The following is a 71,662-nucleotide window of genomic DNA, read 5'->3' on the forward strand; positions in this document are numbered from 1 at the left end:
GGTTTCCAGGTGGTGGCACTCATTTCAAGCATGGTGCAGCTGAGTACATTCAAAGGTATGGACATTGATTTTATTTCATAAATGGTCTACATATTTCTTGCAATTGCCTTGAGATAGGTTTTTATCCTAACAGAATTCAGTATTACTTTTCAAATTATTTTAACCTATAATATAGAGTAGAAACTATTTAGTGTAGCATTGAGGAAGTTTTGGATGGATTTCCATCTTAGCGATCTTCTTCTTTTTAAAATAAATAAAAAGTAGGAAGTCTGATCGGCGTGTAAGAAAACTTATTCAAAATATTGTTCTAGTGAAATGGGAAGAAGGTATAAATGTGAATTCTGGTTGCTGTAATATGATGAAATAATTAGATGAAGAGTTTCTCCCAACTCCAAGTGCTCCGATTGTGCCATTTGTTTTTCTGTGTTTGGGTATATAGTAACTTGTCGTTACCCCCTTCTTTGTTTTCTTTTGTTACACATCACAGAATCCAAGATGGGAGCAGGGTTTTGAACCTTGGACCTTATTTCTCTTTGGTAGCAGTCATATGCCTATCTTTTGTTGTTTATCCTATTCAGTTTTGACTAGATTGGAAAATCACATATATTTTGATTATAGGTCCAGCAAATATCTCTTCTATATGGTTTCTGGTGGAACGTTTTAAATATGCCTCTCTTGGGGAAATCTGAAAATACTATGGTCAGAGTCCCTGCTTGTTTCCATTGGGTTACTTGCCATAAAGGATATGAATGACTCCTCTTGCTATCCACAACTCTTCTATTCATAGCTGGAAAAATTAGATGGAAATCTTGCTTGCAAATCATTTTTTGGGAATTAAGAAGATTTCTAGCCCTGTGTAAAAGTGGGTAGGGGTTAAAACTGGTAATACAAGTCTACTTGTAGGGCATAGACTTCCTTGCATCCCTTTCTGAGTCTGTCAGAATTTTGAGATAATATTACTGATTTGTGTATGCATGAATGTTCTTACCTTCCAATCATTCTGGTCACTAATGATATGTGTCATTGGGGTATATGTGACTGCTTAGTTTTGTCTTGAAAAAGGGACTTGTGTAGCTAAGCTCATCCAGATTGAGGTTAAGATGTAGTTGATTTCTGTACCGATGTCTGGACACCGATTAATCTTCTTTATGGTGGGCCTGAATGAATTGAATTGTCCATTTCCATCTTGAATCATTGACTGTCTTTCCCCTAGGCCTGGGTGAAAAATGAGGTTGTTGCATTGTTAATGTGTGGATTTCATTTAGGAATTATATATTTAGTTTATCCATTTTTATTGTGCATGATTTAGGATTTGAACTAAATTTAACAATTTCTTTTATAACATGTTTGTAAGCACCATTTTTTTTTTAGTTCCAGGCGTTATTGATTTTTCTTTTCCTGCATGTTGTTGGTCTTTCAGACTAGGAAATATGGCAACTGACGAAACAGGTGACCTGCGTTCAGCAGGGGTAGTTCAAGTTCTCGATGTTGGATGTGGAGTGGCCAGCTTCTCTGCTTATCTTCTTCCCTTGGATATACAAACAATGTCTTTTGCACCCAAAGATGGTCATGAAAATCAGATTCAGTTTGCTTTAGAGCGAGGAATTGGTGCAATGATCTCTGTCATAGCCTCAAAACAGTTGCCATATCCAAGTAACTCTTTTGAGATGGTTCATTGTTCTAGATGTCGTATTGATTGGCATGAAAATGGTACCTTTCTGTTCTCTATTGCACACTTTATATTCAAGTTAATTTCTGCTTCTCTTCATGGCCAAAATGCTCAAATATTAGGTAAATATAAGCTTCTGAACAATCTTGCTATCAGAAAATCCATTCCGGATAACATTCATGATATAGAAATAAGATCATTAGCCTATTGGTAGTCACACATGTAATCAACAGCAATTAGTCCCATCTGCTGCCTGATTAGATAGTTTGGAAAGGTTCTTTATTGTTGCACCTAGCAAGTTCCTTTTCAAATCTATAGCATAAATCTCCACCTATGGATCTAATTCCTAAAGTCGCATAATGTTTGTAGTTTTTTCTCTTTTGGTTATTATAATTGTGACTTTTTCTTCCCCCAAATTGAATGAATATACTAAAGACTTGAATATTCTTAAGTGGTTTAAAAAGGATAACTAGTATTTGTAAGTCCGCACTGAGTTTGACTGCTTAAAGTTGGTGAGCGGAGGGCAAGCTACCTGATGAGGTGTAACATTTTTTATGGTGTGGAAACCTTTATTCATGACTTTGATATATTTTGTGAAGTAGTCATTTCATGATTTGCAGGTACTTTAATTTTTTTAGTGCCAGTGTTATGTTTGGTAGATTACTAGTTGGATTAAAATGAAAGACACTCAAATACGTGCTGCTTAAATGTTTCTGTGAGAGTGTCATGTTGGGAAAAACAAATTCCTGTCAGTTAAACTACAAATTATAATACTCTGATGTCCTGTGGTCCTTAAATATTTTTATGCATTGAAATCTTGAGCTAAAGATGATCATGCTGGAGGCAGCTCGTCCTACTCAGCAGCCTCCTTTTCCTGCTTTAATGCTTATTTCCTGTCCATTTCTGTTATGGGTGGTAATATGTTATTAAAATATATGATTGAATCTAAAAAGGGCATGTTTGACACCAATAGGTTTCAGATATCACATTGTTAGCCTTTTTTGTACATTATTCTATTCTGATTTGAGTTCCCTAATTTCAATTTGTATCATATTGTTTCCTTAGATGGTATTTTACTCAAGGAAGTGAACCGCCTCTTGCGACCTAAGGGATATTTTGTCTATTCGGCTCCACCAGCTTATAGGAAGGATAAAGATTATCCAGTAATTTGGGACAAGTTGGTTGATCTGACTACAGGAATGTGCTGGAAACTTATTGCTCGAAAGGTTCAGACTGCTATCTGGATCAAAGAGGAAGATCCATCATGCCTTAAGCATAATGCAGAGTTGAAACTCATTGATATTTGTGATGCCGTAGACGAGACTAAACCATCATGGATGACTCCTCTAATGAATTGTATACAGCTAGCAGGTGCAACAATAGCTACCAAGAAGCTCCCTCCTAGGCCTGAGCGTCTGTCAGTGTATTCGGAGAGCCTCAGTAGAATCGGTCAGTTCAGCTTGCATTTGTCTAAATTTGTTTTGAGATCACTCATATTTTCCCATTTGGTATCCAACCCAAACTTTAGTCAACCAATTTTAGCTTCTCAAGTTTAAAAATGCATGGTAAGTATTTGAACTTTGCTTCAATTTATCAATTAGGCTAACATTGTTAGTCAAATAGATGATTCGTCCAAAAACAGATCATCCTAAAATTTGTTCTCAAATCTAGTGCTAAACTTTTAAATTCATCTCTTTAGCTTACTTGCAAAATGATAGTTTAGATTCTTTCCTATACCCTGTACCATATAGAACATAGTGGGATAAGTTATTATTTCATGCCATGTGGGGGTTATATATACATAAACACATATTTTCTTTTCCTTTGATCATTGCCTAAATTACATGCAAGAGCAAAGTCATTGGAAACTAAATAAAGTACTAAACTGAAAGCTACTACTTCACATACGAATTACCTTGTTATAACATTTTTATGAATGTTGTTTGATTAACTTTTGTAATTTTGATCCATATTTGTCACGTGTGTGTAACTTTTAGTTATATATATATATTTTTATGAGATAAATTAAGAATAATTAAATATTTATATTAAATTCCTTTTTAATGATGTGGAGTTAGAATCCCCTTCTTTGCTAAAACCTTGCGGGGATGGAGAGAAGATTCCTCCCGAGGATGAGGATTGGGACAGGTGGTTGAAAAATCGGGATCAGGCATAGGGAATGCAGGCCCTGTCCCATACCAGCCACGTCATTATCCCTAAGCAGGGCAGATTACTGCTGCCCAACCTTCCCCTTTCTCCACCATTCTCTCTATCTTCCCTTTTATCTCTTTCCTCTCACACCTATTTTTCTAAAATAGTTCTTAGTTTTATTAGTTTCTGTTGAATTCTTTCTAATTCAAATTATATATTTTTTAAAAAGTCAGTGTTAAAAAAGTTACATGTTATTTCTTAGAAATGTGGCGTGCTTTTACTGGATATTTTGGACACAATACTAATTCAATTAATGGACTTGATTTCATGCGCAAACTGATAAATCATGACACTATTTACTTTATAATTTGATCAGCAGGTCCTAATTGATGCTTTTTAAATCCGAGTACTTTTAATGTTTTTAAAGTTATCATAGCTTATAGCCATTTACCAGTTCGTTATTGTGAAGCAGTTGCCTGCATAATATATTTTGCAGCACACATAATTTGAGTCATCTAGTTCAAGATGGGAGAACAACTTTGTTGTTAAAAAAAACTGTTTTTTTACTTGATTCTAGCAGATAATTAAGCATAGGAATGGGATTATGGTTTCTTTGTTGCAATATAGCTGATATGATTTGACCTATTGTTGTATCTTTGACTTACAACCAATTAGGCCTTAGATAATATCATCTTTCTTCTTTCATGGCCTTGACCAAGGGTAGTAGGCACTGACATGCTATAGCTAACTTATGTATTGGACTTTGCTCTTGAGCTTTCAAACGTGGTGTTTCTCTTTTATCTTGATTTTATCGTCTTGTTACATGCATTAGAGATATCATCTGATAATATGAGCTATGACATAGGTTGGTTACCCTTGTGGTCAATCTTTGTCAAAAAATTTTCTTGATCTGGAAAATGGTATTGGCACATGCTTATTTGAGCTCCTTTCTTGAAAAATAGTTTGGTTTTAATATTACTTTAGTGCCATGTTACATGGAGATTGATTGCAGGTTAAGTGAATATTGATCAAATGCATTCAGTTATCATGAAACATCTATAGATACTTGATTTTGGCTATTAATGTAATATTTCGTAAAACCAATAAAAATGTTTTATAGGAAGTTATATTTTCACATAAAGTAGCAAAAGTAATCATGGAAACTATAATGTGACTTCCTTTGGTTTGCTTTGCTGAAAGTTCTTTTTTCACTGGAAAGCTCCTTGTTCAGAACTTTATTTAACAAATGTTGAACTTTTAATAAAAAACATGCTCAATATTTAATTCTTATAGATGCATAATTATTATGTCATTGTGAACTCAAATTCTACGACTAGTCCCTGCACCTGTTCTCTTTTTGACCCTTTTTTATCATCTTCTTGTATCTTAGATTCAAGTTGATTGATGCGTCTCAAACTTACATACATAACCATTTCCCAAACTCAAGTCCAAGCAACATAGTCTTCTCTCTACCAAAGAACTCTCTACACTGTCAAAGTACAATAATCTAATTTTCTAATAATTTTTTAATAAAAAAAGAAGGATTTATGGACTTTAAATCTATAATTCTAAACCATTTTCATTGGTTCTGTTTTCCTTCCAAAATCCTGGATCCTCTATCTCTTGCTAAGTGTTACTGTTTCATTTTGGGGGTTTGAGCTGTTTGACTTGGAAGATTGTACTAGACTACATCATGCCATATTTCACCTTATTTTTTGGGCATATTGTCAGTGTAACTTAATACACTAGGAGATGTTATTTAATCCAACATGATAATCTTTTTATATATTATAACAGGCATCAGCAGAGAAGAATTTAGTTCAGACTCCAACTTCTGGCAAGAACAAGTTCACTATTACTGGAAGCTGATGAATGTTAGCAGGACAGAGATACGAAATGTGATGGACATGAATGCCCTTTTTGGTGGTTTTGCTGCAGCTTTGAATGAATACCCTGTTTGGGTAATGAATATAGTCCCTTCAAGCATGCAAAATACCTTATCTGCAATTTATGACCGGGGTCTAATTGGTGCTTTTCATGATTGGTAAGAAAGATTTTATATAATCCCACTTTATTGCTAATATCCGTAGGCAGTATGATAGTTCTTTTGGCTACTTCAGATCTTATTAGTAGTCATTGATACATATATGATTTTCAGGTGTGAACCATTTTCAACATATCCACGTACGTATGATTTACTGCATGCCAACCAACTTTTCTCTCAATATAAAAATAGTGGAGAAGGTTGCCAGCTTGAGGATATCATGCTTGAGATGGACCGCATTTTAAGACCTCAGGTACTTGTTTCATTGAGATGGTGACATGATATTTCAGACCGTTCTGATTTTGAATCATTCATTATTTCATTAGTGTCATTAGCATCCAACATAAACATATAATCGTTCTTTTTTTCAGAAGTGCCTAATTTTTGGGGGAAATTATTGAAATTGTCTTGCAATTTTGATCTATTTTATTGAAATTATTGAAATTTGTGCCATAATTTAGGGATTTACTAAAGTTTTCTTTTATGTGCTTATTTGTGTGTGTGTGTGTGTTTTCAGTTATCTGAATTAGTTAGTATAATTTATTTACCAAGTATTTACGTTGGGTGGCTAGGTAGTGTTATCAAGTACTGATACTTCCCGCTCATGGTTCTTGTTTTTTCAATCTTTACCTTGTTTCTTATATTTATCTCCCCAGAGTTCCTCTATTTCAGCCTTTTTTGTCTCATACCGTCTATTCTCTGTTTCATTCCTTTTCCTTCCCTTTATTTTCCCTCAGCTACAAACCCGAGCTAGTCATGTTGATGAGGCCCAAAGTAAAAGATTTAAAGGTTTTTCTTTTTTATGACATGTTCCGGCTATTATGTCTAGTGCAGGTGGATGGAGACTGACATCTAACATCATCTCTGCTTGATTGGTTACTTAGTCTATAAGCCAAGTTGCTAATTATGATTCAACTCTCATTTTACATTTTTGTCTCAGGGATTTGTTATAATTAGAGATGAGGATTCTATTATATCAAGAATTCAAGATCTTGCTCCGAATTTCCTTTGGGAGTTTGAATCACATATTCTGGAAAACAAGGAGAAGCAAAGAGAAACATTGCTAATTTGCAGAAAGAAGTTCTGGGCTGTTCTTTAAAACATGTTTCTACAAATAACAGGTGCTAACGAAGCAGCTGTATGTATTTCCAACCCTCTCTATAAGTGTTGTTACTTATTTACCTTGAGTCTAGGTTCTTGCTTTTCGCCTTTTTTGTTTACACCCCTGTACTTTATATAAATATTAACCTTATTAGTGGGAGAAAACACGAGGTTATATATTCATAATATATTCATTGCATTAAATCCCCTGTTGAAGTTAGATGTTGGAGATCATTGTCAAGGTGATTAACAATCTTCGAGGCCTCCCCTTCCAGTTCTATAATCATGAATCTCAAGTCCTCAGCAAATTCAAGGTTTTGATTTGTTTGGTAGTTCTGAAAGAAAATTGAAAAGATGAAAAATTAAAGGGATAAAAAAATAGAAAGATGAAAAATATAATTTTTTCTTTGCACAGTGTGTTTGGTAGGAAAGATAGAAAAATTGAAAGGAAATTTTTTTTTTCCATCCAATATTTGGTGAAAGGAAAAAGAAGTAAAATATTTAAAAAATGCATATTTTTAAGCATCTACAATCGGTTTTTTTTTCCATCTTCAAGCAGAATTTTGTGTTGACACAATGTGGGACTAATGCCTTTAATGTTAGCAATTGTCCAATAGCCTTCTGTTTTCTCAGAACGTTGAGCAAAGTTACTTCTCTTTTTGAAGATAGATGACCAACCAGGATGACACGTAAAGTATTGTTGTCTCCCAGATACTTGAATTTAAAGTTCTTTGATAGAGGCTTTAGTTCCAACATCGGGGGTTTAACCACCTAAGGGATCATTTTTTCCGACGCATCCTCTAATGGTCCCAGAGATTTCTTAGAATGTCTCCACCAGTCTAAGTGGTTTATACGAGCTTGTTTGAACTCTATATCTACCCATCCTTAAATCTTCATAATGAGACTATTCAACTTCTAAGGACTCACCATATCCTTGCTTAATACTCAATTCTCCCTCCTAGGGGATAATGCTCTTCAAAAATTCGATAAATTTTAGTTTAATTAAAATTAAAGTAAATAAACTAATATTATATACATATAAAGGAAAGTGGAAGAAAGAGATGAACTTCATCATCTTCTTCCTTCAAATATTGAAACCAAAAAGAGAGAAAACCTAAGAAAGATTTGAAGCTTTCGAACTTAATTTGGTATGTGTAATCTAATCATTTTCTTGTAATTTTTATAATTTTGAGGCCATGAGAGTTTGATTTAGTTAGCCTATGTACCAATTTATAAAACTGTTAAAGTTTTAGAAAGTTATTGTTGTTGATTTCTTGAAGATTTATGTGTTAAACTTATAGATTTTAAGCTTAGTTATGAAAAATAACTAAATTATAAAACTTAATTAATAGTTTTGTACATTAGGGACTAAAGTGAATAAATTGTAAAATTGACTGTAGAAATGAGAAATAGGAAGTCTCTAACGAGTAATAGTGTAATCGAAACTCAATTTGGAGCTTTAAATTGAAAGTTAGGTAAGTCTTAGTTTTAGGGGCTAAATTGAATAAATTGTAAAATTTAGATAAATTAATAATTGATTGTGAATTGGCTGAATATTGATAGTGATGTATGTTTATATTAATTTGTAGCTAACATCAACCTAGATTATCAAGAGGGAAAGGGAAATCTAGAGTCGTTGACGAGTAGCTCAGAATATTCAGTTTGTAATTCTATGATTTGGAAACCATTTATTTGCTGCATATTTATATCATTCTTCATTATATGGAGTTGGAGGTGAGTTCTTGATGATTGCTTGAGCTAAATTGATATTATTTGGATTGAATATCAAAATAAGGACTAAATTGAATAAAATAAAAAATTTTATGACTTAATTGATATGTGAAATTGCTATGACCTTAAGTTGGTATATGTATGTTATGTATTGAATTGATAAGTTGATGATGAAAATTAGAATGAATAAGTATGAATCAGATTGTATATTGAAATTGAAATTTGGTTATTCTATTAATTGTTGGACCGAATCGAATATAGTTGGCATGCCATAGGATCAGAGTACTTAAAAAAATCATTTCCGGACAATCCGGGGTGGTAGATATTATGAGTTGAGTCATATGTTCTGGGCAACCCAGGGTGATATATTTATTGAGTTGAAAAAATTGTTGTTGCCGGACAATTCGGGGTGGTATTACATATATCATTATAGCGTTATCATTGCCAGACAACCTGGGATGACGAATCCATGTATCCGTACCGAGTCCATGTCTGGTTAATAGGGTTAAACATAAATGAACCGATTAAATGATTATGAAATGAAATAGAATGGAAATGTGAAATATGATGCCATATGAATTGAGTTGAAAACGGGCCTGAGGGCTACTTGAATAAGACCAAGCTATAGACTCGAGAATTATTGAAATGATACTTGTAATTCAGAATATGTGAATGTGTAAAGAATATTAAAGAATTGAATTCAAGCTTATGATATGTTTGGTAAGATAATTTTGTAGTTGATGAATACACTTGTGAAAGAAAATGAATAGGCTAACATAAAGATACACTTGAGTGGGCAATTAAGATTGGTTTAAGAATGGTTATTTGGAGTTTGAAGTATTTGATATAAACGGCATGAGATTGATTATGAATTGAACTTGAATTATATGTATGCATTTGCATAATCATGTTTATGTAAACTTCAATCATAGGTTTGCCACTGAGCGTTTTGCTCAGCGTACGATTTGTTTTTTGTGTTCAGGTTAGGTTTAATTCATGATCCCGAGTGTGGACTTCAGCATCCAATCAACGATCCCAGACTCGACAATGTTTGTGTACCTCTTTCACTTGTTGTTTGGCACGTACGTAGGTTGTGGCTATTTTGTTAGTAGACTATGTCTAAATTCACTTTTGAATTGAGAATGTTGATGTATGCTTTGGTTAATCATCTTGTAGTAACTTATAAATAGTTGATGAATATGGTTGAAATGGTATAATGCTGAAAATGATAATGATCCTAATGATATATAGGTGTGAATGTTTGTGTTTGGTTGGAATTACTTTAGTAGTTAGCTTGTTGCATATGAATCTTTTGTATAATGTTGAACAAGGTGTAAATATTCATGTCTTGTGTTTTAAATTTAGTATAGAATGGTTGAATACTAAGTTGAATGAGTATATTTGTTGTTTGGATGAAATTGCAAGACAAGGGTATTAGATTTTGCAGAAACAATATGTGATGTCGCGACAAGGAACCCTATCGTCTCGACGAGGTCAAAACAGTGAGTGATATCGCGACATCAAGTGACCTGACATCGTGATGTGACAAACTGTTTGACGACATCATGATGTTAACCTTGTAATTTGAATATTTTACAATTCAATCTAAACTTGACCGTGGGATAACTTTAAAGATTTCGTAAGCTCGTATAAGACCCAAAAATGTATGATTTTTGTGTTGTTTGCTTATAATGTTTGCATTTGAATGTTAAATGGTTTGAATTGTGTTTATTTTGATCGTAGTTACTCCGAAAACAAATGTGGCACATTGTAGCTTGGACCCGACAATCGGGTCAAATATAGGATGTTACAAGCCGTCTTATCAACTCTCTTTATTGCCTTCATTCCCTAATCTTCAATAGTCGTCCCTTTTTAAAAACTCGAGTACTCTCCTACACTATCATTTCTACTAATATTTTCTAACAAAATAATTATTCCATTAGAAGTTTTATTCCACATTCTCCCTCTAGCTATAACATCTAGCATAGTCTTATTGTATATGTCTAACCCTTCATATAAGTATTGTAGTTGCATAGTTAAGTCGACACCATTATTAGTAAGTTTACGAAGTATTCTCTCGAAACGGTCTCAAGCTTGACCTAGTGCCTCAATATCTTGCTTTCTAAACACAAATGAAATTAGCAGTAGCCCAATAAAGTCACATGGAACCTCAGAATAAACCACTATACTACTTACATTTTTGAATTGATTTAAAAATCTAATTGGGTCTCTTGTTTCAACATTACAAAACTAAACATTCTCCAATATCCAAGCTTAACCCCGAGTTTATTACAAAATGAGGAATGTTTTTACTCGACCCAGCAAAACTGGACTGTAACCATCCCTGATTGAAGAACATATTATCAAGTAGTGAAACCATCCTATAAAAATACAAAGATATGTACACAAACACAGTCCTAAATATCCACAACAAATAATTTATAGATATCCACAACTATCGCACCTGAAGCCAATGAACAACAACAAAAATTCAACAAAATTCAATCTTTACAAGAAAATATAAGCACTGTATTTAACTATTGCTAATTTTGTAAGGCCCCAAAATTTTTTTATGACTTTATTTGTAAATTGGATAAGAAACTAAATTTTATTAGTTCTAACTATTTTTAGACTATTAAGTTGCCATTGAGAAGCATTTTGAGCTATTTTTTGAAGTTTCGGGTACAATAGAATAAAAATACGGGTTAAATGGAAAAATTAATAAATTTTCCACCAAAAACATTTTAGTCGATTGGGATATAATTATGATTAAATATTAGCATTTAAGGTTGCGTGTGGTGATGAGATGATTTTTAAGCAATTGAAATCAATTTACTCGTATAAAAAAAAAGAATTGGCCACATCTAAAAAAAAAAGAAAAAGTATTTAAGGTATTTTAAATTACCAAAATAATAATAAAAAAAATGGGGGAAAAAGACCCCCCACTTAACAGCCCCCTGGCTGGCCATTGTTAAGCAAGAGGGAAGAAACTTTGTTCTTCTTTCACAAGCTTTTCTCCTTCTGATCTCTCCAAAATCTCAAACACTTTTTTTATTTTCTTGGAAAACTAACCTCTAAAAATCATTTTTGAGCCTTCCTCTTCTTCATTTCTTCATCATCTTCATCACCCAGACTTAGGGTTTTAGAGCTTTTACAAGAAGAAAATGGGTTGAGTGAGAAAGTGAAGGTTAAGATTAGTTTTTGTGATTTTGCATCATTTTGACACTCCATGTCATATTTATGAGCATTATAATAGTTGTTGAGCCATTTAAATGGCTATTTAATGTTGAAGTTTAAAGTTCTCAAGATATGCTTGTTTGTTTGGTAATAAAAAGAAATTTAATAGAGAAAGAGTCTGTCAATAAAGGTAAGAAAAGGATTTTGGATTGAAGTGGAAAGCGGGGAGCTTTCCATCTTTTTTTCCTTGATTGTGGATAAGTTCCATGTACCATAATTACTTTGTTATAGGTATTATTTAGCTTAATATATGTTATTTAGTACATTAAAAAGATCAATTAAGAACTATGTGACATTTGTGTTTGGGGTGAATTAGGAGAAGGTATAATTACCCAAAATTTATGGTTATCCGAAAGTATATTTTTGGGTCTCCGTATTCGTAAAAGGGATTTATAAGTATTTATTAAAAATATTTGTGAAGTTAATTGTATGATTAGTTAGGTTTTGGTTAGGTGAATTAACTTAAATTAATGTTAATTAGGTGTAAGGATTAAATTGAATAAAGGAAGAAAGTTGAATTATAAATTAAAGGAAAAGTGAAGGGACTAAATTAGTAATTAAACCGCATCTAACAAGTGTATGACAATAAAAGAATAGATATGTACAAATAATAATAAAATAATAAATAAATATTACTTAATATTTAAGTATAAGTACGTATATATTATAATATATTTTATTTGTTTAATAATAATAAAACAAATAAAGGAATAAACAAATAAATAAAAGAAAGAAAAAGAAATAAAAGAACAAAGAAAGGAACGAAACAGGGGAGAAAGAAAAGAGAAAGAAAAGAAAAAGGAAAATTAGAGTTTTAAGCTTTTAAGTTCAATTGATAAGTCAATTTAGCCCATTTTTTTGTAATTTTGATGTTTTTAGAATCTTAGAATAAAATACTACTTGATTTATGTTGAAATTTTAGAAGTTAGTGGATTTTTAGAAGTTGTTCATGTTGAATAAATTGAAGTATTTGGGGTTAAATTTATAGAATTTCAAGTTAGAAGTGAAAAAGGGATTGAATTGTAAAACAAATTATAAGTTTTGAAGTAATAGGGACTAAATTGTAAAATTGTAAAATTGTAAAATTAGGGTTTTATGCTTAAATTAGAGAGTTAAAATTAGTCTAAAGTAGAAATTGAATAGGATATGGAATTAGTTCTGGAAGAAAAAGAGTTAGTTTTGATTTAAGGACTAAATTAGAATTTATGCAAAAGTTGAACATAAATTGAAATATTCAATGTGAAATTGTGTGTATTGATGATTTTAAATTGTTTTAATATCCGTAGATAAGGTTGTGCCGGAGACCTCGGCTAAGAAAGGAAAAGAGAAAGTCGACAAGGAGTGATTCGAAAATTACAGTTTGTATTTCTATAATCCAAACTTAATAATTAATTATCGAATTTATTACTTGATGTGTATGGTAAGTGGATTGAGGTGAGTAATTGATATTGTGATATTGAATTGAATTGAATTGATTTTATGAGCATATATGAATATTTGAATTAGAATGAATATTGTTTGAAATTGAAAAGTGAATTGAAACCCTATTAACTGTATCAGGCTGAGTTGGATATAGTTGGCATGCCATAGGATTGGAAGTGTTTAGGGATACTTCGACTTCGAGTCGATGAGACACTGGGTGTCAAATTACTACTTCGGATAAATTCGATGAGAAACTGGGTACCAACTTACTTCGACATGGTCGATGAGACACTGGGTGTCAATCTATTACTTTGAATTATCCAATGAGGCATGGGTGCCAAACTGGTGTGTTTTGGTTGGATCCGTGTATCTGTCCGAGTCCGAGTCGAATTAATAGGGATAAATAAATAAATTGGTAATATGAATGATTTTGAATATGAAATTGGAATGGGATATGAAATTGAGTTATTCAAATGAACAGCATGAATCATGGATTCATGGAATGGATATTGATATTGAAAATGAATTGTGTATCCTATTGAGAAAAGCTATTTGAATAGCAATTATAAGATTGAAATAGCAAGAGATGAGAATTGAAAGTGTTATGAATGATGTGTTTATGAAATTGATTATTTGTTTGAATGATATTTGTTATGTGTGATTAGATATATAAATATTATAAATTCTTGCTTAAAAAGTATTTGGATTATAGAAATACTACTGAGTTTATACTCAGCATATGGTTTGTTTTTCGTGCGCATGTTAGGTGTTAAAGTTGATTGTCGATTCAACATCCAAAGCCTATCCCGAACTCAAATCGGTTTTTAGTAATGGCATGTACCTAGGATGTTTTATGTTGGTCATTTTGAAAAATGTTTGTAAATGATATTATAAGATATTATTGGTTGGTTATATACAAATATATATGTTATGTTGAGTTAAATATGTGGTATGTTTAAGTTGATACCTAAGTGGATATGAAATAGGAAAAAATTAAGGCTGAAATGGTATTAGAATTTGAGTTAGCTTGAATGATGTTTTAATGGTTTGTTTGGACAAAATATAAAGTACCTATGAGTATACATTGGATAGGTCATTAGATTGATTTTTTTGACATGTTTTAAAGATGTTTGACTATGTTTTGAAGTGGTTGAACGATTGGTTTTTGAGTTGCTTGTTGTTTAAGTTTGCAGGGTTGGTATACTTGATGTTTAATGTAACACCTCCTAACCCCAAACCGTCCTGGAAGAGAGTTATGGAGCATTACCGGAGTTTACAGAATAATTACACACAATTTCATTTACTTTCTTATGTTCATGTCAAAACTGTCTTCTTGAGTAACAGTCACTAAAATATTTATATCTAGAGCTACGAAACTCCAAATTAAGTTCCGTTAATTTTTCATAAAATTAGACTCATATACCTTTCTACCATAAAATTTTCAGAATTTTTAGTTTAGCCAATTAGTACAGTTTATTCCTCAAAGTTACCCCTGATCTGTTGTTTGACAATTTCGACCTTTCTTTACTAAAATTTAATTATCTCATTGCACATGACTTGGATGATGTTCCCGTTTATTTCTCTTGAAATAGACTCATTAAAGATTCTAAGCATATAAATTATAGCCTGTAATTATTTTTATACAATTTTTAATGATTTTCCCAATTCAAAATAGGGAATTCCAAAATCAATCTGACATTGTCTCACAAAAATTCGAATTCATACCAAATTAGTCAAATTCTATTTTATACCATAGCCAAATCTAAATTTATTTATTTCATCCTTACATTTACAATTTCAAAATGACATACACATAAGACATCCTAGGTACATGCCATTACCAATAATTAACACACTTTACCTTAATGGATTTGGGATCGGACTGGGATGCTGATTCAACGTTCTATCTTTACTAAACCTGCGCACGGAAACAAACCGTACGCTGAGTATGGTATACTCAGTGGTATTTTTATAATCCGAACACTTGATAATATAACAATTAAACTTAAAATCACAATGATAAATATAACCATTCATTTATTTATTTTATAGATAAGTTTCATTTACTTACCATAAAAATTCTATACAAGCCATATAACAAACACAACAACATATTTGTTCAATTCTTTTCATTTGCTTACAGTATAAATTCTTTCAATATATTCACAATTCACTTGTATTCACACTTTACTTCTTAACAATATACCATTTTAATTCATTCTAACATCAATCATCATCCATTTGAACTTCACTCATTTCATGAACATTTTGGTTCATGTTTTCAATCTCATATCTCAATTTCAATTCTCAATTCAATTTCTCATTTCATTCCAATAGTTCAATCAATCAAATTCACTCGATTTATCTTTTCACTTATTTGCCCCTATTAACAAACTCGGACTTTGACGGATACACGGATTCCAACCCAAACACACCAGTACGGCACATTGTGCCTAAAACGGTACATAGTACCTGATCAGTATATGACACATAAAGTGCCTAAAACGACACACGAGGTGCCTGATACGACACACGAGGTGCCTGAAATACGACACATAAAGTACCTAATCGGTAAAGCCGGCAAATCCCGTACACTTTCAGATCCTATGGCATGCCAATTATATCCGACTCAGCCCGACTAGTTAATAGGGTATTTCATTCACTTTCTCAATTTAATAATTCTTTCATCAATATACCATTCTGATAATCACATATATTTACCCATTTTCACAATTCATACAATTTCATTCAATTCAACAATATATTTCAATTATTCACATTAATTCATAATTCAATACAATTCAATTCATTTTTCAATATCAAATATTCAAATTTCTACATAAATCATATATATTATATAATTCAATCAATATAAATTCAATCAAAATAATTTCAATCAATATAAATTTATCACACACTAAATCAATTCATTTCAATTATAAAGACACAATACAAATAATTCCCATCTTAATTATTTATCATAATATTTATCCAAAATTCAATTATCATAATTGCATAATATCTCATTCACACACACACACACACACATATATATAATTCAATTTAATTCAATCAATATAAATTCATCACATACCAAATTAATCCATTTCCATTATAAACACAATAATTCTCACTTCAACATTTATTAAATGCATTGAATAAAAAAAATATAACAATTAATAACTAGGTTCGGATTATAGAAATACAAACCGTATTTTCTCGAGCTAACTCCCTTTGTCTTTGCCATTTTTTCCTTTCTTAGCCGAGGTTTCCCGAGACAACATTAGCTACGGGAATTAAAACAATTCATATTCGTTAATTCACTACTAATTTATATCTAATTAATACAATTTTTATTCAATTTCTACTTTAATTTCAATTTAATCTTAACTAGATTCACTTACTTTTTCTATCTCAATTCATACTTCATTTCTATTCAAATTTTGTCCAAACTCATACTTAACTATTAAATTTCCAGCATATTTTCATAATTTTGAATTTATTTCCATTTAATCCCCAAAATTCAAAACTTATAGCTTAGTTTACGATTCAATCCTTTATTCAATTCCAATCAAAATTTCTATCAAATAAACCCCCAATTCCATCATTTTATTCAACATGAACCATACTTAGAAATCTAATGACTTTCAAAATTTCTACTTAAAACAAATAGTATTTATCTCTAGGATTCCAAAAACTCAAAAATCATAAGAAAATGGGCTAAATTGACTTACCAAATTAACTTGGAACCTTTAAAACCTTATTTTTCCCTTTTTCTTTTCTTCCTTTCTCCCTTCTCTGTTTCGTCCCCTGCTACTCTGTTTCTTTCCTCTTTTTATTCTTTTGTTTCTTTTATATATATATAATGACAATAATAACTATAATAAAAATCTATTTAATAACAAATATTTATTTAACACTTGTACCAATCATTTTTATACACTTGTTTTTCTTCTTTTTTATATATATACATATATATTTAATAATTTAATAATATACATAATTCAAGAAAAATCTTGATTTTTCTTCCATTCACCGCCTCATTTCATGGGTATGGCTTAATTGCCATTTTGATCCTTTTATTTTCTATTACTTTAAAACTAAACTTTCACATTATATTCAATTTAATCTTTTATCCAATTATCCTTAATTAAGCTAAATTTACTTAATTAAACTTTAATTAATCACTCACTTAACTTCATAAATATTTTTACTTTTTTTTAATAAATATTTTCTAATCTATTTTTCAGAAACGGTGACCCGAAAATACACTTTTCTAACAACCTTAAAGTTCGGGTCATTACGTAAAGGTTTATTTTGAGTCCACACGACTAGACATACAGGCGTGTGACTGGACCATGTGAGACACACGACTAGCACACAGGCATGTGCTCCGGCCATGTGAAAACTGCACCTAATTTTCTAAAAATAAATTGACCACACAGCCTAGCACACGGGCGTGTGGCTTAGTCGTGTGATGTAAGTCAGAGAGTTACATGGGATAGGATACGGCCTGAAACACGGGCATGTCATAGGGTCACACGGGCGTGCCCTTGACCACAAGGGCGTGTGAGCCCTGCACCTAGAAAAAAAATTTAAGGTTTTGCGAAAAATTTTCAGAGAACCCAAATAAGTTCTAATTTGTTTTTAATACATATTTAGGGCTTCGAGGGCCCAATAAAGGGACACCTTGATTTGGGGCATATGAGTGAGAATGGCATGGCAGAATTGAGCAAAAGACGACTTCTTGATGGGCAAGGAATTTGCAAACTGAATTTTTGTGAGCACTGTGTTTTTGGGAAGCAAAAGAGAGTTCGATTCACTAGAGGAATCCATAACATGAAGGGAACGTTGGAGTATATTCATTCTGATCTGTGGGGGCCATCCAGAGTGCCTTCGAGAGGTGGAGCTAATTATATGCTAACCTTTATTGATAATTTTTCCAGAAAAGTTTGGGCATTCTTCCTAAAGCAGAAAAGCGATGTGTTTTTCGCATTTAAGTCTTGGAAAATTATGATTGAAAAACAGACGGGAAAACATATAAAATACCTCTGTACAGACAATGGCTTAGAGTTCTGTTCTGATGAGTTTAATAGATTGTGCAAGTCAGAAGAGATCATGAGCCACTTGACAGTTCGTCATACTCCACAGCAAAACGGCGTTGCAGAATAAATGAACAGAACGATCATGGAGAAGGTTCGATGTATGTTGTCAAATGCCAATTTACCGAAGTCATTTTGTGCAGAAGCAGCCTCTACTGCATGTTTTTTGATCAACCGATCTCCATCCGTTGCCATTGAGAAAAAGACTCCACAAGAGGTATGGTCTGGTAATCCTGCTAGTTATTCTGATTTAAAGATTTTTGGGTGTCCTGCATATGCTCATATTAATAATGGAAAATTGGAACCGAGATCCATTAAATGCGTTTTTCTTGGTTATAAAACTGGTGTAAAAGGGTATAAGTTATGGTATCCTAAAAATAGAAAAGTTGTGATTAGCAGAGATGTTGTTTTTGATGAAACTGCTATGCTACCTAACTTATCTCTTAAAGACTCTTCCAATAAAGAAAATCAAAAGCAGGTGGAGCATCAGATTAATACAGAGTCAACTCCTCAAGCCAAAAACAGAACTAGAAGAGAAATTAAACCTCCAAAGAAGTATGCCGAAGCTGATTTAGTTGCTTATGCTTTAAATGTGGCTGAAGATATAGATGCAAATCAAGAGCCATCTAATTATTCTGAGGCGGTTAGCTGTGAAGACTCAGAAAAGTGGATGTTTGCTATGCAATAAGAGATGGAATCACTCCAAAAAAATAGAACATGGGACCTTGTGAAACTTCCTAAAGGTAAAAAGGCTGTTCGTTGTAAATGGGTGTTTAAAAAGAAAGAAGGGACTCCAGGAGTTGAAGAACCCAGATATAAAGCAAGGCTTGTTGCAAAGGGTTACAGTCAAATTCCAGGAGTGGACTGCACAGATGTGTTCTCTCCAGTTGTTAAGCATAGTTCGATTCGAGCTTTACTTGGTAATGTGGCCATGCATGATTTGGAGCTTGAGCAGTTAGATGTAAAAACTGCATTTCTGCATGGAGAACTTGAGGAGTATATTTACATGCAACAACCAGAGGGTTTTATAGTCTCAGAAAAAGAGAACTATGTTTGCTTGCAGAGAAAGTCTTTTTACAGTTTGAAACAGTCACCAAGAAAGTGGTACAAGAGGTTTGAATCCTTTATGACTTCTCATAATTTCAAAAGAAATAGTTTAGATAGTTGTGTTTACTTTAAGAAAAACAGTGATGGCTCTTTTGTATATCTATTTCTTTATGTTGATGACATGTTGATAGCAGCAAAAGATAAAGGAAAGATAAGAAAGGTCAAAGCCTAACAAAGTGAAGAATTTGAGATGAAAGATTTAGGACCAGCAAAGAATATACTTGGTATAGAGATTCTCAGAGATAGAAAAGCAAGTAAATTGTACCTAAGTCAGAAGGGGTACATTGAGAAAGTTCTTTGCAGGTTCAATATGCAGAGTGCTAAGCCTGTTAGTCCTCCTTTAGCAGCCCATTTCAGACTTTCATCGGCTTTGTCTCCACAATCAGATGATGAGATTGAGTACATGTCACATGTTCCATACTCTAGTGCAGTGGGATCTCTCATGTATGCTATGGTTTGTTCACGTCCAGATTTATCATATGCAGTCAGTGCAGTTAGCAGATACATGGCAAATCCCGGTAAAGAACATTGGAAAGCAGTTCAGTGGATTTTAAGATACTTACGAGGTACTACTGATGTTTGCTTACAGTTTGGAAGAACTAAAGATGGAGTCATAGGGTATGTTGATGCTGATTTTGCTGGAGACCTTGATAGAAGAAGATCTCTCACAGGTTACGTCTTTATAATCGAAGGTTGTGCAATTAGTTGAAAAGCCACTTTGCAAACTACATTCGCTTTTTCTACCACTGAAGTTGAGTACATGGCGATTACTGAGGCTTGTAAAGAAGTTATTTGGTTGAAGGGACTATTTAGTGAACTCAATGAAGACCTTCAAATCAGTACAGTATTTTGTGACAGTCAGAGTGCCATCTTTCTTACAAAATATCAAATGTTTCATGAGAGAACAAAACACATTGATGTTCGGTATCATTTAGTTCGTGATATTATTGCTCGTGGTGATATTGTTGTGAGCAAAATTAGTACTTATGAAAATTCTGCAGATATGATGACTAAGTCACTTCCTATAACCAAGTTTGAGGATTGCTTAGACTTGGTTGGTGTTCATTGTTGAAGTTAAACCCTTAAGGGGTTTTATGGAAGAGGCGGAGAACTTGTTCATTAAAGGTTCGCGATGAAGAACTTGTTCATTGAGAATTTGTGTCAATGTGGAGATTGTTAGAATTAAGTGACCCGAATTCTTATTTAAATAAAATACGATGGAAAATAAAATAAAAGTAAAATCCATATAGAATTAGACTTCTTTTATTTTATTTTAGAATAAGGTTTTTAAGCCTTATTAAACTCCATCTATTTTATATTGATTAGGATAAGGTGTTTCAATCCTACTAGAATATGGCTTTACAAGCCTATAAATAGACATAGTCTATTCCTCTTGTATTGAATTCAAATTTTTCAACATAGTGAATTTTCTTCTCCTCTGCCCATGGTTTTTTTCTCGAAAGGGTTTCCACGTAAAATTTGTTTGCTCTTTATTTTATTTTATTTTATTTTTCACAAAAAGAGTATTCTAGTTGAGTTTACTCAGTTTGATGCATGTGTAACTAGCCTGTTAGGTCAGAGTGCTATTATTAATAAAGTGTATAAGAGTTGCCCTTTAAAAGTTCAGGGGTATAAGTTTCCGGTCAATCTTATGACATTTTTGTTTAATGAATTTGATGAGATTCTTGATATGGACTGGTTGATCACTCACGATGCTATAATGAATTATAAATTGAAAAAGCTTGGAAACTCCCGAATGCATGTATTAAAGTGAATTTTATCGAGGAGAAGCCTAAGTGTCTCTCTAATGTATTTTTTGGCCATGTCGACCCATAATTTGTTGAGGAATAAGTGTGAAGTTTATGCAGCCTATGTGCTTGATACTAAGGTCTCTAAATCGAAGTTTGAGGAAGTCTCCATTGTTTCTGAAAATTCAGATGTGTTTCTCGAAGAGTTATTAGGATTACCACCGAATACGGAGGTTGAGTTTGCTATAAAAGTGGCATCAAGGACTCCACAAATTTCTATTGCACCATATCGAATGACTTTAACCAAGTTGAAGGAATTAAAAACTCAACTACAAGAGTTACTAATACGTGATCAAAAGATGGAAGCAAAACGGAAACTCGTTAAGGATGGTCAAACTGTAAGTTCATCTTAGGTGATGATGGAAGTTTATACTTCCAAAAGAGGTTGTGTGTTTCGTATGATATCAAGTTAAAACAAGACATTCTCTGGGAAACTCATCATATTTCTTATGCTATGCACCCGAAAAGCAACAATATGTACAATGATTTGAGGTCATTTTATAAGTGATTCGAAACGAAGGACATCATTGAGTATGTAGCCAAGTGTTTAGTATGCCAACAAGTAAAAGCAAAGCATCAAGTTCCTTTGGGATTGGTGCAACCCATATCAATACTTGAGCAGAAGTGGGAACGAGTTACTATAGATTTTGTTGTTGGTTTGCTAATAAATTCTCACCTTAATTGTTACCTAAAGATGGCAAGATATAATTCCTAAAAATCAACAACCTCATCCTATGTCAACCATATGTTTATCCATAAATAGAGTACGAATAAATCAAACTAAATAAGAAATCTTTATCACCTAGTTTCCAATCACAAATATAATTCATATGTTTGCTACCACTGAATTTCGAGAAAGAGATAAATGCAAGTCAAAGTCGCCATCCAAAACACATCACTATTTGTTACATAAATTGTGGTTACAATTGTTACAACAATATCTTCAAGAAGTCATGGAACACTCACACTAATAGATTTTTTTTGTTTTATTTTATATTTTAACAAAATATAGGTCTAATTATGATTTTACTCCTTCTACGATGTTAAAATTAAGGATTTAATCCCACTACTTTAAAAAAGTTTGGCCTCTCTATTTTTTTGATTGACCCCAACAAAATTCAAAGTTGAGCCTAATAAAACCTCTAAATAGGGGAAAAGCTCTTACTACATTGTTGTCTCCATTTACAAGACTTAAACTCAAAACCTTACTTAAGGAGCATCGAGCTTCTTACTGATGGACCCAACAAGTATTAATTGATCTCTCTACTTTTCTATTATTATTAAGAGGTCCAAATGAATCGAAAAGCATTTGTTCCATAACAATGATTTGATTACAACAATATTATTAGATCAAACAGAGTTTAAGATTTAGAATTTATTTTTTATAAACATTCCTTTAAAAGCACAAATATATATCATGTATGATTGGGATATATCAAGCATCCACCCAACAATGTGAACTCCAATCTTAACGCTAAGCAATATGTATTAATATTGTTTATTCTTAAAAGTAGGTAATGTGAAAGGGTCAAAAAATCATCTTCCGCATGCTACCTTTTAATGGCTTAATTTCTTCAAAAGAGATATGCTTTACTTTGGTAATAGTTGTTTTGAATCACATAAAATATTAAATATTAATTCAATTTTAAAAAAAAAATTACGTAAATGAATTCCTTTTGTATATATTATATTGAAAATTCACGTTATTCCTTTTGTATTATATTCAATTTTAACGAAGGGCATTCTTTTCACATGTTATTCAATCAAACTTTTAGCAAAAAAAGTCAAACAATATTGTATTTTTTAAAGAAAAGTTTTAAGAAAATTAATGGTATAAATTGAAAGTTAATTATCTTAATTAATAGAAAAGGATAATTCCTATACATAAATTGAAGGGTAAATTGTTAAAATAGTCACTTTTGTTTGTCTTAGATTGCATTTTAATCATTTAGATTTGAAATGTTACGTTATTGTTAAATGGTCACTCTGCTGTTGAAATCTATTACCTCCCAAACGATAGTCTGACGTGACAGTTAAAATGGGTTTTAAATGCCAACGTGAATGTCTAGTTTTGATGAGAAAAATTATAATTTTTTTATGATAATAGAATACAAAATTTTGCCTTAAAACTCAATTTTCTCTAATTTAAAAAGAAGCAACATTTGGATTTTTTTTGTTACCATCGGAGAAGAGAAGAGCAGAACGACAAAGAACCAAAAAAACCCAACTGTTGCTTCTTTTTAAACTGGAGAAAATTGGGTTTTAGGGCAAACTTTTGTACTCTATTTTCATAAAAAAAAATAAATTTTCTCATTTTTGATAAACATCTACGTTGACATTTAAAACTCATTTTAACTATCACGTCGAACTATCATTTGAGAGATAACAAAACTTAACGGCAGAGTGACCATTTCGTATCAAAACGATAATAAAAATAATTAAAACGTAATATTTCAAATAAAAATGACTAAAATGTAACATGAATTAAACAAAAGTGATCGTATTAATAATTTAGCCTAAATTGAAAAAAAAAAACAAAAGGGGTAAAGGCAACGAAAGAGAGGTGATATAATCACGTGGGTGTGACTTCCGACCTGTGGGAAACTTTTTGCCTTTTTCTTTTTGATGTTGTACAATGTTGGACACGTGATTTTATTTCCCCATCTCTGAATTGCTTTTTAAGTTTGGTAACGTTCCAGTGATGTCGGCCATACATTTTTCTCACTGTTCCTTCTAGTTGTTAGTTTTGTTTCATCTCTTTCAATATTCATTTGTTGCACTTAATTTCATGACGCTGCCACTTCGCTCAGTACACAAAAAAACCTGACATTTTCTATTAATTTATGGTACATTAATATTTTATTTATTCTTTTTCCTTTGCTGTTAAAAATAAATAATTTATTTCATGGTACTACTTTTTATTGAATTTATTTCTTTGGGACAAATGAGAACAGATTTAAATCATACAAAATTTACTTGGATCACATTGGATTTGAAAAGTCCACGTTATTGTTTAAAATATATTAAAATTTTTAAAATTATTTCATTCTAAATGTTTACATATGTTTTAAATTACTTTTTGTTAAATAGGTTAAAATACGTTTTTAGTTCCTATATTTTTCGTATATTTAGAATTTAGTCCTACTTTTATTTCAAAGAGTTTAATATTTCTACTTTTTAGATTTAAAAATTCAAGTCCAATTGTTAACAAGGTCAAAATTATTTTGTCAAATTCAAGTTCATTATAGCTATCACTTTTTCAGTTACATGTGTTATAATAAACGTCGATAATGGTGATAGAATGATTGTAAAGAAAAGAATAGAAAAAACACAGATTTTACGTGGAAATCCTTTCGAAAAAAAACCACAGGTAGAGGAGGAGAAAATTCACTAATGTTGAAAAACAAATGATACAATAGGAGTTTTGACTACATCTATTTTAGGGTTGAAAAACCCTGTTCTAATCAAAGTCAAATAGAAGAAGAATAGTTTTATGCGGATTCAACTTGTGTTGTATAACTTTTCGCCCCCACAGATCCCCTTATTTTCCCACTATATTCATTTTTTGGACAAGTGACGGAATTCGGATCACACAATCTCTAACAACATGGCTTTTAAGTGAGTATTTTTTTTAAATGTCACACCAGCAAATCTAACAGAAAAACTTTAATAAAGTTACAATTTGATCTGAATTTTAAATTTTGAAAAATAAAAGGACCGAATTCCTATAATAAAAGTGTAAGGACTAAATTTAAAATTTACAAAGAGGATAGAAACTTAAAGCATATTTTAACCTATTAAATATCAGCAAATTTAAATTTTCATTTTTTTAATCAAAACTATTAAATCAAATAAGTGGAATTCCCTTATAGTCTATCACCTTTTATTAAAGTTTTAATTTTCATCCATAATCTTAAGAAATTATTGAAATACTAGTTGAAACATTGAAAAGCTATGGTGTTTTTTCGTATTTTGTCACACACTATACAACAAGTGAAACTAAAGAACAATAATGAACACAATCAAGAAGTTCACACAATTTAGAGCTCATCTTATGTTTGTGAGGCATTACCTATAGATGAACCCGTTATAAACTTTACCTTACAGAGAAATGATTTAAACCCAACCCCTTAATCATTCGATACAGCCTTACTTTTATACATTTAAGTCAACCTTATCTCAACTCAGTTTACCTGCTATAAGTGAATACAACACTCAAAGGTGTAAAACAATAGCACTCGATAATAGTTCTTTACTATGAAGCTATGTGCTCACTTAATTCCCATAAATAACCCATGAAATAGATCATCTATATAAGCTTTGAGGTCGACTAATCAAAGTTCTGCATAAGTTGTGTGTAAAGTGGCATAACAAAGCATTATCTCCATGCCTATCTTTTTCAAGTATTATGCTTGGGCCAAGACTCTTCGAAAACTACTGATCCCTTTTTTGTAATAGGGACAATTTTCTTCTTAAATGCAAATAAAAATCCGACACTTATGTTGCTTATAAAATATTTTAAAAAATATATATTATCACAAAATCAAAAAATTGTCGACCAATAATTCTTATAAAAGGATATCACTTATTTGTTGTTGCTCATTTTGGCACACAATAAATCACAAGTGAAATAACATTGAGTGTATTAACAGTTATATTTTAGTTACTATCAAGTTTGTAATGTTACCATAATGCTTTTGGTTATGAGCAGTAGAATATACAAGAGTGTTGAACATCGTGTGATCATGAACTCAAAGAAAGAGTGTCGAGCAATCTGATTTATAGTTAATCATTTAACCTAAAATAAGTTAGATTCTTGAGATGCTTCAAAAATTTTATCTTGAATAAATTAACCGCCAACTACATGCCAATGACATCGGTCCCCACACCAAATATATATATATATATATATTTATGAAAATCAACTTAATTCTTATCTTCACCTCTTCTCAAATCAATGTCAAAAAGTTTATTGAAAGTGTGTGAGAGAGTTGTTCTTAGCCTCCAAGTTTGACATGATTCTCAAGATTAATGGGACCATCTCAATTGGTTGTACTCTAACTTGTTTAGTTGCTCTTTGATTTTGACAACAGGTTATTTCAGTTTACGAATCGTACGATATTAAAGAATCTGACTCAAATTTATGCATGCAATTCTAGAGTGCCTAAAAACAAAAATAAAATAAAAGGATTTGATCGTTGATTTTCTCTTTTCCTTTCTTTTTCTTCTTAAATCATGTCACTTTTTTTAGGGTTTTAATCGCGCTGCTCCATCAGACGTAGAAAATATGATGGAACAAACTGTTTGCCATCAGAATTTTTAAATTGAAGATTGTGTTCCACTATACTAAATTAATTCCGGTAACGGAAGACTTCTCTTCACTGCTTTTTACTCTATGCTTAAAGTCTTCCATATCCGTGACATACAATATAGAAATGAAAATAGCAAGTAAATCCAAACTAACTCTAAAAATAATAAAAATTAATCAAAATTTAAATAAAACACAAATAATCCGAAAAATTATAAAAAATAATAAAAACTAACTTAAAATGCTAAAGTTACCTCCTAAAATACTATAAAAATTATGCTAAATTAACTCTAAATATAAGAGATATCACTCATCGAGATTCATTGGCTCCTATTGGATATCTTGCACCAATCTAAACTATCATTTCACTCACTTATATGTTATCACTCGACGATGTAGAAGATTATTAGCGATCTTGACCCTCTCCCAAAATTATCATGCTCGTATTCTTCCAATGGCACAATGACAATTGTAATGACCAATTTTGGCCCGGGCCCGCTAAAACCCCAATCACACATATACATATAAAATATCTACAAATAAATAAATGAATAAAATAAAGTCCATTTAGTTAGTGTCCTATTACAAGCCCAAACAGTCCACTAAAATTAATACCCTAGCCCATTTACAAAACAGTCCAAAGCTTCAAGGCCCAAAATAGCCCAAAAGCTGAAACAACTTCAGTAACCTTAGGTCACTCCTCCTTCTTGCGCCGCAACAGCAATCGGACAGCAGCTCCGTGCCTCCGTATGCCCTAATGTTTTAGAAGCCACGCCCGCGCCAGCGCAGTCCCGTACCCGAGCGCCATGCACCCTGTACCTGCAAAGAACGGACAAACGCACAACAAAACAAACAAAACAACGAAGAATATTGTATTTTTCGATTTATTTTTTATCATTTTTACCCCGATTCGGCTATAAAGCCAAGGGATTTCACCAGTTGTAAGAAAGGAGGCACACAATCAATACATTTGAAATACCAAACACAAAGGAAATTAAAAGGTGAGATTCAGATTCCGAGTTCCTTTTTTTTTCTTTTTTCGTTTCCCCCTATTTTCTTGAACAAAGAAAAATCAAAGAGAAAAGAGACAAAAGCTTTACCTTCGTGAGTGCGCCTTGGAGATCTCCATCCCCTTCGTCGATATCGAAGGCGGAGAGAGGGCTTTGTGGCTAAAGTCATTAAACTGTGGAGTCCAGTAGAAAGAAGGCTCCACCGCAGGCTTTTATCCATCAATCGTCGTGGTGGATTAAAGGTCGAACGGCGGCTGAATGAGGGCAAGTACTTAGGGTTTCGACTTTCCTTGTCTGCTTTGCTAAAATACTTTGATGTTTGGGCCGATTTTCCCTTCTAGTTGAATGCATGGAGTGACGCCGTTTCAGGCTAAGTTCAATAGCCTTTGAAACGACGCCGTATGGACCCATCTGGCATGACCCGCACGCGTGTGACCTGACCCGGGGAGGATCCGCGTGCTTCCCATGAATGGGAAATTTGCCTCTTAAGTCCTTCCCTTTTGCCCCGCGTTTAAACCAGCCCATCTGCGCTTTTTTTTGCTTTTTAATTTCTTCCTATAATTTGCTCTATTTCGCAATCGAGTCCGCGCTTGTGCGCAGCGTTTTAGGGCATGGATTAATTCCATTCTGGGCCCCTACGCATTTGTGCGTTTCGCACTTTGGTCCCCTTTTTGATTACTTTATTTATAAATTAGCCCATTTATTGTAATTGTATTTTGATTAGATCCCCATTTTATCTAAATAGTTCATTCCCTTTATAATTTGTCCCTTTTTTTATTTTGTAAATTATTTTAATAATTTTATTTCATTTTAAAACCACTATTGTAATGTTTTATTTTTTTTATATACGCTATTATACATATGTATACATACCTTATAGTAAAATTATTTTATTCTATGCATCTTATTAATTCTATATTATTTTACGCATATAGTCTTTTAAATTTATTCTCGTCTTTTATTATATAATCTTACATAACATATATTTTAAATTATTATTATATATATTTTTATCGTTATTTATATTTGGTCTATATATTATTAGACCCATGTATTTTAATGTGTATTTTTGCTATGATAATATGTTTTGTATATATGTTCTATATAAATTATTTTTATACTTACCTATAATAGCATATATATTTGACTTACATACATTTTTAACCTATACGTATTATCATTTTCTATACAAATTTACATGTAATTACTTTTAAATTTATGTATATATATATATTAATACATTCACTACTTTAATGGATTTTTCTATTTTTAAAACCCTTTTTTCTTTGTGATTTATCAAGTATTTTCAATATACATATATGAAATAATTTTGGAAACTTCATTTTTTTGTAATTATAAAATTATTATCTTTGAGTAGATCTATATATTATATTGCTTAGGTATTTGTGTAGTCTATTATTTTAAACGTTTTGATATAAGGATATGTATAATTTTTTTTAGACTATGTTAAAAATATATATATCTTATTATTAATCTTATGTTCCTTTTTATAACAAACTTGCATGTACATATGTTTTATAAATCTATTTTGTGTATTAAGTCTTGTCATATATCTTCGTTCTCATTCTTTTATATTACATTATTTAAATCATCATGTAGTTGGTCAACTTATATTTTATACGTCCATTTATTCGTCATTATTGTGAAATAGTTTTATCCCATGTTGCTTCTTTGATTTGCATTTTATTTTGCGCCTCTAATAATTTTATTATGCCATATATACTGCCGTTGCATTTTATTTATTCATTGTTTCATATGGCCTTGTTAATTATTCTTCATGCATGGTTGAAATTGAGTTATATTTCCAAACTAGTTATGCTTATTCATTTAAGTTCTTGTAGTTGATTGTATTACCTTCATTTTTTCATTGTCGTATTTTTATGCATACACATATTACCCCATTTAATGTTTTCCACTTGATTTTTGAAATGTGGTTTTATAAAACCCAAATTTCGTGATCAATGTCGTCTTATTTCAAATCGAATCGATGCGTTTTAAGCTAGTTTCACAATTTTTTTAGAAATTCTTTAAAATGAAGACGATATCCGATATTTGGCAATTCGCGGAATCGTGCCCTAACGTGTTGGGTTGCAATTTCGCGTTTGCTCAAAATAAGCGAATATCCCTTCAAAGTTTCACTCGTGTCTTCTAAAAATCCTTTAAAACAAAGGCAATACTCGGTGTTTGACAATTCGGGAATCATGCCCTATCGTGCTGGGTTGTGATTTCTCGTTTGTTCAAAACAATCGAATATTCCTTTAGGTTTTCACTCACATTTTCTAAAATCCTTCAAAATGAAGGTAATGTTCGATGTTTGGCAATTTGAGAATCGAGCCCTATCGTATTGGGTTGCGCTTTTCCATTTCTCCAAAATAATCGAGCATTTCTTCGGTATTTCACTTGTATTCTCTAAGGTGAGGCAATGTTTGATGTTTGGAAATTCGAGGGATCGTGCCCTACTGTGCTGGGTTTCAGTTTTTCGTTGGACCAAATAGTTTAGCATCCTCTTGTTAATTTCAAATTATAAATTTTCGGACGTCAAAACAAAAAGATTTTTGACAATCAACTCGGATTATTCAACTTTTATTAAAAAGAGCCACATTCCAAAAAACATTTTTTTTAGACATAAGGACAATATTTAATTGATTTGGTACCAATTTTGGGGCGTAGTGAGGGTGCTAATCCTTCCTCATGCGTAACCGACTCCCGAGCCTATTTTTCTAAAATTTTCGTAGACCAGAGTCATTGTTTTAGTAAATCGCAAATCTTTTATTAAAATAACCAAATTTTTAGGTGATCCGATCACACCCAAAACAAAAAGATCGGTGGCGACTCCATATGTTTTGTTTTTCAAAAGTCGATTCCCCCATTTTTATTAAATTAAAAATTTCAAAACATCTGAAAGAGGGATAGTTTCGACAACAATAATATCACTACAACCTCCACCATAACAAAATAAAATAAAATAATCACAATTATATGAATTTATGATAATAAGCATATTAACTATATATGAATATATCAACAACTTGTTCATATGCATATTGGTCATCCATTTCTTATTGAATCCATCTAAAGTCCTTGGTTGAATTAGTATGATCCAAGAGACTTGCAAATATGTTCAAAATTTAAATGGAAGGCACATAATAAATATATATAATTTAACTTATTTTTACCTTCTTGTAAGAGGAAAAGCGTTTAAATACTTATATAGTAATGGGTGCTAACTAGGGCAAATCACCATCTGTCTCGTTCTTGTAAAAACAACCTTTTATTTCATTGATCACAATATAAATTATTCCCAGTATGAAGATAAACTAAAATTGCAAACCCTAGCTAAATGATCCAACTATATCGAAGTTTGATAGAATGGGAGACACATGCAATACACGAAAAAAAGTCAAACGTGTCTAGTGTCAATGTTCCTCCAATCATGCACGTAGGGCATGTACGCATGTACACATTGGAGTATTTATCGAACTTATCGATAGTTGCATTTTTAGCTAGCAGTTGCTCAAGTAGTGTTTTCAAATGTTTAAATGAAACAAAATAACCATTAATTAAGATATTTTTCTCCTAAAAAATTGTGCCCATTAATCCTAAATCTATGGGTATTCAATCTCCATCTTCCAACTAAGGCACCAAGAAACTCCCACGAGAGCTCCGGAAGTGTGGCATTTGGGGTAGTTAATCCAAATAGTACCATACTTATAAAGGTCATGGATCAAATTTGACCATGTCCAAAGCTCTCCAGCAGCTATTGTTTTGCCTATTCAAGCATTGTGAGACGTTACTCCGCTCTCTTCAGAACTGAAAAAAAAAAATTTGAGGGTGAATCACTCTTCAATAATCATTATATAATACAATCTAAGGAATACTACTTTTACTTTTATATTATCAACACGATACTTCAAAAATATAAAAAATTACATAAAAATAATATGAATACACAAATAGATTTAAAATTTATAATATAAAAATAAAATAAATTAACATTCAAATTACAAATCTACTTCTATTCAATTATACGACATTTGACTGATTAAGTTTTAGTTTAATTCACATTATTATTATTATTATTATTATAACTTAAAATATGTAAATTTAGATGTGCTTTAATACTTAATATTAATATTTGTTCACTTCTTTTTATGGCTTGTTTACAAACAATGATTTTTACTAATATGGAACATGTATGAAGAGGGATTGGACAAAATATGTCATGCTTAGTCTGTCACCATGAGACAGAAGATATTCTACACGTCCTTAGAGACTGTCCGGCTGCTAAAAAGGTTTGGATGTACTTCGTGCCAAGAAACTGCCGACCCCACAGTTTTTCTTGAATAATCTCTTGGATTGGGTCAGAACAAATTTGGAAAATCTTGGGTGGCTGTTGTGGAATAGGGTCCCTTAGTCGTTTCTTTTTGAGTTGTTAGCATGGTGTATATGGAATAATAGAGATCTCTTTGTTTTCTAAAGAATATATTGGAGTTTTTTAGAAACCATCAAGATATCAGTAAGCTAGGTAAACCATCAAGAATATAATTGGAATCCATCTAAATAACGTAATTTAGGTTTAATTAAGTTTTTGGAATGGTAGGATAGTTAATGTTAACTTTAACTAATTAGATTAGTTAAGTTTTTTTTTTTAAAATATACGATATTTTAGAATTCCATTTTAAATTAGACACTATGCATATGTCGACTGCATATACTAAGAAAATATGTTATTTAATTTCGACCGTTCAAGTTTCAGACCAGTTCTTGTCTCTATATCAAATACGGAAGATTAGTACACACTCAAAATAAATGTGCTCTTTAACTAAATTTTTTCTACACCAGTCGACATACACCTAAGGCGAGGATTATAGCAGATCAATAATTATATATGTCCAATAACAAGGTCCACCAAAACAATGCATTTTATGACATAAAATGTCGGTTCTGACAGCAGTAACTGGCTTCCATGATCTGACACTAATGATCTATGTCACCTTTATGCATGTCCTGTTTTGTAAGAAACTAAACTATACACATTTGTATGTCGGCATGCTTATCCAATGCAGCGGATAAATATTGGGGCGCAGACATTTTGATGAACCTGGATAAGATGATTTGAGCTAAGCTCATGGACAAACGAAGAGACTGATATTTGCCGGCATTTGCCAATGCCCACGTTTTTTCTTTTGAAATCTTACAGGAGAAGAAAAACAAGTTGAATAATTCAAGTGTCTCTTTTTTACTTTAGTGTCACACTATTTTTTTGGATTTGGAATCATCACGGAACTTAATTTTATGGATTTGGTTTGAAATTTATTTTATTTATTGAGTTCAGTTTTAATCACCCCCAAACAATCAAAATCATGCCTACTGATATTTGTTTTTGTTGCCTAGTCAAAAGTAGTTTGCTAACTGTTCATACAACTATGTCAAAAATGGTTTAGGGAAAAATGGAAGGTTTTTTAAGTGAGATTTTATATTTTTTTTAGAGTAATGTTGTTTTTGGGAAATGATTGTATGAAACACCGATGCTACTTTATCTATATCTCTTTTTCAATATTTTAATGTCATATCAGTAATTTTATCTTAACATTAAATTATTAGAAATGGACAATATTTCTATTTCATACAATCATTTCTTTAATGTCTTTCAAAGAAATCTATGCAAATTTCTTAAAATCAATGTTTAATTGAGAAGAACAACTGGTTAATAATGAGTTAATTGCATTAAACACCTTTAAACTATTAATGTTATATTAATAAGGTTTTTTATTATTAAAATTGTTAATTTAATCATGAATGAGACAGATTTTATATGACATAATTTAAAATAAAAAATTAAAAAAATATATTGTAAAAACCTTATATTTTTATAAAAATTTTAGTTGGTTCATTCTTTTCTTTTATTATAGTTTTCGATTTCTTTTTAAAATTTTCATTTTAAAGAATATCATATAAGATTTTACATGTTGTTTAATGGTTAAATCAAAAATTTTAATAATAAAAAATTATACTGCTATAACATTAATAATTTAAGAGATATAATTAAAATAGGGTGAAATTACCTATTAACCACTTCAATTCATGTAATGAATAATAGATTTGTCATATATGATGCTATCATTGAATTTGGCTTTTGTGATTAAATATATGTGTATAGTTTAAACAAGCAAGAGAACAAAGATTGTGTTTATATATGCTAGTATAATTAACTGGTTTGGCTTTTGTTTGGGAAAAAAATAATCCTTTTAATAATTAAATATCTATTTTACTTATAAAAAGATTATACATTCCATTATGAATAGATAAATATTCTCGATAGTTGGTACAAAATCTATACAAGTAACCTTTTAAACATATGAGTCTTGAGAGTTGTTACAATCAATTCTCTTATTAACCTAAAATACAATATAATAATAAAGTCAAATGTAAATTGGACTATTGGAGATATGTCTTTAATGCTATTTTGATCGATTTTTCGCAATTTAAGGGATCTTATTGTTGGATCTAATATGATCCAACCTTCAAGATAAGTTGCTTCAAATTGATTGATTTTCATAGACAAATCTTCATACTTTCACAATATCAGAATCTTTTAAAGCTTAAAAATTTTGTTTCAAAATTTGTCAACTTCACATATAAAAAGTAACTAACAACGTATATTGTAGTGTTCGCCATAATGGCTACTACCATTAGCACTTCGATAGTCACTTGAAAAACACTTGCCTCAATAACCTCCTCTCTGGACCAAGTTTTACAACAAAATTGTTATAATAGACGTCGATAATAGTAATAGAATGATTGCAAAGAAATAAGAAAAGGAAAAATAAAACACACAGATTTTATATGGAAATCCTTTTGAGAAAAAATCACAGGCAAAGGAGAAGAAATTCATTAATGTTGGAAGCTAAGTGATACAAGGAGTTTTGACTACATATATTTAAAAGTTGAAAAACACAGCTTTTGTTTCAATATTCTATGGCCCTCGACCTCTCGCCCCTACAAATCCCCTTATTTTGCCATTTTATTTAGTTCGATTGGCATGGGTATTGTTGTCAATGTAGGAGAACGTTAGTTAAGCGGCTATGGATTAAAAAATAAATAGGACCAAAACCTATAATGAGATTGTTCAACAAAAAAAAAAACCTCTATTCATTACATTTTAAAAAACAATATATTAAAACAATTATATTTCTTAAAAATTATAAGCCTATTCACATTAGACAAATTCATTCATGATATTTTTAAATTTTTTTATTCTTGAAATAGCATAATCCCACATCTAAATAAATATAAAGTTGTGAAGTGTTTATACTATTATAAATAGAGATGATTTCTCCAATTTTAAATCATTCTAAAATTTATCATTTTTTTTATGAGGCAATTTTTCCTTCTTTTTATTTGTAATTTTTTATTTGTACCTTTTACAGTGAAATATATTTAATAGTATCCAAAAATGTAAACATATTTCACATAACCTCGTTAAATTTTTTATAAGTTAAATTTTAAATGAAATTATCTGTGACTGTCCTAATTTTTCTTAAAAATTAAATTTAATATAATTTTTCAGTACAATAATTTATTCTTTTACCCTATTCTGACAACATTTTCCATATTCAACCTTTGTACGAGTTTTTTTCAACAACCCACGTAAGTGTACCATACTCTAATATTTTAATATCAGCTGTTAGGTTTTCCTTCAACTCTTTAACATATACTAAAATTTCATGCGTGTTTTTTCGAGTGGATGAAAATCTAGAAAAAGAGAAAATGTATATTTGCTTTTAAAGCAATGGTCCGGCAGTATCTACGAGTGACACGTACACTATAAAAAATTCCAGGTGGGCCCAATAAAAAAATCAGAATATTACATTCCTGTCCCGTCCTCGAAAACAACACGTGTGTAATTTAAATTAATGAAAAAAGAAAAGAAAGTTCCTCGTCTTCCTACTTGTGGTGGTGGTCGTGAGTGGCGGATCCAGGAGCTCCCAGCTATCCATCTTTTGAAATGAAAATTTTTTTATTTAGATACTTTATAATTTATAAAATTTTAAATTAATAATAATAAAATTATTTTTTAATTTTTTAAAAATAATAATAATTTAATTTAATTCTTTAAAAAATATAAAGATATAAATTATTAAAATAATAAAATTACGTAAAATATATATAATTCTATTCTTCCACAAAAAATTTCTATCTCCGCTACTGGTGGTGATGCAAATTTTCCTTATTAATTTGCATTACCTAAGGAAAGCTTATGCTAAGCTTTTTTTTTTTTATATTAATTCTAAACAAAAAAAAAATCTGATTTTGTGATGACAATTTTTTTTTCTTTCCATTTATTTAGAGAAGTAACTTTTAAGATAATTCAAAAAGTAACTTACAAATGAATGTTCTATTCATCTCAAAAAAAAAATGAATGTTCTATTGAGGGGGGAGCTAGGGAAGGGCAGATTATGTGGCCTTCACCTTCAAAATGAAAAATTACTCATATAATCCTTTTAACTTTTAAGACACCACAAGTTAATATAATGATAAATTTATACTTTAGCCCTTTAAAAATAAATTATTCATTTTTAGCCCCTAAAACACTTAGCTTCACTTTTGATTACATTTTTGGAACATTTCCACCATTTAAATTCTATAAAATATGATAAATTTCCATTATACGTCTTCTCTATTATTTCTCACCACATGAATGAAAATATTTTCTCGGAAAATTTTAAGCACCTTGGTTTGCTTCCCTATTTTTTTTTTTTCATTGTTGCAAATTGCAAAAAATAAGCTAATCAACTTCATCACGGCGCCGAAAAATGCGTTCCAATCCTTATATAAACCCCTTCACTCCCTCTCTTCTTCTCACCATCACTAGCTAATCCTATACATATATATACGCATCTATATTTTTATCTCTTCCTTCGTTTTTTTTTTATTTGCAGAAAAAGAAAAAGAAAACCCTGGAATTAATGTTATAAGATGATGAATTGTCTTCAGAGTTGGCCTGAACCGGTGGTTCGAGTTCAATCTTTGTCTGAAAGTGGCATACGAGCTATTCCAGAGCGGTATATCAAGCCGCCAAGTGACAGGCCCGGTTTTGAGAAACAAGAACACGTTGATATTCCCGTTGTTGATCTTAAAAACCTGTTCAGCCATGACCATACCCTGCATGAAGAAACCCTCAAACTCATCTCCAGCGCGTGTAAAGAATGGGGTTTCTTCCAAGCTGTGAACCATGGCATTAGCCATGAGCTGATGAAGCGTACGCGCGAGGTGTGGCGTGAGTTCTTTAACTTACCGCTTGAAGTTAAACAAGAATACGCCAACGCGCCGACAACCTACGAAGGGTACGGTAGTCGGCTGGGTGTTCAGAAAGGTGCTATCCTTGATTGGAGTGATTACTTTTTTCTTCATTATTTGCCTGTTTATTTGAGGAATCCAAGCAAGTGGCCTTCACTGCCCTCATCTTGCAGGTGAGTTACAACTCCTTTTTAACTCGAATACCCTTAATCACATTAAATCTGAATTAAATTTTTATTGACACTTTATTCCCAGCAGCCCACCATAGACCAAAACCTCAATATGGGATTTTACTATAAGGTTACTATATACAGTATTATGTACGTTAGGCTTAATGGCAAAACAACGTCAAAGTAATCCAGATTTGGTCAGAATATATATATATTCAGACCACCATAATTGCATGGCTGCGTCCTAAATATTTAGAGATGTTTATTTTTGACCCTTTAATACTATTTTTTTTATTAAGCTTTATGTGATTGTTGGTCATTTTCAAAGTTTAGAAAGAACAATTCACCCTAGACATTAACTTTGTTGTTCGGCATAGTAGACTATATTTTGATGAAAAGTGAAAAAAGGTATATGTATTATGTAATTTTATAATATTATATGGTACCTGCAATAGTAATACTGAACTAGTCCTGTTAAAATTTCGGATGTAGGGATTTGATTTCCGAATATGGTGCTGAAGTTGAAAAACTATGTGGAAGGCTTCTCAAGGCCATGTCTATTAGTCTTGGATTAAAAGAAGATTATCTACAAAATGCATTTGGTGGAGAAGATATTGGTGCTTGTTTACGGGTCAATTTTTATCCAAAGTGTCCTCAACCTGACCTTACACTAGGCCTTTCGTCCCACTCGGATCCCGGTGGCCTGACTCTGCTCCTCCCCGACCACGACGTTGCTGGTCTCCAAGTTCGTAAAAATGGCAAGTGGATCACTGTGAAACCCGTTCCCAATGCTTTCATCGTTAACGTTGGAGACCAGATTCAGGTTTCATTTTCTTTTGTAAAATTTTATAATTTAATCCCTATATTTACCATTGAGCATGGGGTGTGAATCTTGTTTATGTTTTAGGTGATGAGTAATGCGATTTACAAGAGTGTTGAACATCGTGTGATTGTGAACTCAGCGAAAGATCGAGTTTCCCTAGCTTTCTTCTACAACCCCAAGAGTGATCTACTCATTGAACCAGCCAAGGAGCTTGTAAGTGAGGACCGGCCAGCGCTATACAGTCCCATGACGTTCGATGAGTATAGGCTTTATATTAGGACCTACGGTCCATGTGGCAAAACACAAGTTGAATTTTCGGAATCTAATAGATAGTTATTAATATATATATATATGTATGTGTGTATGATCATATTATATAACTGTGTGTTACTATTTGATGTTTTACGTAAGTGTTTCACGAATGGTATTGTGTAATATTACCAAAGTTCTCAGTTCTCAATGCTCTTTTAGTTTGCTTCACAATTTAGTTTAAGACATTAAATTAAAATTGTCTCAACATTTTAAGGAAATATATTAAGATATTAAAGGATAAATAAGAAACAAAATGATTTGAAATTATGGTATACTCCGATTGAGAGAGTCTGATTGATTTCGGATTAAATTAATTTTGGTTAGTTGAATTTTAAATTATTTTGATCTGTTCCTTTCTATTATGGTAGTTTAATTGTGAAATTTATTTGTTTTTATATTTTCAGAACTAGTATGGAAATTGCGCTTATTATTTCAATCGAAATAGTTTTATCCCATCGGATAGTCATTTTACGAGTTTTATAATTTGAAGAAATTTATTACTCTAAAGAAATCTATTTCAATTTTTAATCCAAAATTATTCTTGTTCCCATTTATGATCTACATCTTCTAAAATTTTTCTTGAACAAATTACATCATTTCAAGTTAAAATTAGGACAATTATTCGATAAATTGCATATAAAATTTTATTAATTCTACAAATAAATTAAAGGCGTAACAAGTGTCGTGTTTATTTATATATATATATATTTTATGTTGGATGAAATTGATTGTTTGATTTTATTTATTTTGGCGGTGGTTATGATCCCACAGATTGATGGGTGTTGTTGAGTGTTGACAATGAATGTGAATGAGTTTCACGTTTTCCCTCATGGGTTATTAAAGTTCTTTATTCATAATTAATGTTTCCGTCACGTGGACTTGTTATAATATACAAAAATAGCTTTAGTTGCTTAATTTACTGGAAGTTGAAAATTTGTGTAAGTTTGAATGCTTTATTTTTACTTAGAATAATGATTTGACTTTGATTTAGTATTAGCTTAATTGTTATAGATATTGTTATTAATGTAAAGAAGATGTAAGTTCGAGCATGCTGAATTGTATTATTCTCTTATGTATAAATTAGAAAGGAGCTATAGGTAGTTCTAAACTAGGGCGAAGTTAGAAAATATTTTTAAGGGAACCGAAATTAAATTTTAATTTATAATTTTTAAATAATTAAATCAAATTTTTATCATTGTTAGAAATGTCAAAATACAATTTTATTTTTATTAATTTAAAATTTAAAAATTTCTAAAAGGTCTAAAAAGACTGCCAACCTCTCTGGATACGCTATTTGTTTTAAACATTGTGTCTAAAAATCAGATATTATCTTTAAGATTATATATTAAAGTTGGGATATAAATCTATAACATAAAAAAATTAAGTCAATTATGTAATAATTAAAAAAGGACCAAATTGCCCCTGGATTTTAACCTCAGCTTTTTTCATAGATAGGGACATGGAAATTAAGTGGGCCAATAATTATAAATATAATAATATCCTAACAAACTCCATTAGATGAGCCAAATAATCATAATAATAAGGGTACTAATGTAATTAAATTATTATTAAATTTATATTTTGATCACTTAATTTTAAAAAAAATTATAGAATGGTCATTAAATTATTAAAAATTTTCAAATAATTATAATAATAAGGGTACTAAATTATTGATTTATTAAGTTCTTTTTTTTAAAGCTTGATTAGTGAGTTTTAAGTGACAATTCAGTGACTAAGATGGTAGGTCAGTACCCATCGATGAGTAGCAAAACACACCTTAGATCCAAATTAATTTAACGGACAGTATTAGAGATCAGAGAAGAAAGTTATGAGATTTTGATTCGCAAATTCGTGATGTTCCAAACTACTTCATAAAAAAAACTGAACTATAGAAGTGAAGAGAAATGAGAACTTTCGATTGGTGCAGAGGTACAAATAGAGAAGGTCATATAATAGCGATTTTAATAACTCGATGACTTAAATGGAACATTTCGAATAATTCAATGACCATTTTGTAACTTTTTTAAAGTTGAGTAGTTATCAAAACATCAATTTACTAATAATTTAGTAGTATTGGGTATAGTTTACCTAACAATAATATCAACACTCATATGATAAGAAATTTGGTGCATTTTAAGTAAAATTTTGGGCTCGAGTTTTGTGGATAAAAGAAAACAACGATAAGAGAACTTTGCCCCTAATTTAAAAGGTGACTAGACTTGACTCTAGATTTAGTTAAGATCCAATTTAGATTAAATTCTACTATGTATAGCCTCTCACTTTAAATTTCAATTTACAACAATAATATCAACACTCATATGATAAGAAATTTGGTGCATTTTAAGTAAAATTTTGGGCTCGAGTTTTGTGGATAAAAGAAAACAACGATAAGAGAACTTTGCCCCCAATTTAAAAGGTGACTAGACTTGACTCTAGATTTAGTTAAGATCCAATTTAGATTAAATTCTACTATGTATAGCCTCTCACCTTAAATTTCAATTTGATTGTAATTTGTAATGATCTATTAATAGCTAAGAGTTAATTATACCAAATATTTTCAACTATAACCATCATTTTAAATTGGTCCTTAAACTTTAAAAAAATCTAATTACATCCTCAAACTATTAAAATTATATGAATTAAGTTCTTCCATTATTAAAAAATCTAATTTAATGGCTAGATGAAACAGAAAATCTCATCGGGCATTATTTAAAATAAAAATTTAAATGAGAAAGTTAACAATAAAACTTTTGTAAAAATTTCAAAAACAAATTTTTTTTACAATATCAATTTTCTTCAAAAATTCATTTTAAATTACGCTGCATAAGATCTTACGTGTCATTTAATAATTATATTAACGATTTTAATAACGGAATCCTAATTAATATAACCTCGACAATTTAAAAATATAATTATAACATTTAAATATTTAAAATGAGGATCATGATTTAGAATATAATTATATTTCTTAAAAAATAAAATAAAAAGTAGATATCCTAAAGGCACGTTGCTTTTCCTCAACATAAATCGCCTCGTGATTGAATTCTCTATCACATCGACAGCAAAGCAACTCTTTTTTCAATTTCAAATCCTTTATGTTTATTTGACTCGTTCTCATATCACTATCATACCACGTTTTTTTTTTATGCTTTCTTAATTCTCTCTCCCCGCCTCTTTCTACAAATTTTGCTATTAATCCCTACATTGTAAGTTACCAATTTAGTCCTCCCCTAGACCCCTACTCTAATTTTATCATTCATCGTTACCAATTTAGTCCTCCCCTAGACCCCTACTCTAATTTTACCATTTATCAGTTTTTACCCTCAAAATTCGAAACTTTAACTTGGCTCAAGGCGTTTAAATCCGTTAAAACAATTTCTAAAATCTTATACGAAAACCACATCAAGAAAAATTACAAACTCAAATATCAAATTATGAAAGCCGAACATAAAAATATATACAAAATTAAACCCACGCTTAAAATATCTGCTCAAAGCCTAACCTACATTTCTTTTGTTCAAACTCACATATTTCGAATGAACTTCGACCTTCAATATAACTCAAATAACATAATTAATCAATTAATTAAAATACGTTAAGTAAACACACAACTTGAATATGACATTAAACTAAAGGGTGAATTACCCAAAAATGCTGATTTTTAACCATATATACCAGATTAGGCCGATTTTAGCAAAATTTACCAAATTAAGTTAATTTTGAAAAAATGCGTCCAGCTGGAGACGCTTTCGTCTTTGACATGGCAAAATAGTTAAATGTTAATACTTTTAAATTTTTAATTATTTTTTTAACATATTAGTTCTTTGATTAGATGATTAGATAGTTACAATTACACCCGAAACTCAAGAATAAAAATACTAACATTTAACCATTTGGCCAAAGCTAAAAGCACGTCCAGCTGGAAGCGTTTTCCTACCATATCCATTGAAAACGCGTCCAACTGAACGCGTTTTCTCAAAATTGACCTAATCAGGTAAATTTGCAAAAACCAGCCAAATCCAGTAATTATGGTTAAAATTCAGCATTTTTGGGTAATTCACCCAAAACAAATAAACCTGACACTCCATTTTTTAACCCACCATATCCAAGTTACCCACGCAATAGAAAATAAATATTTAAAATTTGATCAACATGTTCTAACTATATTCCACTAAATAACATTCAACAACAAAATTGACAGCTAAAAAAAACTTAGATTGATACAATAAAAATGCTATTAGAAGAATGATCAAATTAACCCAAAATGTTATTACCATCATTAGTTACTTGATGATGATGATGATGGGTTAGTCAAACAAAATATAGTTTTGCTAAGTGAGTATTAAACAAAATAATGACCTTAACTTTAAGAACCTGGCTAGTTTCTGCAACATTAAGAACCCAGCAGAGAAAATGAAAAATATATAGAAAGTAATTCATGAACTCCCCTAGGTAATTGTTATTCAGCCCATCCCAGTTCAGCAACACTTGAATTTCTCATTTCCAAGAAAAAAAAATAAAACATATAAAACAGAAACATAAAAGAAAAGGAAAAATGTTAACTTACACAAGTTGGCTGATTGTAGCAATTAGCAAACAAGGGGTACCACCAATTCTTAGGGAGATCCGATTAACCGCTTAATACCGGTTTTCTGCTCTGCTGTAAGCTTGGTAGGGAACTTGATGTTGAATTTGATTCTCAAATTTCCTTTCTTTGAAGGATCTTTAGGAATAGGCATTCCTTCCCCTTTTACAACTTCTTCATATGTTGGACTGATGATGTTGTTGATAGGGACAGTCAGATTCCGTCCATCAAGTGTTGTCAGCTGTGCTGTATAACCAGTTAGAGCTTCCACCAGAGATATCTTCTGAGTTACGATAAGATCATTGCCGTCTCTCTTGAACACACTGTGAGGCTTCTCATCAATGATGAAGACAAGGTCGGAGGGAATAACCCCTCGTTGCTCATTTCCCTTCTCGGGAAAAGTTATTTTTGTGCCTTTTTTCCACCCCGGCTTAATATCAATGGTAAGAATTTCTTCCACTGTAGTAGGTCTCCTGTACCGGGAAAAACAAAAATCAAAATGTTAAGGATGATGTAAACTATTAAACATTTCCTTAACCTACAAATATGGAGTTTCTTTGCGGGGCCACACTGCACATCAGTGTTGTCGAGGCATGCGCCTAGGCATGCCTGTGCCTTGCGCCTTACACAGAAAAAACACCTTAGCCCCTTCCAGGTGAGGCCCATTTGATCAGGCACACACCTTGTGTGCCTGGGCATGCTTTAATTCCTTTTGCTTTTCACTGTTTTCATTTGATATACCTTGTCTAGTACTAGAAAGCTCTATACTTCTCAATATTTGAGAATTCAACAACAAACGATGACCATAAGGAAATCATGAATATTGACCAATAAAAAAATTTGCATGTTTTGTAGATAAACTAGATCACACTTTAGAGTTTACTGTTATATATTAAGCTTCATATATTATATACAAGAACAGACTTGCAAAACTCACACATATACATATTGTGATTTACTTAACTTAGGCTATCTTTTTTCCGCCTGAGGCAATATAAGGGTGCTAGTGCCTGGAAGGCACCTTCCGCCCTTGACAACACTGCTGCACAATATGATTGATCATAGACCATAATTTGACTACTTAATATAAACAGTGCCACTTTAAAAAGTGAACGGTTAAGCTCAATTTTTTTTTTGCATAAACAAAAAAAATGAACACAAACAATATAACTTAAAAAATAGAATCTTCAGTAAACATCAAGAAATCTTCAAAGTTGATCACAATCATATACAAAGAAGCTTCATTATCAATCTAATCCTACTGACAGAGAAGGAAAGGGTAAAACTAAAACCCTTCATCTAGGAGGGAGCATCAAAATAGCAGGAATGTCATTCAAATAACTGCTCGTAAGGAGAAAGAGGATTGAAATGTAAACCAAAACCATTACAAAAAGGAGAAAGAGGATTGAAAAACAAAATCATTTTGCTAAACAAGGAAGACGATTGAATACAAAGAAAGAGTATACCTTGTGGCAATGAAATCTAAATCATCTGAACATTAATACCTCAAATCAGAAAGGAAGGAATTCATATAGTCAATGTAAACTTAAGACCATAAAATCTCAATAATCACAATATTTTCAGTTCAAAACTGTCATGCAAATATGTCATCACGTATGAAACAATCAATAATATGTCATCACGTACGAAACAATCAATCATTTTAAACCATAAGCAATTTAGAACCCCATTATCCAAAAAAATAGCATCATCTTCAGCAAAAAGACAAACTTAGAATATAATCATATGCTGAAACTGTTAATCATTCCTTCTCTTATGCCTAAAAACCATTAAGAGGACTCAGTTAATTTACTAATTTACAATCTACACTAACAACAAGTTGTATTTCAAAACTGAAATTAGATCAACACATGAATCCAGCTGAAACTTTACTATCCAGAATTCCACATGATAAAATCAAGGCAGAAAAAACTAAGCATTACCAATTAATTAGCTTAGAAAAATAAGAATGATAATAGTAATAAGAAAACAAAGAGCTATGAAAATAAAAAAATTACCCGCTACCGTCCATAACATCCCTAGAAATCTTCATCTTCTTGGTAGTCCCTTTATACAAATCTTCCAAGCTACAAGGCAATGGCCGATCAATAGGGGCACCTTTTCGAGGCATAGTGGTAGAACCCTCACCAGCACCACCCCTAAACGAGCCGAATATATCTTCACCAAACATTCCCCTAGGGAACCCAGACGCCCCTGCACGTGGCCCACCCATATCACCCATCCCAAACGGACTCGAAAACCCAAAAAACTCCGAGAAAATATCGTCAGGGTTGCGAGTATTGAACCGGAACGTCGTTGGACCACCACTGTCACCGCCTCCAAAACCTCCCGCCCCTGGAGGCGGCATCTGGCCTTTTAACCCTTCTTCTCCGTATTGATCATAAACCGCCCGTTTTTGGGGATCACTCAGAACCTAAAATTAATCGGAAAAGAAGAGCATGCATTTTTGTTTTTAAAAAGAACATATTAAATTTTAATTAAAAAAAGGACAAAATAACAAAAAAATTTACATCATAAGCTTCAGAGATTTGCTTAAATTTCGCTTCAGCATCTTTCTTGTTGTTAGGGTTCTTATCAGGATGCCACTTCATGGCTAGTTTACGATACGCTTTCTTCAAATCTTCATCTTTTGCATTGCGGTCGACCTGAAGAATCTTGTAATAATCAACACCCATTCTTCAATTTGCCCCCGTTTTTGGCTGCTGCTGCTTGGGGATTTTGTTCTTTTTTTTTCTAATTTTTTCTTAATACTACAAACTTTTTCAGCTCCGATCTGAGTCTTCGACCAAAGATAAAATTGCTGAATCGGTCGAGTTAGACTGAGTTCATTATATACCAATGAGAGTTATGGGTTAAATTTAAGGGCTTAGGCCCAAACTGTTTTGTATGGGCTAATACTGTCTCCGGTCCCTGTAGTCTTTAGACTTTTGAAATTTAGTACTCCTGCTTTTAATTTCAGTTACACCAAATGTCACCAAACTATTAGTAAAATTAAGTTTTGGTCACTTAACTTCAAAAATTTATAAAATGGTCATTTTATTATTTGAAAATTTTCATTTAAGTCATTAAACTAAACTGATAAATTTTTTTAAAAGTTCAATTAGCGAGCTTCAAGCAATGAATCGACGATCGTTACAATTGATCAATACCCATTGACAAGTAAAAGAACATACTTTAGCTCCAAGTTAATTTGACGGTCAATATCGAATATCAAAAAAAAAAATTATTTGAATTTTAATTTGTAAATTCATGACATTCAAAGTTGTTTCATGAAAAATTTTGAACTGTAGAAAAGAAGGGAAGGAGTGCTTTTGATTGGTGTAGGCAATACGAAAATAGAAGGCAGAAATTTTAACGGCTCATTGACTTAAATGAAAACTTTCGAACGGTTCAATAAGCATATCGAACTTTTTGACATTTTGTAACCAAATCGTAAATTTATTAACAATGTAATAATCTTAGATGTAATTTATCATTTTTTTAAATTTGGTATTTGAGATAACTTTAATTTTTTTACTCGTAGCCCTGAATATTAGAATGCCACGTATGCAAAGTTAAGTTAATAGATTTTTAGTTTTCTGAGAGAATTAAAGGTTCGTTGCTTCCCTGTGTAGCAAAGGAATTTTGTGAAAAAAGTGAAGCTAAGCATGCCGTGGTCACTTTGTTTGCCAATTTCATTTTATATTATGTAAGTATCGAAAGCTGTGAAAGATTCAACAGTAGAGGAAGGAAAGAAATGGGCTGATAGATAATTAGGTTCCCCTTGGATTGTTTGTGACTTGTGATTGCATAGTCGTACCGGTTTTTGCATTAAGGTCAGGACACAAGTTTGAGTTAATCTTAGATTTAGATGAATCTAGATAAATTTTAAAATTTTAAAACTATTTTGGATTCAAACCATTTCAGGGTTTAAATATAAATCATTTAAAAGTGATCATGATTGAATATCAAATTTCTTTTTAATTGAATCATTTCAAGCTGGAGACATTGGTTTTATTGTTTGAGTTTGATTCAAATTCTAAGCCATTTCGAATTTAAACTAAAGTTTTATGGTTCGAGTTTGATTCAAATTCTAAGCCATTTCGAATTTAAACTAATGGATTTGATTTTTTTTTTTTGAAATTTGAATTTAGACTAATCAAATCTGATTTTGGGTTAAGAACAAAATTGATAACATCATTTGTGATGAAATCAAATCTAAAGTTGACACCATATCTAGAGTTTCGCAACCCTTTCCCTCCTAAAAATTGGCCAAAAAAAATGGCTGCTATTAGACAAAGGAAATTCTAGTGAAATGCAACCTGAGGTAAATCTACCGGACATATATAGCTAACATGCATGTGCTCTATCGATAGTGTTGAACTCTTACTTCATGTGATCAAAACCAAGCAACATCGAAATAATTAAATATGATTAAATATGCCATATATCTTTTATATTTTTATTTCTAAGAATTTAGTTTCTCTATTTTTCAAATTTCAAAATTCAAGTCTAACTATTATCACTATTAAAATTTTTTATTAGATTCAAGTTAATTACATCATTTTAAATTTCATAACTACTAAGTGAGTTTTTTATTTTTTTTTCAAAAGGTCACCAACAAATTTAAGAAAAAAAAATTAATAGTGTTAACAGTGAGAATTGAATTTTAAAATTGAAAGAGTATAGAGACTGAATTTCTAAAAATAAAAATACACGGAATAAATTCTAAATTTTCAAAAAGTACAGGGACTAGACATATTTTAACCAATAAAAAACTACCAGGCATATTATCCCCATATTTAATTTCCCACATCATCACAGAAAGTAAACCCCAACTTAATAGTCATGGATCATGGTTTCAGTAATATAACTTTAAATCAAAAGATAAAAAAGAGTTCAGATTCTGAATTCTACAACTGATGCCAAGAAATACTAAAAGGGAGGGGGGGGGGAATCTTGATTTGAGAGGACTAAAAGCATATACCTTGAGATGTGTAGATCCTTGCAATGTTACAAACCCTTATGTGCAATACTTTAACTTATCAAAATTGCAATCAATCTTCTTGTACATGTTGACAAGAATTCCCTGAAATTTCTTGAGAAATCAAATAATTTAAATCGAAGGCAGACAGTCTTTCTCTATCAATGGCATATATATTATATGTCATGTGTTAGATATCAAGGGCATGATAAAGAATAGTGACTGCCTTCCATATTTCTATCCCCTTGCCTGAATTGAGTCATGGAAGTTTAGCTTTAGGAGATTCGTAAACCCAACTATCCATGGCAGGCACCATTGTAGCAATCTAACCTTTAATAAGCATATGCTTTAACAAAATTGAGTTTCATACACTTCAGCTAGCACTGGATGACTCTTTCGATTTCTCTGTCACTGCAGCATCCTTCTCGGAGTTGCTTGTATCTCCGGTGTGAGCCTGACTTGTTTGTGCCTGACTGGAGGACTGAGTATCCGGAGCAAGTCCCAAAACTGCCAACACAGACCTGGAAATGGCAAACCCCAAAAAGGAAAAAAGGAGATGGTGATGAGAAAACAAGGGGGGCGTTTATAGAGTATGTGATGAAGTTTATTCTATCCAAAATAATAATAATAAAGGTCAAATTATGGTTTTGATCCCTCTATTATGCTCAGATTTAGTTTCTGTTTCGGTCATCTACTTCTATAATGTCATTAGTTAGTTATTCTAGTTAAAATGTTGAAGTAGATTTTGTAAAAAAAAACACCTAAAAAATCCATGTCAGCATGATAAGTTGAGATGAGTGTTTTTAAGAAAAACTTGAGCATGGTAAAAGTAGAAAAACCATAGGTTGACCAAAAATAAAAGTTCATCCTTCATGACAAACCTAGGAAGTGAATTTCGGATATTCTGTTGGCTAGCATGAGCAACCAAAGGAGCTTTGAGTGCTGCAGTCCTGTTCAGTGCATTTTCAAGTTGTGGAGGAGGTAGCTGAAAGACAAAAAGGCCGTACATTTACAAAAAGAAAGAACACGCTCATATAGGAAGATCAAAATTGGATTTTCAAATCCGGTTGACAAAAGAAACATGCACCTGAAGCAGCACACTGAAAGATTGAGGCTTTGTCAAGAGCGCACATTTCAAAAATCCTACCCACAACTTTGGGTATTTCCATATCTGAAACAAACCAATAATTTAATAACAATATAAGCATGAACCATAAAGTGAAATGTGTCAGTTTATTGTGATAAAAATACTCACTTGCTTGCTTACAAGACGAGAAAGAATCTCCATTATGAATTCCACCTACAAAATTTAGGGTGATCAAGTCATCAATAAGTCGTGAATATCTTTTCTTATCATGTTAAATTCTTTAAACAGGTTTTATTCTTTTCTTGAGATAAAGAGCAGCCAATGGAAGAAACTATTTAATAATAGAGCAGAAATAAATTCCTTACCAGTGCAGGAAAAGCACCAATGGCTTGTAATACGGTACGCATAAACAACAAAGGAAGAGGAATCTGCTCGACCTATTGGGAAAAACATTCATCATCTATATTCAGACAGAGACAGTAGCAAATTTGGTGATTAAAACATAAAGAAGTGGTATAGTACAGACCAACTGATTTAAGACCTTCGCAAGAACCTGCTGAGTGAATATATGCCGTTGCTCAAAACAAGCATTACATGCATCAGTGACCTGATTGCAGCATGAAAAAATTACAAAATTACAAAATTCCAAGTGTTAGTTTAAAAGAGAAAGAGAAAACATCACGGGGAGAGAAATTCTAGATTAATAAACATGAAAGAAAAACAACACGGGGAGAGAAATTCTAGATTAATAAACATGAAAGAACCTTCTTCAAGGGAATTCCATCTCTTTCAGGATCAATGCCATGGATAGCGATTAATACTTCAGCTGGAGTGAGCACTGGACCAGAGTGAGCAGATCCCTAGGACCAGAGTCTGATTAGCAATGAAACGGAAAATGCAGCAAAAATTAAAGCAGATTATGTGTTTTCCTGAAGCAAAATTTTCAATCAAAATATAACAATCACAATTTCCTTACAACATGATAATATTTCACATGTTCCTTGATATATTCCTTATGACCACCCTACCCCACCGCCAAGTGAATTCAGAAAGAAACAAAGAAAAGGTGCAGCTGTAGTATGCAAGGGGTGAGAATGATACCTGTAGCAAACGGGTAAGCGCAGCTTGGAACTTATCCAGCGGAAGATTTACAAGATGGGGGAAAAGCAGCAAAACCTAGAAAACAAACTGTTAAAATAAAATGCAGCAGAGAAGGCCACACTGACACTAATAAAAAATCAAAACAAGGCATTTAAAGAGCACCTCCTAAACAAGAGGAAGATAGAGAAGCTATTTATTAAGATTGACACCAGGAAATAAACTAAGCAGAAAGTAATAGGAAAAAGCGTGCCAAGCATGAAGCCCAAAAGAGCATCAACAAGCATTTACTTCTCTAAGCAAATTATTCCTACCAAAAGTCAATAAATAAAGCAATCTAGTCAAATCTTTTAATCAAATATGTTTAAGAAAAACAACAGAACCAATGTTGCCGATGCCACTGACAACTGCTACTTGCCACACTGACAATATTATACTAAGTTACTAACCTGCCACTTTCTCATAGATATCATCTTGTGTGAAATGCTAACTCAAAATTTTGAAGTTGATTCCCAATTTAATGAAAGAATACCGGTAAATGACAACCAAAACAAAAGGTTAAGACTTCTTCATGATATCAGTAAGTTGTGATGTATTTGCTTGACATGAAATCTTTTACTGACATTCCTTATTCCAAACTTTCATCTTTATTTAATATGGCTTGGCCTTTGATTCTAATAAAAAAGGAATTATGTTGTGAGCGTTATGCTTCTGTTTTCTTGAATATCCATCCACAAAGCTTTTTCAACAGTAATGGTCATTACAAAAGGAAAGGAAATTATTCAGAGAATGGAGAACAACCTCATCTCCTTGTAGGAATGGCAATACTGGAACTAGAATTTCAACATCCTGTCACCAATCCAAACCAAACACACCTTAAAAAATATTCTCAAAGCAAATCTGGTTCATGAAAATAAAACAAGAGAGCAAACTTTATTTGTACCTTCAGTTTTGAATCAAATAACTTCTTAATGGTAAATATCAATTCTGCAGAAGGAACTGTCCCTTCTGTCAGTGTCTGCAAAACCTGGCATTTGAGACCGGGTGGACAAAAGGCAAACCAGACCCAGTTAAAAACTTTATAGCTTCAGCTAGGGGATTCAAAAAATTATACAGTTTACGAAACTATAGCAAACCTGCATCAGAAGATTCTCACTTCCACTAGGAGGATCTGAAATAATTTCAAGAAGGTCAGATGACAAGCCCATAGTACGGACTAGTATTGGAATATGACGATGGATTGCCTGCAATACCCATTTACTAAGAAAGAGAACACAGAAAGAACACCAAGGATTTTGATAATTTCTAAAATAAGGTTCCAATATGCATTAACCAAACCTGCTTAACTTCCTTCGACGCACTACTGTAGATAATAAATATTCGGCCAAAAAGAGAGTGCTTCTGTCAAATGAAAATAACAGAAAAATATTAATCCCTTTAGAGGATTATGAAGAAACAAGCACTCAAAATATTATCCACAAGAATCAAGCAATCAAAATAGAAGCAACACCTTTGTACAAAGAGCAAAATACAGAGACATGCACCGCTGAGCCTCAGGGACAGAAGGGGCTGACCCACTATGAGATGTTTCTGACTGATGAACATCAGCAGAGATGTCTTTACTACTGGAACTCATTGACGGATGCTCATTTGATGACTTTTCCAAATCAGAGTCCTGTTAAAAGTTACAGACAACTTAAATAAGAAATCCTACAATAGATCCTAACACTATGCATAACATAAGTCACTACATAACTCTGAACAGGCAAGTAAAATTGCACAAACAATAACACAATTTCAATTTAATTTTCAATAACTTCATTACCAACCTCTCAAATAAATGAGCATTTTTTTTCAACCAAGGAATCAGAGGACATAAAGTATATACACAAATGCACACACACAGACACATACATTCCCGGTTTGACATACCCCCACCTCCCATGTTTCCAAAGAAAAGAAACTGGTCAAAGAAGATAGTTAAAGTTTCATGTACTGAAGAGCACAATTCACCTCTCCCCTACCTTGCTGCACCTCAAGAAAACAAAACATAAGGAGAAGTAAAAATACAATACACACACATAACAGAGGAAATTCTAAGAAAACAAAAAGCTCATGGCTTTTTCTTGCACCTGGTAATGGTTTCATGCTATACACAGCATACAAGACCACACATAAATGAATGGGTGTATGCATATATGCTTGAACTGGTATATTCATACATATGCATCTCTATGAACATATACTCTCATATTTTATCCAGCAGAAAATGATCAAGATATACATCAAGCTATTCCAAATTGAACCAAATAGAAAAGATTCTATGCATAATAAGGTTGGAAATGATGGCATTCAAAACAAAAGGTCCAACATGGTTACCTTATGTGATTCACTGATTAATCCTTCAGCACCTGTTCTTTCTGTAGCATCAACATTTACTACAGAGAGCAGCATTTCCCTTGCAAATTTTTCTATTTGTTGAGCAATAGATTGTAAAGGGTACAACTTATTTGCTACCTATAAATGAAAGACATCCTCCACTGTAAAATAGATTAGAGCAGGTAACCCCTAATTTCTTCAATAGCATTGTGAACAATTACCAGGCGTATCGCTTTCATTCGGACTTCCTCCAAGTGATGAACAGCACTCTTTAAAAGGCAAGGTGAACATAAAAGTCAAACAATTGATACGCAAAAGAGAGCTTCAATTTAGAAGTATTATCCAAGACAAATTACAAACCTGCAAAGCAATTTTCAAGCACACATCTCGAATGGGAGGTCTCAGTAGAATTAGGCTCCATACGGTGCTGAGGCCTTGAGTAACTCTATCTCCACTTTGTGACTCCTCAGCTTTCTCTGAAATTCCAGGTGAACACAGACACCCTAATAAATTCAAAACTGACTTAGGCAGGCGAGGAGCCTCGCCAAGTAGTTTACTTAAAGATTTGTCTGAAGGCGGAAAAGAGTCCCTAAGAGTTTCAGCCTGCATTGAAAAAATTTTCTCAAAAATATAGGATCTCTGAGGAAGAACAAGATAGTAATAATCAAACAAATACATACAACAGCCAGAAGGAATGTTTCGTATGCAGAAGCAGCAGTTGTACATGAGAGGAAATCACTTTCATCTTCTGCCTTTCCAAATAACCTATAGAGGACACGCAATGTCAACTCATGTCCCTGAAGCCACCAAAAGCCATCATTAGCTAGCATGGAGTTTAGATGAATTTAATGTACAATAAAGCAGACATTTGAAAAATCAGTTTGAAAACAAAAACCAGCAAAACCATGAGCAGATTGGAAAGGTGGAGGTGATATTAGAATATGTCAACAGTCCCAGCAAACTTGTTTCAGCCATAAAGTCATAATTAAAGGAATTTATGTTAAGCCAGCAACTTGAGGCACAAACAAACATGAAATAAGCTGGAAAAATCCAGTTACCTGGTGATTTATATAATCTGACAAAATGTGTTCTCGAAGAACCTTCTGTAGTTCTAACTCTGATGGCAACTGAGAGAAGGAAGGCATAAACATGTTTAGTACAGAATGCCAAAACTAGTAAGACACTCACTACAATAAATATATCACAACCAGATGCTGTCTGCAGAAAGATGGAAACATTCCTGAGAAGTCAGAATTACTACCTCAACCCCCAGGTAAGCAAGCAGAGAAGAACGAACTTGTGAGCCTCCAGCTACTGCTATTTGCTTATATGCCTCAACGATTCGTACAAAAGCCAACTTTTGCACATCATCCTTCTGATCCTCGGAAAGATTGACAACAGGTGCTGACATCTTGGGCAAGACAAAAGGACAGGATGTAACAACAGAAGTCGCTGTTGAGGAAACCATGCTGCTGGAATCAGTAACAGCTGCTTTTGGACTAAGCTCCTCAGACCTATCTATTGAAATTGATGGAAGTACATGCAACGGTGACTTTCCACCAAAACTTGTAGCTTGTTCTTGACTAGCGTCTTCTATATCAGTAGAGACTAATGAGGAAGCAGCTTGGGTATCTGACAGTCCATCATTACGAAAAGAAGAATCCAAACCCGGTATGCCACTTTCAAGATTGCCTGTATCATGGATATCAGATGGAGTAGGTAGATCAATCTTCATTCCAGGCAAAACAATGTTAGACGAAACGGGTAAATCAGTGGCCAAGAGAGCATTTTCATCTTCGTGAGCCATTCCAGCATATGCAAGAGCACTATTAGGGTCAGCCACAACATCAACCTCTTCCTCCCCTTCTGTTTTCTGTATCTTCAGCAAAATAAACATGTTGGACCAAAAACAAACAGAAATGCACACATGATAAAGGCAAATTAAAGAAGAGGAAAGCGTCCCTGTCAAATGACTGAACCAACAAAAGAATTTAATCAAGCATTTGTTTATTGGCCCATCTTTGGTATGGTCAAAAACAAGCTTAAGCCCCTAAATCCATCAAAAGTAAACAGGAATTCACTAAAAACCTACTTGCAACTTTGTAAAAACCTATTCCTGACATCACAGTCACATAAAAAACATCTTCTGAAGGAAAAGGTCATACCACTACTTTATTGGGAACTGATTGCTGGGAGTTCAGCATTGAGGCTATCGGCGGGAAAGTACTTGATAGTGAAATGACATCAGCTAAAAATGACGGTGGATACTTGGCTTGAGTGTCACTTCCAACTATGCACATATCCTCCAGCAATTCATCATCAGTGTCAGTGTGAGGATGTGTAGGAGGAAGGTTACACATGTTAGCCATCACTACCTCAGCCAGCAAGTCAGCAGATATGTTTGAAATAAGAATCCCCAAAGATCCCACAGCTTTTTCTCCTTGAGCAACCAAGGCACCGAACATGCCAACAAGTTGCTGGACTGGTCCGGTATCAACATCTACTTTTCTTGTGCTAGATTGAGTTGACGAAATATCACCTTGAGACACAGTTATATTCGTGTTTAATTCTTTTGTTGACTCTTCTGAGACGCTAGGTGTTGCCTTGACACGTTTGCCTGACACCTCATCTTTTTCAGCCAAATCACTACTGTCCTCGGTTCCAGATCTTTTCCTCCCCACATTGCTACCAGCAGCATCATATGCTTTAGTCAAGGGCTTTTCTTCCTGTAAGGTCTCAAACCTATTGTTAAAAGCCCAATCATATGCTTACATGTCGATGTGCTGATAAAAAATGCACAAACCAGCACATGCTATGCCCAAATCATAGAAAACATGAAATAACACCGTAGATACCTTAATAAGCAAAGAATCATCTTTTTCCTCTTCTACACTTCCATTAATTTTATGAACTTGGTTGAGAGCTAGATCTGCCAGTCCTCCAGCTTTCATCTCTTTCAAGGCACCAAGTATACGTTCCCGCCACTATATAAACCAAAAACAAAGTTCATAGAAAAAATGGGCAAGGTACTCAACTTTGGTGTTCATGGATGCTAAGTAACAAAATTGTAATTATCATGGTACTAAAGATAATGCTATGAAACAACTAAACAAGTACATAATAAGTAATTGTACCATATTAGAAAGCATACTGAGTGGTTTAAAACCAGTATAATGGAATACCCATTCAACTCTCACTATTACCAAAAGTACTAGGCAACTTATGTGAAGATATATGGAAAACAAGTATCTTCATTGACAAAGTAAAACGTAAAACATACACACACCGTAGTACAAAGGAAGATGCAACTTATTAATAGATAAGAGTCTAAAAGAGAATTTTTACCAGCAAATAAATACCTTGAAGCACTTGGGCATGTACAAGTAAAATGTAAAAGAAACACTGAAGTAGAAACGGAGATGCAACCTTATTAATTGATAAGAGTCTAAACGAGAATGTTTAGTATAAAATGAATACCGGTGCAGCACTCGGGTGCGTGCATTTCAAGCATGAGAGTAAGGCATTTTTCAAAGCATGATGTGCTCCATAGACATGAACCCCTTTGATAACAAAGCTTGGGGGATCCAAACTGAGCAAAACTGGTAGAATACGTCCATAATATGCAGGCCTTTTCTTTGCAATTGCTGAAAGACTGATATCAAAGACAAAACAGTGGGAAAACAATAAAATAAAAACTGAAATATAACCAAATGTGAAAACCGCAATATGAACTAGGTCAATGTCATAAATTTAAGTACAGTAAGAGAAAAAGAACTTTTCAAGATACATATTCAAGGATAAGACCACACCAGTAATAATTTTTCCACACGGAACTTCTGATGGAAAATTTTTATACCCGCTAAAATTTTCAATTATCATCTTTATACAAGAATTGAAAATTAGAACAGTTTTACATGGATATCATTTCCTAACTATTGAGATCATACTTGAAGAGAGATATTTCATGTATCATAATGAACTGAGTGCAAGGAAATAAGTTGGATCGAAAATCAAGTGAAAGGGCATCATACCTGTTAATAATCACAACAATCACAGAGGTGGTGAGAGATTTTACCGCAGGAAATCTAAGCTGATCAAGCAACAAAACCAAACGTTGGCTAGCTTCAATTGACAAATCCCCAACATTGAGTAAAGGATGGCCCCCCCGAAGCCAAGTTATGTTAAACTCTATAGAGGTACCTGCAAAGTAAATTGAATAGAACATATTTAAATTGTTAAATGCCAGTGAATAACATATTAAAATGACAATATGAGAGTCTTTTCTTCAAGCATTCTAACCTTGATGAGAAAATCTAAATTAAATTACCTTCATTAGGAGGGGGCTCCGGAGAGCCATTAGGGTTAGGAGTATAAAGAAGAATAACCGCTTCAACAAACTTCAGTGCGACCAATCTTATCCCACCACTTCCTGGCTGATTAAAGCTTACAATGAATGAGGCAATGAAGAAACTTCAATCGTCATGAAACAGAAAGAATCAAAAGCTACCTGGAAAGCTATAGAATATATCTTCTCCTTCAACTTTAACATCCATGACCACGATGATTCAAGATCACTGTCCAATTCACTGGAGTAAAGACCCTGAAACAAACATAAATAGCATGTGAATTTCTGGAGGCCTAATTCCTAATGAGAGAGATCATTATATCTTAAATGATGCCAAAACAATTGTTTTTAATCTTAAATAGTTAAACCTTAAAAAGCTAGTTTTCACAGTAAGATTCTATAAAAGCAAATAACATAAACAAACCCGAATTGCAATCTTTTCGAGAGTATGGCGAAACAAATCAATGCTGCAAGCAATAGATTGTCGAGCAACAGCAGGTGTAGCATCCTCCACAACAGTTATCAGAAATGGTGCAATTTCAGGTACAAATTCAAGGTGCTTCACTCCAATTTCACCAATAATCCTACATTTAATTTAAAAAAGCAAAAAAAAAGGATAAACTCTTAATTATAAGCAATAAAAACAGCTAAGATACTACATATTGAGATAGAGATTTCAGAGGAAGCGTACTCGGTAGCAAACTTGCGAACCGGACCAGACGGATCAGAGTAAAGGTCGAAGATACGAGGAAGGAACTCGGACAAATCAGCAGCATCTTCCTCCAATAAATCATGCTTTAGTTGACAACAAAGCTCTAGCTTGGAACCTAAGTCAATGGCGAACTTCACTGAGCTGGATAAACTCGCGAGCTTTTCTCTCGAAACCGGATTCATGATCCCTACCATTGCCTAGAACAGCCGAAAAACCGTAAATTTTTAATTTTATTTCATGAACGGTTCTTCTTCTTTTATGTTTATTGAAATGGGGAAGAGGGATCGGAGAAATTTAGGCGCTTAGGGTTCAATTTTTGTACTTTCCAGTTTCTATTGCCCTTTAACGGTATTTTTCATTTTCTTTTAAAATCCAAAATATTCTTTTTCCTTGTAATTTAATCCAAAACTTATCCCAAAAAAAACCAATATAACTAAATTAATAGAAAATTTATGTTTTTTCTTCTTCTTTTTTTAATTTATATTTTTTTCTCTTTATCTTCGACACAGATCGTCTAATCGATTTGGATTTAGGCTTAGTTTGGATGGGCGATTGGGTGCGGTAAGGTACGTTTAACTTACTTTTTGTCTCACGCTACAGTATTACTACAATATCCAATATCACCGCCACCGCTGTTTTTACACTAACCGCAGGTAAACGCACCGTCCATCCAAACTCACCCTTAAATTATGTTCTTCCATTTGTCAAAAGATATTGTTCACTGTACCGATCATCAAATTATAGGTTAAAGCTTACTAATCAAACTTTGTAAAAAGAACTAATAACTAGATGACTTAAATAAAAACTTTCAAATAATTTAATGATAATCTATTGTAACTTTTTTAAAGTTGAGTAGTCAAAACGTAAACTTACTAGTATTTAGTGACATTGGATGTAGTTTAAGCTAAAAAAAAGAATTATCCAAAAAAACTACCGATTTAGTCACTTGAATATAGTTACAATCATATTTTAGTCATCAAATTTTAAAAAGTTATTATATTATCTACCGTTTTGTACCATTTTGATCACTGAATTATTACTTATCGTTAACAATGAATGACAAATTAACATAGTCATTAATAATATTTGTTATCAACACAATAGTATTTGAAGAAAGTTTCGAGAAGAAAAAATTATTATTAATCATGTTAGATTGTGGTTATGTCGTTAACAATAATTAACATATTTGTGACTAAAATATAATAAAACGATAATATTAGTGATCACACTACAACTTCTAAAATTCAAAGATTTAAACCTTATAATTTTTACACCTTTGGTAGACTTGTGATTTTTAATCCATGGATTGGATTAAGTTATTTTAAATCTAAATTAGAATTTTTGAGTAATTTTAAATTTAGTTCATCTTAAATTCAAGTCATTCGATTTTTTTTGTTGATATTAAAAATTAAAATAAACACAAATCACACGAGATTATCCACTCCCAAGTGGGGATATTTAAAAAATTCGTATCTCATGACTTCCTCCATGTGTCAGGCTTTCGGTCTCTTGATTATCCTCTCTAAAATTAAAAATTAAAATCCAAATCGGTTTCTAGTATTTATTAAATTGTACTTATTCAAATACTTGAATGAAAGGGGGAAATCATGAGTACATTCAATCGAACCATTTCCCAGCATTGATGTTGAAGCTCGAGAACCCATTTTAAACACATTCAGACTTCAACCTGTAAAAATTTGACTCAAAATAACCCAACCTAGAACTGAGTCGAACAGAAGGATCCAAATTAATCCAACCCCAACCCTCCAGGAGTATACCAACAATAACCAAAAATAGGTAGTGAATTACATTTTGTCATTTCTATTTAAAAATGAATAAACTACACTTACATTAAATAAATAAAAATAAATTAACCATTTTTTATTAAAATTGTTATCTATTTTTACGGTTAAAAACTGACATGACTAACAAAATAACTAAACAATGACACTTTATGCTGACCTACAAGTACCAGTTCTTAACAATAGAAATGATCAATTTACTCTTTTATCTAATGTAAAGAAACTAAATGAACCAAGAACCTGTATGGTAAATTTACCTCTTGTAATCACAGCCAAATAAAATGACATACATGCAGATGAAAATGAGACCAAAAAAAGAAAAATTGATAACAAGCAAAGCCACTTTTATGAAGAACCAATACCACCTGAAAATGCAGGTAAAAGTTTCTGCATAGCCAATAACTGCAGAATCCAGAGATTTGAGTTCCTTTAATTCCTACCAACCTTAAAAAGATCTAAATTTAGAAAATGAAATAGGCAGAATTATTGAAAACAACCAGTCACTTAACGAACATTTACGACATAAAACGACACTCCCACTGTAAGAAACACCTGTATAATCCAGGAATAGCGCAACGCGACGAAAGGATTCCTGCAAGCAAAGAGCCTAAAGACAATCAAATCTCTCAAACAGTGAGTTCAATGGTTCAAAAACCTAGCTCAAAACATCGAAAGCAAATCGGATTAATGCATGGAAAAACAAAATATCACTGCTGATGTTTGCAAGAAACGCTCGAAATCCGGTATACATAATAGAACCAGTTCAAATAATACTACTTCCAAAGAATGTTATTTATAGTATAGCTATCAATCCCTACTTTCAAAACAAATGAATGCGAAAACATAGCATCGAACTACAATTATGCTTATCATATACCATAATAAAAAAGATGCCATCCAGATCATCATCAAACTAAGCTGAAAACCAGAACCCATGAATGCTTAAATGATAACAAAAGAATAGGAAAGTCGACTGTTCTTAAACCACTTGAAAGCATAATTAAATGACTTCACATTTTTAAGTCAAAAAATGTAGTAATATCACTTCCGAAGCACGTTATTATATCGGCTTTTCACTACCAATCACTACTTCCAAATAACTTCAAAGTTAAAAGCAAAAGAATAGGACAACATAGCATCAAACTACAAGCTATTCTTATCATATACCATAATCGGAAAGATGTCACCCAAATCATCATCAAACTATGTTGAAAATAGGAAATTACAAATGCTTATACGAAACCAAAAGAACAGGAAAGTTGTGTTCTTAAACCACTTGAAAGCATAATCAATGACTTCACATTTTTAAGTTAAAAAATGTAGTAATATCACTTCCAAAGCACGTTATTATATTGGCTTTTCACTACCAATCACTACTTCCAAACAACTTCAAAGTTAAAAGCAAAAGAATAGGGCAACATAGCATCAAACTACAAGCTATACTTACCATATTCCATAATCAAAAAGATGCCTTCCAAATCATCATCAAACTATGTTGAAGATAGGAAGTGTTCTTAAACCACTTGAAAGCATAATCAATGACTTCAGACTTTTAAGTTCAAAATTTTACTAATATCACTTTCGAAGCACGTTATCTGTCAGATTACAGTTTACTAATTAAGGAATATTTAAGTGTATCAGATAGGATTCTGTAAATATTTTACTGATTACTATCCCTAACTTTAAGGCTGTTTTTTTAGACAGCATCCCTAGAGTTAGTCTGTTTCCTAGTATAGAGTTTCCTAAGTTAGGCTTACTATGTGTATAAATATTTATGTAATGTCTTATGAATAAAATGGAATAGAAAAAGCCTGTTCTTAACATGGTATCCGAGCCAGGTTTTTAGCTCAAATTCTGGGATTTTTTTTCTTTGTCTGGCAACTTCTTCTCATTCCCGATCAACCCTCAAGCCTGTAGAATTTGTTCAAAAAAAACATGGCTGAAACTGTCAAAACCAGCAACACTGGAGAAGGGAATTCTCAAGAATCATCTGTTGAGTTCAGTAAAGAAGAAATTGAGAAGTTGAAGAATCTGCTGGGATCATTGGAAAAATCTCCTTCAATAGGTACTAGTGGTTTGGTTTTTTCAGGTATATCCTCTTCTCGAAATTCTAAAATCTCGGATATACCCACAAAAAGTTCTTGGGTCATTGACTCAGGAGCTACAGACCACATGACCCACTCCTCACAAAAATTTGTTTCATATACACCTTGCCCTAGTAGTAGAAAGATAACAGTAGCCGATGGTTCTGTGATCACAGTGGCTGGTCAGGGTGATATTGTTATAAACAAAACCCTTACTCTTAAAAATGTCCTTCATGTTCCAAAACTATTTACCAATCTTCTATCCATCCAAAGAATTACCAAAGACTCTAACTGTAGTGTGGTTTTCTATCACAATCGATGTCTTTTTCAGGAACAGAATACGAGGAGGATGATTGGACATGCTAAGGAAGTAAATGGCCTATATTATCTTGAGGAATCTAGTGGAAAAGTTAGTGCTCTGAATTCCTCACCATTATCTTTCATATCCGAATCTATTAAAACCAATAAAAACCAAATTTGGCTCCATCACCTCCGCCTTGGTCATCCATCGTTTAGAGTCCTTAAAATTATGTTTCCTTCATTGTTCAAAGGATTAACTGTTGAAAAATTCCATTGTGATGTTTGTGAACTTGCAAAACATAAACGTACCTCTTTTCCGGTAAGCAATAAAAGAACATCCGCTCCTTTTACTCTTATTCATAGTGATGTTTGGGGACCATCCACTATTTCAAATATTTCTGGGGCTCGGTGGTTTGTATCCTTTATTGATGATTGTACCCGTGTCTTGAATATTTCTTTTAAAACAGAAATCTGATGTAAAGTCTGTCTTTCCAACCTTTTACAACATGATCAAAACACAATTTGGAGCTGAAATAAAAAGGTTTAGGTCAAACAATGCCAAGGACTATTTCAATCAGTTTCTCTCACCATATTTCCAAGAAAGAGGCATTATACATGAGTCATCTTGTGTTAGCACACCCCAACAAAATGGTGTTGCCGAAAGAAAAAATGGTCACATTTTAGCTATTACAAGAGCCCTCTTGTTCCAAAAAAATGTCCCTAAACAATACTGGGGGGAGGCTGTTTTAACTGCTACTCATATGATAAATAGATTGCCTACAAAAGTCCTTGAATCTCAAAGTCCTATGCAAATTCTAGCAAAATTCTTTCCTGATTTTAGTACTTCAAGTAACCTTCCTCTCAAAATATTTGGTTGTGTTGCCTTTGTACATGTACATTCTCAAAATAGAGAAAAATTTGATCCACGAGCTGTCAAGTGTCTTTCTCGGTTATTCTTCCACTCAAAAGGGGTACAAATGCTATCATCCAGCCACAAAAAAATTTTATGTATCAACGGATATTACTTTTGCAGAACAAGAGAATTTCTTTAATCGTCCTTATCTTCAGGGGGAGATCTTATTCACAGAAGATAAGGACAGAGAATTCTTTCTTCTTGACATTCCAGCTACTGTCCAGCAACCAAACACTCACATTCCAGCTCCCGTCCAGCAACCAAACACTCACATTCCAGCTCCTGTCCAGCAACCTGAAACAGAGCCTAATACACCCAAATCACAAAGAGGGATTCAGGGTACTACTCGTCCTTTACTGGTTTACTCAAGGAAGAAGGCACCGGCGCAAGTTCAATCATCTCCTCCTCTTATACAACCTGAGGTAATTGCTGAACCTACTACTGAAACTACTGAAAATTTAGATGAATTTCCCATTGCTATTAGAAAAGGGATTAGAGCCTGTACAAAACATCCCTTGTACTTATTTTTGTCTTACAAAAATGTCCCATAACCACAAAGCCTTTCTTACTAGCCTAAATTCTATCTCCATTCCCAAAACTGTATCCGAAGCATTAGAAGATGAGAATTGGAAAAATGCCATGAAGGTTGAAATGGAAGCTCTTGAAAAAAATAAGACATGGGACTTGGTGAAATTACCGAGAGGAAAGAAACCAGTGGGATGTCGCTGGGTGTACACAGTGAAGTATAAATCAGATGGTTCTTTGGAGAGGTACAAAGCAAGATTGGTTGCTAAAGGGTACACTCAAATGTATGGAGTAGACTACCTTGAGACATTTGCCCCTGTTGCAAAGATGAACACTGTGAGAGTGTTGTTGTCACTAGCTGCCAACCGAGGCTGGAAATTACAGCAATTTGACATAAAAAACGCCTTTTTACATGGTGATCTTAAGGAGGAAGTCTATATGGATGTTCCACCAAGATTCGGTCCAAATACAGGACAGGTAGTTTGCAGACTAAAAAAGGCTTTGTACGGACTAAAACAGTCCCCGAGGGCTTGGTTTGGAAGATTTACCAAAGTAATGCTCAAGTTGGGGTATAAACAGAGTCAAGGAGATCACACTCTGTTTGTAAAACACTCATCTTCAGGGGAGTGACTGCTTTATTAGTCTATGTAGATGACATTATAGTGACTGGTGATGACCTGGAAGGAATGGAGAATTTAAAGAAATGCCTAGTAAAAGAATTTGAAGTCAAAGAGCTCGGAAAGTTAAAATATTTCCTTGGTATTGAAGTGGCACACTCTCGGGAAGGAATCTTTATATCTCAGCAAAAATACATAGTTGATTTGTTGATAGAGACAGGCAAGTTGGGATGTAAACCAGCAGACACACCCAAAGAGATGAATCACAGACTTGGAGATGCACTAAAAGATGCAGCAGTTGATAAAAGTTCATATCAAAGACTTGTGGGGAAGCTCATTTACTTGTCTCATACCAGACCGGATATTGCCTATGCAGTCGGTGTTGTAAGTCAGTTTATGCACAACCCCAAAGAATCACATCTTAGAGCTGAGTATCAAATTCTACAGTACTGGCACGCCAGGTAAAGGAATCCTATTTAAAAAGGGAGAGAATTTAACCCTTGAGGCCTATACTGATGCAGATTATGCAGGGTCTATGATTGATAGAAGATCAACCTCGGGCTATTGCACTTTCCTAGGAGGCAATCTTGTGACTTGGAGGAGTAAAAAACAGAATGTTGTGGCTAGATCTAGTGCAGAAGCTGAATTTAGGGCGATGGCTCTTGGAATTTGTGAGCTATTATGGCTAAAAATTATTTTGGAAGATTTGAAGATCAAGTGGGAAGGTCCAATGAAATTGTATTGTGATAATAAGTCTGCTATCAATATTGCACATAATCCAGTTCAACATGATCGTACGAAGCACGTTGAGGTTGACAGACATTTTATAAAGGAAAAACTGGACAGTGGCTTAATTTGCACTCCATTTGTGTCCACTGATGGTCAACTAGCAGACATACTTACCAAAGGGTTGTCTGGAAAGTTGTTTCAGAAACTAGTAAGCAAGCTGAGAATGGATGATATCCACTTCCCAGCTTGAGGGGGAGTGTCAGATTACAGTTTACTAATTAAGGAATATTTAAGTGTATCAGATAGGATTCTGTAAATATTTTACTGATTACTATCCCTAACTTTAAGGCTGTTTTTTTAGACAGCATCCCTAAAGTTAGTCTGTTTCCTAGTATAGAGTTTCCTAAGTTAGGCTTACTATGTGTATAAATATTTATGTAATGTCTTATGAATAAAATGGAATAGAAAAAGCCTGTTCTTAACATTATCGTATCCACTTTTCACTACCAATCACTACTCACAAACAACTTCAAAGATAAAAACAAAAGAATAGGACAAACCTAGCATAAAACTGCAACAAATATAGGATGCTTGCAATAATCAAAATAATGCATTCCTAAGCATATCATTAAACTGTGTTTATAAAATGGAAAATTTATGGTAGAATCCAAAACTTTGAATGCCTAAACAAATACCAAAAGACATGAAAAGTCATGGTATTATTCAACAATTTATTCCTTTAGTAGACAGCTTTTCTTCTTACCTATTTTTTTTAATAGTGTACATAAAGCATCATCATTTGTACCATCCAAGAAAGACAAAGCAGTCAAACAACAACAAAAAGGGTCAAATTATGGTTTTAGTCCCTCTACTCAAACTTAGAATTCATTCATATACTCTTAATTTGACATAATTTGATCTTTTACTTTTATAAAGTCTTAAGGGTGTAAATGAGACATTGATACTTGCAAGCTACTCGAATTTGACTAAAAGAAAGTCGAACTTGGTTAGGTAATTATCAATACAAGCTTGAGCTCGAGCTATTAATCAAGTTGAATTCGAGCTTAATAATACTCAACTCGAACAGCTCATGAGTCTTATCGAGCTTTTAATTTTTAATATATATTTTAAATATGACTATATTATTAAATTGTGTTATTGCTAATATATATTATTAACCTTAAGCTTAATTATTGAGTTGAATTCTAGCTTGAATACGTATGAGCTTAATCGAACTTGAGCTTGAATGCAAAAATTAATAAAAAAACCTTAATTTGTACAAAAAAAAATACACAAGCTTAATCTAGCTCGAGCTCTGAGTAGTTTGATTATATCTAGAGCCGAACTTAAAAATAGATGTTTGATCGAGCTCGAGCAAAGTATCAAGCTCAATATTTTGAGTCGAGCTCGAGCTTGCCAGTATTCAGGATCAGCTTGGCTAGATTATACCCCTAATGTGACTAGTTAATCTAGATGGTTAATCTAGATGGTGTACATAAAGCATCATCATTTACACCATCAAAGAAAAGTAAAGCACCCAAACAGCAAAAAGAAAAAGTCAAATTATGGTTTTGGTCCCTCTACTATACTCAAACTTAGAATTTAATACATATACTTTAAATTTGACACAATTTGATCCTAACTAGAATTTTTTCATTAAAAAACCTTCTATCTCATTGCGCGGAATAGTTAACAGCATAATATAGGAACATCATTAAATCTCATTACTACACAAAATTATTCAACATAAACATCAAATACACTAAATATAATCTAAGTTTCATGGTAAAAGTTAATAAAAAGGAAAAAGTGGAATTTCTCACCCCCAAGAAGCTCGAAAAGCTCGAAATAGACTAATCAGACCGAGCAGCGAACCGCTCGACATTCTTATCATTCAAATTGATACCAACCATAGCCTCACCAAGCCCACAGCTAACTTCAGCAAGGACTTCCGGGTCACTATAATGAGTGACGGCTTGAACAATAGCCCGAGCACGTCTAGCAGGGTCACCACTCTTGAAAACCCCAGACCCGACGAAGACACCATCACAGCCCAACTGCATCATCAACGCAGCATCAGCCGGCGTCGCTACACCTCCGGCGGCGAAGTGAACCACCGGTAACCTCCCAAGCTGCTTCGTCTGCATGACCAAATCGTAAGGAGATTGAATTTTCTTTGCGAAGCTGAAAACTTCGTCATCATCCATGTTCCTTAGCACCCTAATATCCCCCATCACGGACCTAACATGCCTAACGGCCTCGATAATGTTACCAGTCCCAGCTTCACCTTTGGTTCGGATCATAGCAGCACCTTCTCGGATCCTCCGAAGTGCTTCACCTAAATTCCGACACCCACAAACGAAAGGGATCCTAAAGTTATGTTTGTTGATATGGTTCTCTTCGTCGGCGGGTGTAAGAACTTCACTTTCATCAACATAATCAATACCAATGGCTTCGAGGATTTGGGCTTCAACGAAATGACCAATACGAGCCTTAGCCATGACAGGGATAGTAACAGCTTGCTTAATTTCCTTAATGAGTTGTGGGTCACTCATTCGAGCCACACCGCCCTGGGCCCGGATATCAGCCGGGACTCGTTCAAGAGCCATTACGGCACAAGCTCCGGCTTCTTCAGCGATACGAGCTTGTTCAGGGGTGACAACATCCATTATAACACCTCCTCGAAGCATTTGGGCTAACCCCACTTTCACTGAGAAAGTGGATTTGTTATGAGTTTCGGTCATTGCTCCATTTCCATAGACCGCAACAACCCCAGTTCCATCCATAGCTTAGAAAAAAAAAACAAAAATTGGGTTTTTTTTTCCTTTTAGAATTGAAAAAAGAAAAAAAATTGAAAGAGATTATGGGAGATATTGAATGGTGTGTGTGGGAGAGAAGAGGTGAAGCAAAGAAGGTGGCGATGATGGGAGACACAAATAAAGGTCGGTTATTTCGAAGGGTTCTTGCTTGTTGGTGAGAAATGTTGACGTGCGGCAGAAATCACGTGAAATCGTCCTGATTTGGTTATTGTTATTCATCGGACGGTGGGAAGTGAGAATTCAAGGAGATTGTCAATAGGGGAATTTTGACACGCGGGACCTCGGTAAAAGCCGTAAAGGAAGTAAAATAAATTAAATAATGCATACATGGCAAGGTGGGATTTCCATTCATTTTTTAACAAAATTAATTTGGGAAAATTTGAACTGTTTGGATTTTAGAGATATTTTGCAATCAAATCATTCAAAATTAGTTAATAAAATTATTTTCTTCTGTTATTTGGATTTGAGTATTTGTTATTTCAATTTTTTTTAATAATCAAATTAAATTAGATTAAATATGACATAATGATTATACTTAGGATAATATTTAAAGTTTATCTTGTTAAATTTTAACAACGCTAATATAATAGTTTACATATATTTTATTATCATTATAATTTTAACGGTTTAATTAATTATATTATTAAAAAAATAATTTAACTAGAATTTAAAAATCGAAAGTTAGAATGATAAAAAATTAGAACCATTAATGATTCTGTTATTAATGTTGCTTAGTTCAATGAATCTGTTGATTTATCTTTTCGGTAATTAGTTTTGTTGAGAAATATTGGATGGATCTGAGATAATATTGCTTTCCATTTTGCATTATCATGATATGATGATAAGAAGAAGCAAATATTTACTTTTTGACCGTCTACCACCAACTACAACACTCCGTTTCCCATTGCTCCATGCTATTGTTTCCCATTAATAATGAAACATTTTTAATCGTTACATCGCACACATGTACGCATAAAAAACATAACTATATCACATAAATAAGGTTTTAGTTAAAATGATAAAGTAGGATAAAAAATATTATTAAAAAATAGATAAATTAGTTTAAATTAGTTTTTGTATGCTAATATGAGATTTGTGTGTCATTATCTGATTATTCCGCCAGCCACACCAATTTTTTTACAGAAAAGATTAAATTGTTCTTTGATTTAACGTACAAGGACTAAGTTCCTCTCTTTTTTTATGTAGAATAGGCAAAATGCAATCTGATTTTTAGTACATAAACCTTTATAGTACTTTTACCAGTAAAGTAGAAACGTTAAAAACTTAAATTCAAATCCATCATCTGATAAATAATATTATTTACTTTGTAAATAATGTTATTTTAATCCTTACTCAACTGAGTTGGTACTGGTTAACTAATAACATCAAGAGCTTAATATATTACAACACAGATTTTCAAAAGATAAACTAAAAATCATGAAGAAAATAATTACTTTTTAGTTGGTTTGTTTGTAAAGTGATGACTGAATTGTTGAATCCAAATAAAATCTACTTTTATGAAGGATACAAGAGCCACTATGGGAAAACAAAATGCATGGCTCATTGGTTCGATGGATACAATGCTTCAAGAACAATGACGGGTTGGAGTAACATCGTTTAGAACGATGATAGATAAGAGTCTCACCTTGAAAACTGTGTTGATAAAGATAACCCAGTCAGACAGTGTATCATTCACTCAATTAAGAGATCCATCAGCATAAACTGCAGTTCCCCATGATTATACCGTGAAAATCTTCCTCACTTTTTTCATACTCCGACGGCAAATGGGGCAAGTTCCATCAGCCTCTGCTATTCTGCAAAACGTGTATTACAATACTTGTCGTCAACTAAGAAAATCTTGCATTTCTTCAACAAAAAGAAAAGTTTTTTATAGTAAGCTAAATTTCGGAATCATGGCAGGTAACAATCAGCAGGTCATTGTAAGCGCAGAGTTAATCCTGTAAAAAAGAGGTGAGGATGCATAGTTTACCTTGTTCCACATGCAAAGCAAGCCACACAGTGCCCACATGGAAGGAAGAAGCAGTCCCTTGGAGCATCGAAGCAAATTGCACAAAGTCTCCGGGTATTGTTACTGTTTTCACCATCTCCTTTTGATGTGCCTTCAAGAGAACCTGCTAGAAAATCTTCAAGATCTGCCTCATCACTTGAAACGGAATCATAAGATGATCCTCGACTTGATAAATCATCGGCTTTGCGTGAAAGCAGAGGGGCTCTTGCAGAAGCAAGCTCCCCATTATGAAGACGTACTTCATCTTCAGGAGTATATTGGCACTTGTTTAAGAAGTTAAAGGCAACCAACATGATTCCAGTCATTCCACCTTTCAGAAGAAAAATAGAATTCAAAATTCTAAGATGATATACTTGTAAAGGTCGTAATGAGAGCAATCAAGAAAGCACTTTACCAATGCCAACAATATATGTAATCCATCTTGGTCCATACGACAATCTAAAAGACCAGTCGTGTGCAGATCTACGCTGGAGCAACCAAAGAAAGAGAGAAAACCGAATGTAAAGTCTTCGTAAAGAAAACATTCCGTAATGAAGGAAGAGTCATAATATATATAGCCTCTGCTATGAAGACGCATTAATCCATGATTCGAATAACATGGAAATGGCTATGTAACAGCCTTCAAAACCACATAATCTTGAAAGACATTGAAAGAAAGATTTTATGTTTAAAAGAAAGTAAGAGATTTACCTGTTCTGGACCAGGAGATGTCAAGACTACAGAATTTCCCTCAGGAAACAAGATATTCAAGCTACACACTCCATTAGCGAAGGTACACCTGTAGTAAGCTTCAGTTGTATTGTAAATATAAGCCTTGAATGTGAAGTTTAATTGCACCTGTTCAATGTAAAACTCAAAACAATTGTCACATGAAAAAAGAAGTAACCAAAGAAGGGAAGGAAGACCGGGAAATTGTATCTATGGAAAGAAATGGTTCAGTGAAATCTGATAGAATGGCAGGCATTCTTGTCACCTAAAGCACCTACTAGAACTTGAGATATCATCAATCAAATGTATATAGCTACCACTCAAATCTAACTTGGCAGGTTAAGGGCTTTTTGGAACTAATATTTTGAGGTCATACACAGAGATAATTTTTAAAGGGATCCATGGGAATTCAGTTTTTCCCACTTTGTTCATCTCATATTCATATAAACTTTTAACATAACAAATTGAGACAATCGACATTAATGTTTTCATGTTTCAAGGTCCTTTTTATTTAAGAAGGCACTTCATTGATTACTTTAATCATACAGATAGTAGTCTTGCAGACTAGTCGCATAATAAACACCAACATCCCAAAGTTTTATTTGAAATAGCTTCACCTATGACATTTCCCACCACAGTTACAACTTACAAGGCAGCATTGCTTTAATGATTAAAGTAGCCCGCCCCTCTTAGTAAGTTAATAATATACATCAATAATATCAAATCCATTCAAACAAACTAAAAGGGACAAACAGCATGAGATATTTCTATTTCTAAAGTTGGTAAAAGAGGTAGTTAAGATTTCAACATCTCAAGTATTTAAGCAGCACTCAAGCAAAAGAACCAAATCAGCACACCAAGATAAACAAGTCAAATTTTCAACACTACCTTTATGTCCTCTGTGTTCATATTACCAAGTGCAATATAATAACTTGAAGATCTATATATATCCTGCTGAATCATACCACTCCCTGCCAAAACTACAGAGTCAGTAGAAAACCATTTTTATGGTAAGAAAATTCATGCTTTACCACTTCCATCTCACCATGAACAATGTTCCAAGATAAAGTGGTGTTAGGGTATGTTGGATCCTCAAGCCATCGAGCAAGGCCTTCACTCCCTGCAATGTGATAAAATAACTTGAAGCATTAAATTCCCAAGATTCTATTACTTAGTTCACAACATTCCTAGAACACGCTTTATGGAAACAGTTCCCAGAAAAGTTATTACTGTTATATGATTACCTTCAGCAATTATAAGAAAAACAGAGGAGCTAACTGAGTTCACATTATATGAAATATTAACTTGAGATCCCCTGTTCAGATAACGAATCCACTCCTGAGTATCATAAAAAATTAGAGCTTAGAAACATAATCACAACCAAACCATTCAAGCTAAAAACAAAACAAAAATCAAAGTTACCATGTGAGAATCAGCTTGAATAGTGGGGGTGTAAGTTTCAGACCAGGTAGTAACTTCATCAAGAGGTGGAGATTTATATAATCCATAGAGGTTGAGTCCTGGCTTAGTACCATCTTTCTCCTCCACCTAATAAAAACCGAAATAAGCTATAAACCCCAAAAAACAACCCCTCCCTCTACAGAAAGCATAAATTGAACCAAAAGTTCAT

General features: G+C 32.7%; 6 protein-coding genes and 2 long non-coding RNA genes across 11 annotated transcripts in view; 2 read left to right on the plus strand and 6 right to left on the minus strand.

The window, feature by feature from the left end:
* The window catches only part of LOC107958055 (probable methyltransferase PMT7), an 11,752-nt gene extending 1,779 nt beyond the window's left edge, over positions 1-9,973 (plus strand). Inside the window, exons 2-8 of the mRNA XM_041115844.1 lie at positions 1-55; positions 1,421-1,710; positions 2,735-3,118; positions 5,618-5,864; positions 5,979-6,117; positions 6,805-7,002; positions 9,679-9,973. The exon at positions 1-55 is cut by the window's left edge and continues 360 nt beyond it. Coding sequence (XP_040971778.1) covers positions 1-55; positions 1,421-1,710; positions 2,735-3,118; positions 5,618-5,864; positions 5,979-6,117; positions 6,805-6,963 — 1,274 coding nt within the window. The 3' untranslated portion in view covers positions 6,964-7,002; positions 9,679-9,973. The remainder of the gene's footprint in view (positions 56-1,420; positions 1,711-2,734; positions 3,119-5,617; positions 5,865-5,978; positions 6,118-6,804; positions 7,003-9,678) is intronic.
* Positions 9,974-10,866: 893 nt separating this feature from the next.
* LOC121230672 (uncharacterized) lies at positions 10,867-12,041 on the minus strand. Its single transcript, XR_005928738.1, has 2 exons — positions 11,769-12,041; positions 10,867-11,160 (listed from the first exon to the last, which is right to left on the minus strand). It is a non-coding gene; the product is annotated as an uncharacterized lncRNA (long non-coding RNA).
* A 15,187-nt stretch (positions 12,042-27,228) lies between these two features.
* LOC121230673 (uncharacterized) lies at positions 27,229-27,998 on the minus strand. The gene is made up of 2 exons (XR_005928743.1): positions 27,781-27,998; positions 27,229-27,499 (listed from the first exon to the last, which is right to left on the minus strand). It is a non-coding gene; the product is annotated as an uncharacterized lncRNA (long non-coding RNA).
* An 8,381-nt stretch (positions 27,999-36,379) lies between these two features.
* Positions 36,380-38,437, plus strand: LOC107958057 (probable 2-oxoglutarate-dependent dioxygenase At3g111800). Its single transcript, XM_016893711.2, has 3 exons — positions 36,380-37,184; positions 37,674-38,004; positions 38,089-38,437. The coding sequence occupies exons 1-3, from the start codon at positions 36,691-36,693 to the stop codon at positions 38,335-38,337; spliced, it is 1,074 nt and encodes a 357-aa protein (XP_016749200.2). The 5' UTR covers positions 36,380-36,690; the 3' UTR covers positions 38,338-38,437.
* Positions 38,438-42,751: 4,314 nt separating this feature from the next.
* LOC107958058 (dnaJ homolog subfamily B member 13) lies at positions 42,752-45,747 on the minus strand. The gene is made up of 3 exons (XM_016893712.2): positions 45,433-45,747; positions 44,920-45,335; positions 42,752-43,374 (listed from the first exon to the last, which is right to left on the minus strand). Exons 1-3 carry the CDS (start codon positions 45,595-45,597, stop codon positions 42,933-42,935), a joined length of 1,023 nt encoding a protein of 340 aa, XP_016749201.2. The 5' UTR covers positions 45,598-45,747; the 3' UTR covers positions 42,752-42,932.
* Positions 45,748-47,760: 2,013 nt separating this feature from the next.
* Positions 47,761-57,842, minus strand: LOC107958059 (symplekin). 4 transcript variants are annotated; one of them, XM_016893714.2, is made up of 27 exons: positions 57,486-57,842; positions 57,219-57,378; positions 56,957-57,049; positions 56,777-56,882; positions 56,481-56,649; positions 55,927-56,101; positions 55,305-55,433; positions 54,615-55,175; positions 53,711-54,322; positions 53,508-53,576; positions 53,130-53,246; positions 52,810-53,052; positions 52,671-52,718; positions 52,450-52,587; positions 51,581-51,745; positions 51,409-51,471; positions 51,207-51,314; positions 51,014-51,097; positions 50,872-50,919; positions 50,074-50,148; positions 49,737-49,832; positions 49,499-49,579; positions 49,338-49,409; positions 49,141-49,185; positions 48,973-49,056; positions 48,767-48,870; positions 47,761-48,406 (listed from the first exon to the last, which is right to left on the minus strand). In XM_016893714.2, the coding sequence occupies exons 1-27, from the start codon at positions 57,698-57,700 to the stop codon at positions 48,259-48,261; spliced, it is 4,008 nt and encodes a 1,335-aa protein (XP_016749203.1). In that variant the 5' UTR covers positions 57,701-57,842; the 3' UTR covers positions 47,761-48,258. The 4 variants fall into 4 exon arrangements, 3 of the variants coding, with proteins under 3 accessions (XP_016749203.1, XP_016749202.1, XP_016749205.1); XM_016893713.2 differs by having other exon boundaries at positions 53,711-54,328; positions 57,486-57,831; XM_016893716.2 differs by lacking the exon at positions 57,486-57,842 and having other exon boundaries at positions 53,711-54,328; positions 56,777-56,878; positions 57,219-57,361.
* Positions 57,843-59,631: 1,789 nt separating this feature from the next.
* Positions 59,632-67,473, minus strand: LOC107958060 (probable pyridoxal 5'-phosphate synthase subunit PDX1). Its single transcript, XM_016893717.2, has 2 exons — positions 66,300-67,473; positions 59,632-59,900 (listed from the first exon to the last, which is right to left on the minus strand). Exon 1 carries the CDS (start codon positions 67,260-67,262, stop codon positions 66,330-66,332), a length of 933 nt encoding a protein of 310 aa, XP_016749206.1. The 5' UTR covers positions 67,263-67,473; the 3' UTR covers positions 59,632-59,900; positions 66,300-66,329.
* Positions 67,474-68,733: 1,260 nt separating this feature from the next.
* Positions 68,734-71,662, minus strand: part of LOC107958061 (E3 ubiquitin-protein ligase APD2) — a 3,716-nt gene continuing 787 nt past the window's right edge. Inside the window, exons 4-11 of the mRNA XM_016893718.2 lie at positions 71,455-71,580; positions 71,277-71,370; positions 71,078-71,152; positions 70,921-71,003; positions 70,015-70,161; positions 69,719-69,791; positions 69,286-69,634; positions 68,734-69,109 (exon numbers count right to left, since the gene is read on the minus strand). Coding sequence (XP_016749207.2) covers positions 69,034-69,109; positions 69,286-69,634; positions 69,719-69,791; positions 70,015-70,161; positions 70,921-71,003; positions 71,078-71,152; positions 71,277-71,370; positions 71,455-71,580 — 1,023 coding nt within the window. The 3' untranslated portion in view covers positions 68,734-69,033. The remainder of the gene's footprint in view (positions 69,110-69,285; positions 69,635-69,718; positions 69,792-70,014; positions 70,162-70,920; positions 71,004-71,077; positions 71,153-71,276; positions 71,371-71,454; positions 71,581-71,662) is intronic.

Source organism: Gossypium hirsutum, chromosome A01, assembly GCF_007990345.1.
Source record: "Gossypium hirsutum isolate 1008001.06 chromosome A01, Gossypium_hirsutum_v2.1, whole genome shotgun sequence".
NCBI lineage: Eukaryota > Viridiplantae > Streptophyta > Magnoliopsida > Malvales > Malvaceae > Gossypium > Gossypium hirsutum.

Coding starts and splice junctions, on each gene's coding strand:
- LOC107958057 (XM_016893711.2), top strand. CDS start 36,691: ATGATGAATTGTCTTCAGAGTTGGCCTGAACCGGTGGTTCGAGTTCAA. Junction 37,185..37,673: donor TCACTGCCCTCATCTTGCAG/GTGAGTTACAAC, acceptor TTTCGGATGTAG/GGATTTGATTTCCGAATATG. Junction 38,005..38,088: donor ACGTTGGAGACCAGATTCAG/GTTTCATTTTCT, acceptor TTTATGTTTTAG/GTGATGAGTAATGCGATTTA.
- LOC107958059 (XM_016893713.2), bottom strand. CDS start 57,700: ATGGTAGGGATCATGAATCCGGTTTCGAGAGAAAAGCTCGCGAGTTTA. Junction 53,577..53,710: donor TTGCTTACCTGGGGGTTGAG/GTAGTAATTCTG, acceptor TCCTTCTCTCAG/TTGCCATCAGAGTTAGAACT. Junction 51,098..51,206: donor GTGAGAATCTTCTGATGCAG/GTTTGCTATAGT, acceptor CTCAAATGCCAG/GTTTTGCAGACACTGACAGA.
- LOC107958060 (XM_016893717.2), bottom strand. CDS start 67,262: ATGGATGGAACTGGGGTTGTTGCGGTCTATGGAAATGGAGCAATGACC.
- LOC107958058 (XM_016893712.2), bottom strand. CDS start 45,597: ATGGGTGTTGATTATTACAAGATTCTTCAGGTCGACCGCAATGCAAAA. Junction 45,336..45,432: donor AAATCTCTGAAGCTTATGAT/GTAAATTTTTTT, acceptor GATTAATTTTAG/GTTCTGAGTGATCCCCAAAA. Junction 43,375..44,919: donor GATGTTATGGACGGTAGCGG/GTAATTTTTTTA, acceptor TTCCCGGTACAG/GAGACCTACTACAGTGGAAG.